We start from the raw sequence: 72,089 nt of genomic DNA, 5'->3' as shown, positions 1-72,089 counted from the left end.
AGAGGGCCCCAAACAAGGTGAACCCAAACAGACCCACACCAAGACACACTATAATAAAAATGGCAAAAGTTCATGATAAAGAGAGGATCCTAAAGGCAGCAAGAGAAAAGCAAAGTGTCACTTATAAGGGAGCCCCCATAAGGCTATCAGCTGATTTCTCTACAGAAACGCTGAAGCCCAGGAGGGAAAGGCAAGAGATATTTAAAGCACTGAAAGGATAAAATATGCAACCTCGATTACTCTATCCAGAAAGAATATCATGTAAAATAGAAGGGGAAATAATGAATATCTCTAACAAACAAAAGCGAAAAGAGTACGGCAATATGAAACCCATTTTAAAAGAAATATTGAAAGGGCTTCTCTTAAGCCAAATAAAAAGAGGAAGCACTAGGATGGAGGAAACCACAATCAGAGAGCAGTCACTCAAATAAGCCAGCATACACATCTAATCATGAAGGTGTTTAAAACAAAATAAAATTAAAAAGAAAAAAAAGAAACATCAAAACATAACATGTGGGCAAGGGAAGTAAGGAAATAGATTCTTTTTTTAACTTTATTTTTTGTTAGTAATGGTATGGTAATGAAGTGTTGGAACCTACAAGACCATCAGCCTAAAACACAAAATTATAGGAAGGGGTTAACATACTTAAAAAACAGGGCAAGCACAAATCAAAACCGAACATTACATTTACAAAAAATGACAAGAAAAACACTCGAGCAGAAAATAATTGGAGACCACCCAACCATAAAAAGAAAAGAAGAAAAGAGAAACATAGAATCCACTGGAACACGAGGTTTAAAATGGCAATAAATAATCATCTATCAATCGCCACCTTAAATGTCAATGGACTGAATGCTCTGATCAAACACACAGAGGGGCTGCTTGGATTAAAAAGCCAAAACCTTCAATCTGCTGCCTACAAGACACTCACCTTAGGACAAAGGACACATATAGATTGAAAGTGAGGGGGTAGGGGGAAATATTTCATGCCAATGGACGTGACAGGAAAGCAGGAGTTGCAATACTCACATCAGATGAAATAGACGTTAAAATGAAGGCCATTTTAAGAAATGAAAAGAAGGAAAAGAAACACAAAGAAGGACACTATGTAACGACTAAAGGATCCATTCAAGAAGAGGATATTACTATTGTCAACATATATGCCCCACATACAGGAGCACCCAGATACATACAACAAATATTAACAGACATAAAGGGAGAAATTGATGGGAAGACAATCTTAGTAGGAGACATTAGCACCCCACTCACATCAAGGGACAGATCCTCTAGACAGAAAACCAGTAAGGCAACAGAGATCCTAAGGAAACTATAGGAAAGGAAGACTTCATTGACGTCTTCAGGACACTACATCCAAAAACATCAGAATACACATTCTTCTCAAGCGCACATGGAACATTCTCAGGAATTGATCACATCCTGGGGCACAAAACTAACTCAACAAATTCAGGAGCAGAGAAATTATTTCAACTATTTTCTCTGACCACAATGGTATGAAACTAGAAATCAACCACAGGGAAAGAAATGAGAAAAAACCTACCACATGGAGACTAAACAACATGCTACTACAAAACCAAAGGGTCAATGAGGACATCAAGAAGGAAATTAAAAACTACCTCAAGACAAATGACAATGAAGACACAACCTCTCAAAATCTATGGGACGCTGCAAAAGCAGTGCTCAGAGGGAAAGTCATAGCAATCCAGGCCTTTCTCAGAAAAGAAGAATGATCTCAAATTGACAACTTAACCCACCACCTAAATGAATTAGAAAAAGAAGAACAAAAAAGACCTAAAGTCAGCGTAAGGAAGGAAATCATAAACATCAAAGAGGAAATCAATAAACTAGAGATTCAAAAAACAATACAGAATAGTTAATAAAACCAAGAGCTGGTTCTCTGAAAAGGTAAACAAAATGGACAAACTCCTGGCCAGACTCACTAAGAAGAGGAGAGAAAGAACCCAAATAAACAAAATTAGAAAGGAAAAAGGAGAAATCACCATGGATACAGCAGAAATACGAAAAACCATGAGACAATACTATGAACAAAGATATGCCAACAAATTGGACAATCTGGAAGAAATGGACAATTTTCTAGAATCTTACAGCCTGCCAAAACTGAATCCAGAAGAATCAGACCAATTGAACAGACCAATCACTGGAAATGAAATTGAATATGTCGTAAAACACTCCCTACAAATAAAAGCCCAGGATCAGACGGCTTCACAGGCAAATTCTATCCAACATATAAAGAGGAGCTGCTGCCCATCCTCCTTAAACAATTTCAAAAGGCTGAGGAAGAAGGAAAACCCCCAAAGACATTCTATGATGCCACCCTCACCCTAATTCCAAAACCAGACAAAGATACCTCCAAGAAAGAAAACTATCAGCCAATATCTTTGATGCACATAGACACAAAAATTCTCAACAAAATCTTAGCCAACTGAATCCAGAAACATATCAAAAAGATCGTACACCACGACCAGGTGGGGTTCATCCCAGGTGCACAAGGATGGTTCCACATTCGAAAATCACTCAACATCAGACACCACATTAACCAAAGAAAAGTCAAAAACCACATGATCCTCTCAATAGATGGCAGAAAAAGCATTTGACAAAGTCCAACATCCATTCATGAGCAAAACTCTCGCCAAGGTGGGTATAGAGGGAACATTCTTGAACATAATCAAAGCCACTGAGGACAACCCACAGCAAATATAATACTCAGTGGAGAAAATCTGAAAGCCTTCTCACTCAAACCTGCAACAACACAGGGATGCCCACTCTCACCACTGCGTTTCAACACAGTTCTGGAAGGCCTGGCCACCACAATTAGACAAACAAAAGAAATCAAAGGCATCCAAAGAGGAAGAGAGGAGATAAAGCTGTCACTGTATGCAGACAACATGACACTATACACAGAAAACCCTAAGGACTCAACCCAAAAACTACTTGAACTGATTAATAAATTCAGCAAAGTAGAAGCATATGAGATTAACATTCAGAAATCAGTCACATTTCTGTATACCAAAAAGGAAATGCTAGAAAAGGAATACAAAAATGCAGTACCTTTTAGGATTGCCCCTCAAAAATCAAATACCTGGGAATACATCTGACCAAGGAGGTAAAGGACTTATATGCTGAGCACTATAAAACTTTAATCAAAGAAATTAAGGAAGACATAAGGAAATGGAAATATATTCCATGTGCCTGGATTGGAAAAATCAATATTGTAAAAATGGCCATACTACCCAAAGCAATCCACAGATTCAAGGCAATCCCTAGCAAATGACCCAGGACATTTTCCACAGAACTAGAACAAACCATCCAAAAATGGATATGGAACCACCAAAGACCCAGAATTGCCAAAGCAATCCTGAGGAACAAAATCCAAGCAGGGGGCATAACTCACCCAGACTTCAAGCAATATTACAAAGCCACAGTCATCAAGACAGTGTGGTACTGGTACCAAAACATACAGAAAGACCAATGGAACAGAAGAGAGAACCCAGAAATAAACCCTGACACCTATGGTCAATTAATCTTGGACAAAGGAGGCAAGAGCATAAAATGGGAAAAAGAAAGTCTACTCAGCAAGCATTGCTGGGAAACCCGGGCAGCTGCGTGCAAAGCAATGGAACTAGAACACACCCTCACACCATGCACCAAAATAAACTCAAAAGGGCTGAAAGCCTTAAATAGAAGACAAGACACCATCCAACTCCTGGAAGAGAACATAGGCAAAACACTCTCTGACAGCAACCTCATGAATATTTTCTCAGGTCAGGCTCCCAAAGCAACAGAAATAAGAGAAATAATAAACCAATGGGACCTCATCAAACGGACAAGCTTTTGCACAGCAAAGGAAACCCAAAAGAAACCAAAAAGTCAACTTACAGAATGGGAGAAAGTAGTTTCAGATGATGCAACGGTCAAGGGCTTAATCTCTAGCATATACAAGCACCTTATACAACTCAACAGCAAAAAAGCCAATCACCCAATGGAAAAATGGGCAAAAGACCTGAATAGACATTTCTCCAAGGAAGATGACAGATGGCCAACAAGCACATGAAAAAATGCTCCACATCCCTGATGACTAGAGAAATGCAAATCAAAACTACCATGAGATACCACCTCACACCACTCAGAATGGCCATCATTCATAAGTCCACAAAGAACAAGTGCTGGAGGGGGTGTGGAGAAAAGGGAACCCTCCTGCACTCTTGGTGGGAATGGAAGCTGGTACAACCACTGTGGAGAACAGTATGGAGGTAGCTTAGAAGTCTATACACAGAACTACCATATATATGACCCAGCAGTCCCACTCTTGGGCATTTATCTGGACATAACTTTCCTAAAAAAATACACATGCACCTGCATGTTCATTGCAACACTATTCACAATATCCAAGACATGGAAACAACCCAAATGCCCATCGACAGGTGATTGGATTTGGAAGATGTGGTATAGATACACAATGGAATACTACTCAGCCATAAAAAGAATGGCATAATGCCATTTGCAGCAACATGGATGGAACTAGAGACTCTAGTACTGAGTGAAATAAGTCAGAAGGAGAAAGACAAATACCATATAATATAATATCACTTACAACTGGAAATTAATATACAGCACAAATGAAGCTCTCCACAGAAAAGAAAATAATGGACATGGAGAATAGACTTTTGGTTGTCAGGGGGGAGAGGGAGGGAGTGGGAATGATCGGGAGCGTGGGGTTATTGGATGGAAACTATTGCTCTTGGAATGGATTTACAGTGAGACCCTGCTGTGTAGCAGAGAACTATGTCTAGATACTTAACATTACAACACAACAATGAGAGGAAAAATGTGTATACATGTATGTATAACTTGGTCCCCATGCTGTACAGAGAAAAAAAAATTTTTAAGTGAAAGTATAAGTTTGTACACACAAAACTTATGTAATGTATACAAAAGTTACCTCAATTAAAAAATAAATCTTGGAAAATTCAAAAACAAAACATAAAAAACCAACCAAACCAACAAAAAGAATGAAATGTTCCCAGGTCTCTGGAGCAACAACAGCTCAGCTGCCCAGCACAATGCCACCAAAATCCTCCCCCCAAACCCCCATCCCTTCATCAGCACCAACCTCTCTCCCACATCCCTAAAACCCCAACAGTCAGGGGCTTGAAAAGACCCAGCCCACAGTGCAACACAGATGCTGTGTGGGTCCCGGCTCCTGCCTCTGGGGGAACCCAAAGCCTTCACAACCCAGGGGATCCCTCGAGCCTTCAGAACACATGGCCACGCAACCGGGCTGCCCATCTCCCTCTGATACTGAAAGGGTACCTGGGTCCCCCACCTGCTGTGATGCATCTTGGAGCCGAGAGGCCCAGGGGCCCAGAGCACAACACTGACCAGCTGGGTGCTTCCTGTCGGTGCTGCCCAACACACCTGTGCCTGCACCTGCAGCCTTGGAGCTGCCCCTGGGGCCACCAGGTCTCTGGCGCCCTCTTGTGGACACCTGCTCTAACAGCACCTCTCAGGATTTCCCCCTAGCTCAGCCTAAGCAGACCTCTGGGGTGCCAGGGGCCTTGGGCAGTATGCTGGTGGATTGCCTTCCTCCTAGGTCTAGAAATAGCAAGAAGTGCCTTTCCAGGCAGGCTATTATGCTCACAGAGGCATTCAGAGCCCTGAGGCCAACCTACCCAGGACACTGCCCGTTCCAGCACCCAGCTTGCTTGACCCATCAGGTTAGCATGGACTTCTGCCCTTTTCAGGTGAGCCTGCCTTTAGGTATTTAGCACCGTAGGTCTGCATATGGGGGGGCTTGCTCTGGGGGCCACCCAGCAAACCCTCAAGCCCAAAACTGGGCTGTCCATCTCCCTCTGATGCTGAAAGGGTACCTGGGTCCCCTGCCTGCTGTGATGCAATTTGGAGCTGCACCTGGGGCCACCATGTCCTCTGGCGCCCTCCTGTGGACATCTGCTCTAACAGCACCCCTCAAGATTTACTCCTGGTTCAGCCTCAGCAGCTGCCTGGGGCTCCATGGGCCTTGGCTAATATGCTGGTGGGATTGCCTTTCTCCCAGTTCTTGAAATACCAAGAAGTGCCATGCCAGGTGGGCTGTGATTCTCACAGAGGCTTTCAGAGCCCCGAGGCCAACTGACCCCCATCCACTGTGTTCCAACTTCAACCTGGCAAGCCCTCCTGTCCTGGCAGCCTTCCTCCTTTTTGAGATACACCTGCCCTTATGTCTTTAACCCTTTGGTGTGCGTATATGCACCTGTGGACCTTTCCATCAATTTTGAATCGTTATTCCTTCTTTTGTTAAATGAATTCTTCCTTCTTTTCTTTCATTCTTGTTTTCTCTGTCTCCTTCCCTCCTCTTTGGTACATCAGGGACCCCACATGAAATGTGTCTGAGATTTCTGCCCACTCATGGTTTTCAGTTCACATAGGAGTCCAAACCCACCACAGTGACAAAGACAGATCTTTTACCAAGGGGGCCAGGAAGGATCTCCCTGGAACTTTCTCTCCATCTGAAACTGACATTATCAGTGGCCTGTGCCGAGCCAGAATACAGTCTGTGACTTGAACCCTCATGCTGGGACTCGAACCCAGCCTTAACCCAGATTGGGACTTGAGCCCTTGTGCCTAATCCAAACTGGGACTCCAACCCATGTTTTAATAAACACTCACCCGATTTCTGGACTCACTGAGGTTCTGGTTCTTCATGTCTCCATGCAGAGGGAATTCAGGGAGAGACAAATCGATGGGCAAGAAATAGATTTATGAGGAATGGATGCTTGTGAGAGATGCAAGCAGGCAGGGAAAGAGGGTCTGCTCTGAGAACCTGGAGGGCTATAGTTTTATCCTTCAGGGGGTGTGGGGGTGGAAAAGCCCGCCTCTTCCTTTCCAGGAGTAGTGCATCCTCCTTATTATCCCTTAAAGTGTGTATTCAGATCAGCTGAAGGCCGGTCCTCAAACTCCTGCCCTAGGTCTGAATCTGAATGCAGGGCACATCCCATCCCCCACCCAGGGACCTGAGGCAGTTCTTGCACTTCCACTAGTCAAGCAAGGCCACTGGGGTCAGATGACTTTCTTGAGCAATTTTTTACCCTACAATCATCTCCCAGAGTCCCCTGGGTTTCCCTCTCTCTCTCTATGGTCCTTCACTGGGACTCCTAGAACTACCTGTGCCGACTCCATCCCTATCAAATCTGGCAGCCTTAATTCACCCGACCTGGCTCGAGATCAGTTCTTCATACCAGGTGTACTCAGAGAACAAATGAGTCTCACGGGGAGTGAAAGGATAGCATTGCAGGAGACCTCCTGAGAGAAAAAGGGTGGGGTGAGCACAGCTGCTCACCCCAATGTCACCCTTTTACCACATTCCATGCACAAGCCACAGGCACTTGAGCCAGATCCCAAAGCCCAGGTGAAGTTGTGATGTCAAAACTACCAGCTCCACAACTGACACGACCCAACAGCACAACAAAACCAACAACCCAGCTGAAAAATGGCCAAAATATCCGCATGGATAGTTTCCTACACCAGATATACAGAGAGCAACAAGCACGGCAAAAAATGATGCCCATCCCTCATTAGGAGGGAAATGCAAGTCCAAATGGGTCTGAGGTGCCCCCTCACACCTGTCTGAATGGCCATGATGAGTGAGTCTCGAAATAACAAATCCTGGAGAGGGTGGGGAAAAGAGGGAGCCATCCTACAGTGTGGGTGTGTGTGTGGAACTTTGCACAAACCCGATGGATCACAGGATCGAGGGAAATCCAAACATTAAATATAGAATGACCATATGACCCTGCAATCCCCCTCTTTGGCACATTTCCAGGAAAAAAAAGTGTTCTTTTAAATTAAACCCCCCGCGATGTTCATTGCAGCACAATTCACAAAAGCAAAGACATGGGAACAAACTGAATGTCCATCGACAGATGAAGGGACTAGGAAGAGGTTGGACATATACACAATGGAGTACTATTCAGCCCTAAACAAGAACCCCCCAATGAGCCAAAGAGAAGGAATTCAAGACTGCCATACTGAGAGAAACAAGTCTGAAAGCGAAAGACACCTCCCTTGGCAAACCCCTCCCATCTGCCGTCTAACAATGGGCACCCATGTGGCTTTCTCCACCAAGGAAATGCAGGGACTGGCCACCAGGTGCTGGTTGCCTGATTGGAGGGGGAGGGTGTGGGAAGGCCTGGGACTTGTGGGGTAAGAGATGCAAACACTTGCACGTGCGGGGGAGGGGGGAGAGTAATGAGATCCTGCTGTCTACCTCAAGGAACAGGATCTAGCCTTTTTTTTTTTTTTTTTTTTTTGAACAAGATGGAGGCTAATGCGAGAAAAAAAGTAAGTTATACATGTGTGACCATTCACTTTGCAGTTAAACAGAAATTGAGCATAATAAATCAGCTAGAATGGAAATAAAATGTGATTTAAAAAAATTACCAGTTCAGCGTTCACCAGAGAAGGTGTTTGGGCCAGACTCCTGCCTCTCATGAAAAAAAAAAAAACAGGCAAGCTGAGTTTTCTGAAACTGTCAAGATTTCTTAGCAATGTGACAGAAGTAATTACCTGTGGTGTAGGAATTTATTTCTATATTAACATCATTTATTTTTTTTTCTTACCTTTTCATTATTCTGGACCCACTTGTGACACACAGATGCTGTCTGCCCAGGAATTAGATCCACGCCGCTATCGTACAACCCCAGGCTCTCACTTAAAATCCTCTGCCACCAGAGGTATTGTGTCAGGAGATCCTTTATTTTTGCCTTATCCATCAATTCCCTTAGCTACTCTGTAGGAATATATATGTATTTATTGACTTTTTTTTTGTCTTCATCTTTTCTAGGGCCACACCTGCAGCATACGGAGGTTTCCAGGCTAGGGGTCTAATCGGAGGTATAGCCACCAGCCTACACCAGAGCCACAGCAACACGGGATCCGAGCCGAGTCTGCAACCTACACTACAGCTCATGGCAATGCCGGGTCCTTCACCCAATGAGCAAGTCCAGGGATCGAACCCCCAACCTCATGGTTTCCAGTTGGATTTGTAAACACTGAGCCACAACGGGAACTCCTATTGACTTTTTTTTATCAACGGAGCTCATTCTTTTCAATATCTCTTTAATTGATAAATTTATTTGGGTGCCACCTGGGACCGTGGGATGTTGACTGGTCATGGTTGGACCTCCCGATGCAGCTCTTGCCACAAGCACAGCAGTGACAGGGTGAGACTCTTCAGCCCGACAGCCATGAGGGAACTCCCTGAGAGCTTTCTGGATGACACCAATCAACCCTACTTAATTCATCAGACCTGGTTTGGGTCAGGCCTCCATAGCCGGGTGCCGTCCTGAAAAGAGAGGCTCATCTTGAAAGGCAAGAAGGAAATTTCTCTAGGTCTCTTGAGCAAAAAGAGCACAGCGATGAGCACAGCTGCCCAGCAGAATGCCACCCAAGTCCCCCCGCCCCATCCATTCATCTGCACCAGCCTCTCTCCCATGTACCTAAAGCCGGGACAGTCAGGGGCTTGCAAGTGTCCAGCCCATGATGCAGCACAGATGCTGTGTGGGTCCCGGCTCCTGCCTGTGGACCCCATTCATCTTTCATATATGTGGTAGTGGCAGCGCCCAGCACACGATGACACTAACACACACACACACACACACACACCCGGAGACCCCATCCCATCAGACACAGTCAGAGGCTCAACCCCACTTCCTTGGTATGAATCAGAGAGTTAAACACACTCACAGGAAACCCAGTTTGGGATTCGCTCGTTCGGAACATGGACCACTTCTCGGGCACATCCTTGGACCTTGTGCTGAGTGGCTTTTCTGCAGAGTGGACATCTTCCTCAGACTGGACACAGGCTATGGTGTTGGGGTGATGGCTGAGTCCCTTCCTTTGTGCTTGTGTTCCCAGCATTCTGCAGGGAAGTCAACAGGTACATGTGGGCAGGTGGGTGTGTTTTAAGGGACACCAGCAGCCTGAAATCCATAGAGCAGGCCGAAGGCACAGGTAAGGGTTGAGATTGCAGCCTGGCGTCAGAATTCTGCAGGACTGCAGGCTGGAAACTCAGGCAGAAATCTCCTTTTCTTTGGGAGAGCCCAGGCTTGGATGACCTTCACCTGATGAGACAAGGCCCACCCACACAGGGAGCATAGGCTGCTTTATGAATTTACTGGTTGTAGACATTCATCTCATTGACCACATACATTCACCTGTTGTTGTTGTTGTTTTAATTTTTTAAAACTATAGTTGATTTACAATGTTCTGTCAATTTCTGCTGTACAGCAAAGTGACCCTGGTATTTTGTAGTCATCAAACACCTGCACTAGGGTTTGACTAAATGACGGGACATTGTAACCTGGCCATAGTCTTCAAAAAAAATTAACCAGCACACCCTGCACTGACATGGTGGGCTGAGACAGAGCAGCAGAGGAAAGCTCTGTCATGGTCAACAATCACTACTTTGCTGACCAGAGTACCTTGGGGATGTACCATGGGGTTTGGGGGGGTTGTTTTTCATCTTTTGACATATGGAAGCCCCCAAGCTCAGGGTCCAATTGGAGCTGTAGCTGCCAGCCTACACCACAGCCACAGCAACACCAGATCTGAGCTACTTGTGCAACTACACCTCAACTTATAGCAATACCGGATCCTTAACCCACTGAGTGAGGCCAGGGATCAAACTCCCTTCCTTATAGATACTAGTCAGATTCATTACCACTGAGCCACAATGGGAACCCCCATACCACGGTTTCTGTTGTTTGCATGAACTTGACAGGTGTCTGGATGCTTGGTCAATACTATTCTGGAAGCGTCTGTAACAGGGTTTCAGGATGAGATTACCATTTGGATCAACGCACCGAATTGAGCATAAGGACTTCCCCAGGGTGGGTGGGCCTGGTCTAATCAGATGAGGGTTTGACTAGTACAAAGAGCTAACTCTACCCCCCCCCAGGTAAGAGCGAATTCCTCCTGCTCACAGCCTCTGAGTGGGGACCTCATCTTTCTCCTGCCTTTGCAGTCCACTGAAACATGGCTCTTCCTGGCTCTCCAGCCTGCCCCCCTTTGCATGGCAGTTGATGCCTAAAGGCTGGGTCTCCAGCTTGACAGCTCAACCTGCGTGTCTTGGGGCTTCTCAGCCTCCATAATTGCATGAGCTCGTTCCTGGCAATCAACCAGTCTCTCCCCTCCACCACCTCCCTCTCTCTATATATATAAAGCCAATAAAATGTGTGTATGTTACATGTGTATGACCGATATGATGTGTATATATGTATATATATACAATCAGTAGAATGTGATATATAGACAAGACCAATAAAATATCTCTATCCCTATATATCTATATCTCTAAAACCACAGGAGGGTGTATCTATCTATAGATATATAGAAACAGACATCAATGTTGATATAGAGATAAAGCTGGTAGGAAGATTTCTATCTATCTGTCATCTATCTATATCTACCTTTCTATCAAGTCTATCATTATCTATCAGCTCTATCTATTTATCATCTATCTATCCATCCAAAATCACTAGGATGCATATATATTTATAAGCATGTAACCAGCAGTATGGAAGGCATACCTATATATATATCATCTCAGTAGAAGCAGAAAAAGCATTTGACAAAGTCCAACATCCATTCATGAGCAAAACTCTCACCAAAGTGGGTATAGAGGGAACATGCCTGAACATAATCAAAGCCACTGATGACAAACCCACAGCAAATATAATACTCAATGGGGAAAACTGAAAGCCTTCGCATTCAAATCTGGAACAAGACAGGGATGCCCACTCTCACCACTGCTATTCAACATGGTTCTGGAAGTCCTAGCCACAGCAATTAGACAAAAAAAAGAAATCAAAGGCATCCAAATAGGAAGAGAGGAGATAAAGCTGTCACTGTATGCAGACATGATACTATACACAGAAAACCCTAAGGACTCAACCCCAAAACGACTTGAACTGGCTAACAAATTCAGCAAAGTAGCAGCATTTAAGATTAACATTCAGAAATCAGTCACATTTCGGTATACCAAAAAGGAAATGCTAGAAAAGGAATACAAAAATGCAGTACCTTTTAAAATTGCCCCTCAAAAATCAAATACCTGGGAATACACCTGACCAAGGAGGTAAAGGACTTATATGCTGAGCACAATAAAACTTTAATCAAAGAAATTAAGGAAGACATAAGGAAATGGAAAGATATTCCATGTGCCTGGATTGGAAAGATCAGTATTGTAAAAATGGCCATACTACCCAAAGCAATCCATAGACTTAAGGCAATCCCTAGCAAATGACCCAGGACAATTTCCACAGAACTAAAACAAACCATCTAAAAATGGATATGGAACCACCAAAGACCCCGAATTGGCAAAGCAATCCTGAGGAACAAAATCCAAGCAGGGGGCATAACTCTCCCAGACTTCAAGCAACATTACAAAGCCACAGTCATCAAGACAGTGTGGCAATGGTATCAAAACAGACAGACAGACCAATGGAACAGAAGAGAGAACCCGGAAATAAACCCTGACACCTATGGTCAATTAATCTTGGACAAAGGAGGCAAGAGCATAAAATGGGAAAAAGAAAGTCTATTCAGCAAGCATTGCTGGGAAACCTGGGCAGCCACATGCAAAGCAATGAAACTAGAACACACCCTCACACCATGCACTTACAGAATGGGAGAAAATAGTTTCAAATGGTGCAACGGACAAGGGCTAAGTCTCTAGCATATACAAGCACCTTATACAACTCAACAGCAAAAAAAGCCAATCACCCAATGGAAAAATGGGCAAAAGACCTGAATAGACCATTCTCCAAGGAAGATGACAGATGGCCAACAAGCACATGAAAAAATGCTCCACATCCCTGATGAGTATAGAAATGCAAACCAAAACTACCATGAGATACCACCTCACACCACTCAGAATGGCCATCATTCATACGTCCACAAATAACAAGTGCTGGAGGGGGTGTGGAGAAAAGGGAACCCTCCTGCACTCTTGGTGGGAATGGAAGCTGGTACAACCACTGTGGAGAACAGTATGGAGGTACCATAGAAATCTATACACAGAACTACCATATGACCCAGCAGTCCCACTCTTGGGCATTTATCTGGACAAAACTTTCCTAAAAAAAAAAAAAAAAAAAAAAAAACAAAAAAACCACGCACCCACATGTGCATTGCAGCACTGTTCACAGTAGCCAAGACATGGAAACAACCCAAATGCCCATCGACAGATGACTGGATTAGGAAGGTGTGGTATATATATACAATGGAATACTATTCAGCCATTAAAAAGAATGGCATAATGCCATTTGCAGCAACATGGATGGAACTAGGGACTCTCGTCCTGAGTGAAGTAAGTCAGAAAGAGAAAGACAAATACCATATGGTATCACTTACAACTGGAAATTAATATACAGCACAAATGAAGCTCTCCACAGAAAAGAAAATCATGGACTTGGAGAATAGACTTGTGGCTGCCTGGGGAAAGACGAAGGGAGTGGAAGCGATCGGGAGTGTGGGGTTATTGGATGCAAACTATTGCTCTTGGAATGGATTTACAGTGGGATCCTGCTGTGTGGCACAGAGAACTATGTCTAGATACTTAACATTACAACACAACAATGACAGGAAAAATGTGTATACATGTATGTATACCTTGGTCCCCATGCTGTACAGAGAAAAAAATTTTTTTTAAGTAAAACTAATTCTGTATACAAGAAATATATGTAATGTTGTAAACAAAAGGTACCTCAATAAAAAATAAATCCTGAAAAATTCATAAAAACCAAAAAAGCCAATGAAACAAACAAACAAAAATAATGAAATGTTCCCACGTCTCTGGAGCGACAACAGCTCAGCTGCCCAGCACAATGCCACCAAAGTTCTCCCCCCGACCCCCCATCCCTTCATCAGCACCAACCTCTCTCCCACATCCCCAAAGCCCCAACAGTCGGGGGCTTGAAAAGGCCCAGCTCACTTTGCAACACAGATGCTGTGTGGGTCCCAGCTCCTGCCTCTGGGGGAACCCATGGCCTTCACAACCCAGGGGATCCCTCAAGCCTTTGAAACACACAGCCACCCAGCCAGAGCCCAACACCATTTGATGCCAAAGGGGCACCTGGGTGCCCTGCCTGCCATGACACATCTTGGAGCTGAGAGGCCCAGGGGCCCAGCACACAACACTGACCCTCTGGGAGTTTGCTGTGGGGTCCCAGCACACCCTCATGCCCCACCCTGGGCCTGCACCTGCAGCCTTGGAGCTGCACCTGGGGACACCAGGTCCTCTGGTGCCCTCCTGTGGACATCTACTCTAACAGCACCTCCCAGGCTTTCCCCCTGGCTCAGGCTCAGCAGCTGCCTGGGGCTCCAGGGGCCTTGGCCAATATGCTGGTGGGATTGCCTTGAAATACCCAAAAGTGATATTCCAGGCGTGCTATTGCTTTCGCAGAGGCTTTCAGAACCCTGAGGCCAACCAACTCCAGGACACTCTGTTCCAGCCCCCAGCTTGCGTGACCCATCAGGTCAGGACGGCCTTCCTCCCATTTGGGATATGCCTGCCCTTAGGTATTTAGCCCTGTGCATTTGCCTATATGCACCTATGGACCTTTCCATAAGTGTCCAACCGTTTTGCCCTTGTCTGTGTGATGTAAGATGAAGCCTTGCTTCTTTTCCTTCTGGCTTGTTTCTCTTTCTCTCTTTCCCTCGTCTTTCATACTTTAAGGACCCCACCTGAATAATGCCTGATATTTCTGGCCATTGCTGGTTCTCAAGCCACAGAGGATACCAAACCCACCCCAGTGAAAAGGACAGATGTTTAACCCAGGGAGCCTGGAAGGATCTCCCAGAGAGCTTTCTTTAGATCCATGAGTCCTCCTTAATTCACCCGACCCGGCTTTCCATCAAGACTTCTGCCCTGTGTGTCACGAGAAAGGAATGCGGCTCCCATGGACTGAGAGACACAGAGATGCAGAAGCCCTCCTCAGAGACAAAGCACAGGGCTGAGCGCTGCTGCTCCCCAACAGAGCAGCATTTGACCACCTCCCAGGCACAACCCACAGGTACTCGATTCTGACCCCAGAGCCCAGGTCAGCCTGCAGATTCCACATGACCAGCTCAGCTCCTGATCCAACCAACAGGAGCACATCACTGACAGCCCCAGAGAAAGGGAGGCAAGAGTCCTGAGTAGATCTTTCCTGAACCTGGAGAGAGAGAGAGAGCCATCACCCCCAGGCAGAAATGATCCCCAGCAGGAGGAGAGAGATGCATATTAAAATCCCTTGAGGGACCCCGGCAAACTAGTCTGAATGGCCATTGGTGGGAGGACTACCAAGCGCAAATCCTGGAGATGGGGTGGAGAGGCGGGTGCCCTCCTACCGTGTGCATGGGTGGGTGGCTCCATGGGGACAACCACGATGGGCAGCAGGATCGAGGTTCCTCCGAACAATCCATCTCGAACCACCCTGTGACCCGGCCCTCCCACGCTTTGCCATACATCCCCCAAAAAATATGTTCTCTGAAAGTCATTCCCTGACCCACTCTGTGCCTCGCAGCACACTTCCCAACAGCCAAGACATGGCAATGAACTCAAAGTCCATTGCCAGGGGAATGGATGAGGAAGAGGTGTTCCCCATACACAGTGGAATACTGCTCAGCCCTAAAAGGGAACCCCCCACCCCCAAAGCCCCTGGCAGCCAAAGAGAGGGAACTCAAGACTCTCACTCAGAGCCAGACAGGTCCAGAACAGAAAGACACATCCCTGGCATACCTGTCCGATCAATCAGTTGTCTACCAGCAGGCACCCATGTGGCTTTCTCCACCAAGGAAATGCATGGACTGGAAACCAGGCTGCTGGTTGCCCTATTTGAGGGGGAGGGTGTGGGAAGGCCTGGGACTTGTGGGGTGAGAGATGCAAATGCTTTCACCTGCAGGGGTGGAAGCAGTGAGGTCCTGCTGTCTACCCAAGGGAACAGGATCTCCTCCCTCTTTGGGCAACAACATGGAGGCAACTGAGAAGAAAGGCTTTGCTCGTGTTCAACTGGATGCCACTGCCGTGAAAGAGAAATGGAGCCCTCTGAATCAGCTCTGGAGGAAAGAAAGCATGATTCAGAAACAAAGCAACCCTCAGCACGACAGGCTCAGCGATCAGCAGGGAAGGTGTCTGGGTCCAGCCTCCCGCCTCTGGAGAAAGTGAGAGGCACAGGCCCTCCACTGATCCTGACAGGATTTCATAGGACTGGGATGTCTGAGCAGAAGGCATGAGCCGGGAGGTGAGAACTCAATTGTAAATTCACGTTTTTCCTTATGTTGGTTGTCCTTCACCTTCTTATTTCTCTGCACCCCTCGGTGGCACACAGAGGTTCGCTGGACAGGAACTGGCTCCGCACCACTGCTGTCCAACCCTGGGCTCGTCCTTCAAACCCTCTGCCACCACTGGTATCATGAGAGGCGAGCCTCAAGGATCGCCTCCTCCATCGGTCGAGGCCCTCGGCTACTCTGTGGGAAGGGATCTCTGTGACGATGGACCTCTTTCTCCATGGCGCCCCTGCTTTTCCATACCCAGGTGGAGGGATGAAGGGGTTAGGGTGCCCCTGCCCCCCCTGGGATGTTGTCTGGTCAGGGTTGGATCCCCCACCACATCCCTTCCCACCACCCCAGCTGTGATGGAGAGAGGCTCTTCCACCGGGCAGCCAGCGGGGAACTCCCAGAGAGCTTTCTGGATGATACCCATCAACCCTGCTTCATTCCGCAGACCTGGTTTGGGTCAGGCCTCCTTAGCCGGGTACCAGCCTGAAAAGACAGACTCATCTCCAAAGGCAAAACAACACTTCCCTAGGTCTCTGTTGCGATAAGAGCCCAGGGAGCATCTCAGCTGCCCAGCACAATGCCACCAAAGTCCTCCCCCAAGATCCCACCCATTCATCACCCACAGCCACTCTCCCACATCCCTAAAGCCCTGCCAGCCGGGGGCTTACAAAGGCCCAGCCCACAATGCTATAGAGGTGCTGCGTGGGTCCTGGATCCTGCCCCTGGGGGAACCCAAGCCCTTTGCAAACCCAGGGGACCCCTTGAATCTTCAAAACACGCAGCCACCCAACCAGATCGCCCCTCCCCATGCCATGCCCAAGGGGTACCTGGGTCCCCTGTCTGCCATGATGCATCTTGGAGCCGAGAGGCCCAGGGGCCCAGCACACAACCCTGACCCGCTGGGTCCTTGCTGTGGGGGCTGCACAACACACCCTCACGCTGAACCCTCCACTTGTACCCGCAGCCTTGGAGCTGCACCTGGGGCCACCAGGTCCTCTGCTGCCCTCCTGTGGACATCTGCTCTAACAGCAGCTCCCGGGCTGTCCTCCTGGCTCAGGCTCAGCAGCAGCCTGGGGCTCCAGGGACCTTGGCCCATATGCTGGTGGGATTGCCTTCCTCCCCATGCTTGAAACACCAAGAAGTCTCATGCCAGGTGGGCTGTAGTCCTCACACAAGCTTTCAGAGCCCTGAGGCCACCCGAACCCAGGCCACTGGGCTCCAGCCACTAGCTCGCGAGACCCACCAGGTCAGCACAGCCTTCCTCCTGGTTGAGATACACTGGCCCTTCGGTATTTAGCCCTGTCGCGGTGAAATACCCACCGATGGGCCTTTCCAAACTGGCCCAACCGGTATTCCCTCCTTCGTATATCAAATCCAACCCTTGCTGCATTTCTTTCTGGCTAGCTTCCCTTGCTCTCTTTCCCTCATCTTGGGTCCTTTAGGGACCCCACCTGAAGCGTGCCTGAGATGTCTGCCCCTCGCTGGTTCTCAAGCCACAGAGGATACCAAACCCAGCACAGTGACAAAGACAGATCTTTGACCCAGCGAGCCAGGACGGATCTCCCAGAGAGCCTGCTGTGGATCCATCCGCCCCCCCTTAACTCACCCGATGCAGCTTTCCATCGGGTCTTCATGCCCTGTGTGTCGAGAGAAAGGGAGGCGGCTCCCATGGACCCGGGGGGACAGAGATGCGGGAGCCCTCCTGAGAGAGGACGCACGGGGCTGCTCCCCGCTGCCCCCCAAGAGACCAGCATCTGACCCCCTCCCAGGCACAACCCACAGGCACTCGATTCTGACCCCAGAGCCCAGGTCAGCCTGGGGGTTCCCAACGACCAGCCCAGCCCCTGATCCAACCCGACAGGAGCACAACCCCAACAGCCCCAGAGAAAGGGGGTCCAGAGTCCTGAGTAGACCTTTTCTGGACCCAGAGAGAGAAAGAGAGAGTGGGGGCCACCAGCCCCGGACAGAAATTGATCACAATCACACGTGAGCTGAGATGTGCATATCCAAACGCTTCTGAGGGACCCCGGCAAACCTGTCCGAATGGCCATCGATAGCAAGTCTACAAGAACAAATCCTGGAGATGGGCTGGAGAAGTGGGTGCCCTCCTACCGTGTGCGGGGGTGGGTGGCTTCATGGGGACAACCACGATGGACAGCAGGATCGAGGTACCTCCGAACAATCCATCTCAAGCCACCCAGTGACCCAGCCCTCCCCCACTTCAACATATATTCCCCCCCAACAGATCCTCTTTTAAATTCCTTAGTTGACCCGCTCTGTTCCTTGGAGCACAGTTCACCTTTGCCAGGACATGGAAACAAGCTCTCAGTCCATCCACAGATGAATAGATTAGGAAGAGGTTGGATCTGTATTCAAGGGAGTACTATTCAGCCCTGAAAAATACCCCACCAAAAGCCACTGGCATCCAAATTGACAGAACTCAAGCCTGTCATACCGAGGGAGACAAGTCCAAAAGAGAAGACACCTCCCTCGGCAGACCGCTCTGATCGATCGATCGATAGATTGGGTGTCTATTGATGGGCACCCAAGGGGCTTTCTCCACCAAGGAAATGCATGGACTGGCCTCCAGGCTGGTGTGGGAAGGCCTAGGACTTGTCGGGTAAGAGATGCAAATGCTTGCATGTGCAGTGGGGGAAGCAGTGAGATCCCGCTGTCTACCCCAGGGAATAGGATCTGCACCCTTTTTTGGCGATGCCATGGAGGCAACTGTGTCAAGAAGAATGGCTTCACTCATGTACAACTGGACAATGTCACCATGAAAGATAAATGGAGCCCGCTGAATGAGCTCTAGACGAAAGAAAACATGATTCAAAAACAAAGCAACCCTCAGCACGACCGGCTCAGCGTTCAGCAGGGAAGGTGTCTGGGTCCAGCCTCCCGCCTCTTGAGAAAGTGAGAGGCACAGGCCCTCCACTGATCCTGACAGGATTTCATGGCCATGGGACATCCGTCCAGAAGGCATGACCCAGGAGGTGAGAACTCTGCATTTCTGCCGTCACAATTCTCTTTATGTTGGTTGGCCTTTACCTTCTTATTCCTCTGCACCCCTCGGTGGCATGCAGAGGCTCGCTGGCCAGGAACAGGCTCCCCACCACTGCTGTCCAACCTTGGGCTCGTCCTTCAAACCCTCTGACACCAGAGTATCGTGTCAGGAGAGCCTCAAGGATCGCCTCCGCCATCGGTCGATGCCCTCAGCGAATCTGGGAAGGGATCTCTGTGATGATTGACCTCTTTCTCCATGGTGCCCCTGCTTTTCCATATCCAGGTGGAGGGATGAAGTGGTTAGGGTGCCCCCTGCACCCCTGGGATGTTGTCTGGTCAGGGTTGGATCCCTCACTACAGCCCTTCCCACCGCAGCCCTTCCCACCACCACAGCTGTGATGGAGAGAGGCTCTTCCACTGGGCAGCCAGCGGGGAACTCCCAGAGAGCTTTCTGGATGATACCCATCAACCCTGCTTCATTCAGCAGACCTGGTTTGGGTCAGGCCTCCTTAGCCGGGTACCATTCTGAAAAGAGAGGCTCATCTCCAAAGGCAAGAAAAACACTTCCCTAGGTCTCTGCTGTGAGCACAGCCCAGGGAGCAGCTCAGCCCCCAAAGTCCTTCCCTAGCCCCACCCCTTCATCAGCACCAACCTCTCTCCCACATCCCTAAAGCCCCAACAGTCGGGGGCTTGAAAAGGCCCAGCCCACAATGCAACACAGATGCTCTGTGGGTCCCACCTCCTGCCTCTGGGGGAACCCAAGGACTTTGGGATCCCTCAAGCCTTTGAAACATGTGGCCACCCCACCAGGGTGCCCCTCCTCATGCCATGCCCAAGGGGTACCTGGGTCCTCTGCCTGTCATGATGCATCTTGGAGCTGAGAGGCCCAGGGGCCCAGCACACAACCCCAACCTGCTGGCTGCTTGCTGTGGGGGCTGCCCAACAAGCCCACGCTCAAGCCCCACCGTGGGCCTGCACCTGAAGGCTTGGAGCTGCACCTGAGACCACCAGGTCCTCTGGCACCCTCCTGTGACATCTGCTCTAACAACACCTCCCAGGCTTTCCTACTGGCGGAGGTTCAGTTGCCACCTGGGGCTCCAAGAGCCTTGGCCCATATGCTGGTGGGATTGCCTTCCTCCCGGTGCATGAAATACCAAGAAGTGCCATGCCAGGTGGGCTGTGATTCTCGCAGAGGCTTTGAGAGCCCTGAGGCCACCTGACCCCAGGCCACTGTGTCCCAGTAAACAGCTCGTGTGAACCACCAGGTCCTGACGGCCTTCCTCCCGTTTCAGATATGCCTGCCCTTAGGTATTTATCCCTGTTGGTGTGTGTACATGCACCTACGGACTTTTCCATAATTGTGCAACTGTATGCCTTTGTTTGTAAGTGAAGCCTTGCATCTTTTCGTTCTGGCTTGTTTCTCTTGGTCTCTTTCCCTCCTCTTTGGTACCTCAGGGACCACACCTGACGTGTGTCTGAGATTTCTGCCCACTCATGGTTTTCAGTTCACATAGGAGTCCAAACCCACCACAGTGGCAAAGACAGATCTTTTACCAAGGGAGCCACAAGGGATCTCCATGGAACTTTCTATCCGTCTGAAACTGACATTATTCGTGGCCTACCTAGCCAGAATACAGTCTGTGACTTGAACCCACATGCTGGGACTCGAACCCAGCCTTAACCCAGATTGGGACTTGAGCCCTTGTGCCGGGATCCAAACTGGGACTCCAACCCATGTTTTAAGTAGCACTCACCCAATTTCAGGACTCACTGAGGTACCGGTTCTTCATGTCTCCGTGCAGAGGGAATTCATGCAGAGACAGAGCGATGGGCAAGAAATAGATTCATGAGGCTAGGATGCTTGTGAGAGATGCAGGCAGGCAGGGAAGGAGGCTCTGCCCCGAGGACCTGGTGGGCTGCAGTCTTATCCTCCAGGGCGTGTGGGGGTTGGGAAAGCCCGCCTCTTCCTTTCCAGGAGGAGTGCATCCTCCTCAGTCTCTGGTAAGCTGTGTATTCAGATCAGCTGAAGGCCGGTCCTCAAACTCCTGCCCTTGGTCTGAATCCGAATGCAGGGCGCATCCCATCCCCCACCCGAGGACCTGAGGCAGTTCTTGCCCTTCCACTAGTCAAGCAAGGCCACTGGGGTCAGATGACTTTCTTGAGCAATTTATTAACCTACAGTGGTCTCCTGGAGTCCCCTGGGTTTCCCTCTCTCTCTCTGGTCCTTCACTGGGACTCCTAGAACTACCTATGCCGACTCCATCCCTATCAAATCTGGCAGCCTTAATTCACCCGACCTGGCTTGAGATCAGTTCTTCATACCAGGTGTACTCAGAGAACAAATGAGTCTCACGGGGAGTGAAAGGATGGCATTGCAGGAGACCTCCTGAGAGAAAAAGGGTGGGGTGAGCACAGCTGCTTACCCCAATGTCACCCTTTTACCACATTCCATGCACAAGCCACAGGCACTTGAGCCAGATCCCAAAGCCCAGGTGAAGTTGTGATGTCAAAATTACCAGCTCCACAACTGACACAACCCCACAGCACAACAAAGCCAACAACCCAGCTGAAAAATGGGCAAAATACCCACATGGATAGTTTCTTACACCAGATATACAGAGAGCAACAAGCACGGCAAAAAATGATGGCCATCACTCATTAGGAGGGAAACGCAAGTCCAAACGGGTCTGAGGCACCCCCTCACACCTGTCTGAATGGCTGCGATGAGTGAGCCTCGAAATAACAAATCCTGGAGAGGGTAGGGAAAAGAGGGAGCCATCCTACAGTGTGGGTGGGTGTGTGTGTAACTTTGTACAAACCCGATGGACCACAGGATCGACGTAAATCCATAAAGTAAATATGACCATATGACCATATGACCCTGTAATACCCCTCTTTGGCACATTTCCATTTAAAAAGTTCTTTTAAATTAAAGCCCCCACTATGTTCATTGCAGCACAATTCACAAAAGCAAAGCCATGGGAACAAACTGAATGTCCATCGACAGATGAAGGGACTAGGAAGAGGTTGGACATATACACAATGGAATACTATTCAGCCCTAAACAAGAACCCCCCAAAGAGCCAAAGAGAAGGAACTCAAGACTGCCATACTGAGGGAAACAAGTCCGAAAGCAAAAGACACCTCCCTTGGCAAACCCCTCCAACCTGGAGTCTAACAATGGGCACCCGTGTGGCTTTCTCCACCAAGGAAATGCTTGGAGTGGCCACCAGGCTGGTGGTTGCCCGATTGGAGGGGGAGGGTGTGGGAAGGCCTGGGACTTGTGGGGCAAGAGATGCAAACACTTGCACGTGCGGGGGAGGGGGGAGAGTAATGAGATCCTGCTGTCTACCTCAAGGAACAGGATCTCATCTCTTCTTAGGCAATGACATGGAGGAGACTGTTTGACAAAGAATATTGTTATTCATGTACAACTGGATGATGTGGCTGCAGAAGACAAATGGAGCCCTCTGAGTGAGTTCTAGACGAAAGAAAACACGATTCAGAAACAAAGCAACCCTCAGCATGACCGGCTCTGCGTTCAGCAGGGAAGGTGTCTGGGTCCAGCCTCCCGCCTCTGGAGAATGTGAGAGGCACAGGCCCTCCACTGTTCCTGACAGAATATCATAGGACTGGGATGTCTGAGCAGAGGGCATGACCCGGGAGGTGAGAACTCAATTCTCGATTCACGTTTTTCCTTATGTTGGTTGGCCTTCACCTCATTCCTCTGCACCCCTCGGTGGAAGGCAGAGGCTCGCTGGCCAGGAACTGGCTCCCCACCACTGCTGTCCAACCCTGGGCTCGTCCTTCAAACCCTCTGCCACCACTGGTATCATGAGAGGCGAGCCTCAAGGATCGCCTCCCCCATCGGTCGAGGCCCTCGGCTACCCTGTGGGAAGGGATCTCTGTGATGATAGACCTCTTTCTCCATGGCGCCCCTGCTTTTCCATATCCAGGTGGAGGGATGAAGTGGTCGGGGTGCCCCCTGCCCCCCTGGGATGTTGTCTGGTCAGGGCTGGATCTCCCACCGCATCCCTTCCCACCACCACAGCTGTGACGGAGAGAGGCCCTTCCACGATGAGCCAGCGGGGAACTCCCAGAGAGTGTTCTGGATGATACCAATGAACCCTGCTTCATTCAGCAGACCTGGTTTGGGTCAGGCCTCCTTAGCCGGGTGCCATCCTGAAAAGAGAGGCTCATCTCCAAAGGCAGGAATGACACTTCCCTAGGTCTCTGGAGTGACAACAGCCCAGGGGGCAGCACAGCCACCCAGCACAATGCCACCAAAGTCCTCCGCCAAGCCCCCACCCCTTCATCACCCCCAGCCACTCTCCCACATCCCTAAAGCCCCGCCAGCTGGGGGCTTAAAAAGGCCCAGCCCACGATGCAACACAGATGCTGTGTGGGTCCCACCTCCTACCCCTGTGGGAAGCCAAGGCCTTCACAAACCCAGGGAATCCATCAAGCCTTCAAAACACATGGCCACCCAACCAGGCTGCCCCTCCCCATCCGATGTTAAGGGGGGACCTGGGTCCTCTGCCTGCCATGACGCATCTTGGAGCCGAGAGGACCAGGGGCCCAGCACACAACCCTGACCCACAGGATGCTTGCTGTGGGGGCTGCCCAACAAGCCCATCCTCAAGCCCCACCCTGGGCCTGCACCTGCAGCCTTGGAGCTGCACCTGGGGCCACCAGGTCCTCTGCCGCCCTCCTGTGGACATCTGCTCTAACAGCACCTCCCAGGCTGTCCTCCTGGCTCAGGCTCAGCAGCCGCCTGGGGCTCCAGGGACCTTGGCCCATATGCTGGTGGGATTGCCTTCCTCCCCATGCTTGAAACACCAAGAAGTCTCATGCCAGGTGGGCTGTGATCCTCACACAGGCTTTCAGAGCCTTGAGGTCACCCGACCCCAGGCCACTGCATTCCTGTTGCCAGCTCGTGAGACCCACTAGGTCAGGACAGCCTTCCTCCTGGTTGAGATACACTGGCCCTTCAGTATTTAGCCCTGTCGCGGTGAAATATGCACCGATGGGCCTTTCCAAACTGGCCCAACCGGTATTCCCTCCTTCGTATATCAAAGTCCAAGCTTTGCTGCATTTCTTTCTGGTTTGGTTCACTTGCTCTCTTTCCCTCATCTTGGGTCCTTTAGGGACCCCACCTGAAGCGTGCCTGAGATGTCTGCCCCTCGCTGGTTCTCAAGCCACAGAGGATACCAAACCCAGCACAGTGACAAAGACAGATCTTTGACCCAGGGAGCCCGATTTCTCATTCAGCAGCGCAGATTCCATTAGCTACAGCTATTAAGCATCCATTCTGATGGCTGAAAGCCGACTTGAAGTCACAATTTACCCCATCTAACCAAGGCGGTTTCTTCCCCACTTCCTCATTTTCCAGTCCTTCCCTGCTGTTTTTTTCTTATCAATGCTCCAGTTGGCATTAAGCACATACACAAACAGTACAGAAAAAAAAAAAAAGGAAAACATTTAAAAATCAGTTGCAGGTGCCTAGGAATCCATGGCTTTCCTCTCATGGCATTCCTTAGGAGGAAGGTGGAATCACCATGGAAAGGGATTGACACGAAGGATTCCAGGAAGTCCAAGGACTCCTCCCCCCAGCTCTATTTATTTTTTAGCCTCAGAGAAGCATTGGACTGAGAAGCGTAAGGGTAAGCCAGTAATTTACAAATCCCTCCTAAAAGAAACCACTCTTTAGTTAATCCTAATTATATTTTGAATCAACATTCTCTTTAAGGAACAGAAACGTTCTGATCATCGGTATCTCTCTCTCTCTCTCTCTCTCACACACACACACTTGCAAGCACCTCTAAATTCCTCAGCAGCCCCTGTTTCATCGCAGTCAACTGTCCATCTTATCCCCTCATCCATTCATGTGTTCTTTTGCCCCATTTTCAGGTCTGATTTCTGCTTCAATTGGCCCACTCTAAATTTACAAACTGGGTCCCCTTCTCTTTAATTCTCTGCTACTCTTTTTCCCGGCTTTATTCCTTAAAATCCACCCCGCCTCTCCCAACTCACACTGTGGGTCTTTGTTCTAAATGTAACCTGATACCCTGTTCATTCTCTTTGCAAGAACTACTGAAGAAGGAAAGCTTCCAAAAACTTCCAGAGTTTCAAGGCTCTGAATGGATAAACACCCACACCATCCTGACCCCTGGGTTTCGTGGAAAGCACGGAAATCATTCAAAAGAGGTCAGCGATTTAAAGAGTTAATTCGTGCCCTGCCTCTTGGTGTCAAACCAAAGAATCATCTGTTTTGCAGCAAACTGAGGTCATGCTTTCTTTTTGTTTTTTTTTCCCTCTGTGAGCAGATGGTTTGCATTAAAAATGATACTTGCTAAGGAAATGCCAGTCTTTGGGGTGATTCCCCAGAATGAATGTTTGCCAGATGCCCCTGACATCTTAGCCAGGGTGTGGGAGGGATCTCCACAGAGCAGGGCAGCACAATCATTTTTTTTTCCTCTCCCATGAATGGGTGACAGCACATCTGAGGCTTCCCAAGAGACAGCTAATGATGGGGCTGGAGGAAGATAGTTACACATAGTGTGGAAGTCAGAAGGGACCACAGACAGAAAGGGAAACCTGGGGGACTTTGGGAGACCACTGTAAGTTCACAGCTCAAGAAAGCCACCAGCATGAGGCAGGCTTTGACTAGTGGAGGCGTGAGATAAGCCTCGGGTCATTGGGTGGGGCATAGGTGCGAAACCTGCATTCAGATTCAGACCAAGGGCAGGAGTTTGAGGACCGGCCTTCAGCAGATTTGAATACACACCTTACTGGATACAAAGGAGGAGCTACTACTCCCAGAAAGGAAGGGGTGGGCTTTTCCAATCCCTCCTCCCCTCAGATGATAAAACTGGAGCCCACCAGATCCTCGGGGCGGAGTCTCCTTCCCTGCCTGCTGGCATCTCTCACTAGCATGCTATCTCAATAAATCTATTTCTTGCCTATCACTTTCTCTCTCTCTGAATTTCTTCTGCACGGAGACACAAGGAACCTGGACTTCAGTGGGTCCAGATACCAGGTGAGAGAGTCTAATTGAAAATGGTGAGTTTAAGTCCCACTCTGGGCTCTGGCTGTGTTCAAGACGTAAGTGTGATCAGTTTCACCACCATCCTCCAGATTGAGACAACTCCCCAGGGACCTGCTTGCTAGTGAACTGGACACCAGTGAGTCAGGACAGTCAGCCTGGAGCTAGCTGACTTCCTCCACCCCAGACAATGGAAGGGATGCAGGAAAATGATTCAGCCCATGATGGGAGAAAAAGCCACCGGGCAACATAGGTGATGATCCTGTGTAACAAAAGACACCAGAGCTTTACCACTGAGATGCTGAAGACACAGCCAGACAACAACCAGACTCTCTATAAAAGCATAACTCACACCCACAACCTGCAGCCACCAATAACCCCTGTAGCCAAACCCAGTAACCTCTGCAGCAATTGAAACCCAGCAGCACCCTGTGAGAATATGCAAACTGGGTTATCTTGGGCTCAGGCAGATGCCACTTTGATTTAAAAGGAATGTGTATGCTGACTGTGTCACCTGGGTCTGTACCATGTGCGTGCATCTCTGTGCTATGTGTGCATATGAGTGTGTGAGGGTGTGTGTGTTTTCACCAGCGTGTCCAGCACCTTGGTCTTGGTGGGAGGTATAGACAAAATCTCTCCCACATCTTTTTCCGGAGGATGTCAGCCTCAAAACTTGGATGGAGGATAGAAAGCCAAGCATCTCTGCAAACAGACTTACCTGTTATTTTTACCAGAGTGACAAAAACAATGCATCATGCTCTCATCTTACAAAGCCTCCCTTGGAGGTGGGAAGTGAGTTACAGAGGTCAAGGCAAATGTGGGGTCCAGGGTTAGCCCAGGATCTAACAAGCTATGTCCCCCTGGCTGAGTTAGGAAACATCTGTTATACAGAGGTAGCGTGTGCTGAACATTCCCCCATAAATGACAGGTGGGTGCCCATGACCCTGGTACCTGGGAACCAGATATTGTATGGAAATGGGGTCTTGGCAGATGTGATCAAGTGAAGCTGAGGTTCCTCCTGAATTAGAGTGGATTCTAATCCAAGGATGCATGTCTTTCTAAAGAGAAGGAACTTCTGGAGTTCCATCATAGCTCAGCAGTCACAAACCCAACTACTATCCATGAGGAGGTGGGTTCCATCCCTGGCCTCGCTCAGGGGGTTATGGATCAAGTGTTGCCATGAGCTGGGGTGTGGGTCACAGATGCGGCTCAGATCTGGTGTTGCTGTGACTGTGGTGTAGGCTGGCAGCTGCAGCTGCAGCTCTGATTCGACCCCTATCCTGGGAACCTCCATATACTGCAAGTGCAGCCCTAAAAAGACAAAAAATAAAGAGAAGAAAATTCAGGGACAGACACAGAGAGAGGCAGAGATCCGTCCATAAGCCAGTTAACGCCCAGGACCACCAGGAACCCTCAGGAACTGGCAGGATGCAGTGAAGTTTCTACTCAGGACATCAGAGAGATCAGAGCATCTCCTTAATTTCTGGTCTGAAGAAACCTGTGCTGTTTTAAGCAATGTGTTGGGGTGATGTGTCATGACGGCCTCAGGAAACTGGCACATGGATTATTACATGGTGAGTGTTTGATCCCTGGCCCAGGAACTTCCACATGCCACAGGTGTGGCCATAAAAAGAAAACAGTGAACTTGAAAATTAGATTGACATTGAGCACCAAGAATCAAACAAAAAATTAATAGAAAGCATTACAACCAACAGACATCCACTCATCTGAAAGTCTGGGCATATTGGCTTTCAGAGGGCTGTAAAATGTTTATTCTTTGCCTTCCAGGTTCATAAGATGATCTGATATCTAAATTAATATAAAAGCAATCAACAGCAGTTCCCACTGTGGCCCAGTGGATTAAGGACCCTACACTGTCTCCATGAGGACACAGGTTTGATCCCAGGCCTCACTCAGTGGGTTAAGGATCCAGCATTGCCACAAGCTATGGGCTAGGTCACAGATGTGGCTTGGATCTGTTGCTGTGGCTGTGGTGTAGACTGGCAGCTGCAGCTCTGATTCGACCCCTAGCCTGGGAAATTCCATATATGCCACAGGTGCCACCATAAAAAGAAATAAAAAAAAAGATTAACAGGAGGAAAAGTAATTTAATTACATACATCCTCAAAAGATGTAAAACTCCAATGCAGTCAGGCAACCGAGGTTTATACTCCCACTTGAGGCAAGGAGAAGGAAATGAGGGTCTGAGACTTCAAATAGGAGGAAGACAATTCAGAGGAAGAAGAGCAGACCAGATTTAGTCAAGCAGCATCTGCCATTGGGGGCAGATAAGGCTTCCCAATATGAAAAGTTTATCTCTGGTGAGAGTTCTTGATCTAAATTCTTTTAGGCAGTTAAGGGGGATGTGCAAAGCTTTTCCTGAGTCTGCTGGATCTTAGTTGCCTTCAGCTGAAAACCATCCACCCCAGAGTATTGGAACTGTGTACAAGCCCTTACATCGTTGTGTTTTGAAAGAAAAGGCTTTGCCTTTCATCTCCCAGGCCTCCCCTCCCCTCCAATAGGCTGACTCCAGAGTTCATGATGAGGAAATGTGGTGACAGCTAAAAACCAGTGGAAACAAGTCTCCATGAAGTTCAGCCCAGCATTGTCCATGCCCTTGCTCTAACAGGCTTTTCACAAATGATCTCGTCCTGGCTGAATTGCTTTCTTTTACTCATGGTTACTTTCCAGTTAAGAGTTCTATTGCACCAAGTGTTTTATTGCATCTAGTGTTTTCTTCTGTAATTGAACAGCCCTAACACCCCTTCCCTATAAGCAATCTTCTTTCCAGAGAGAAGGCAGAGCTGAAGACAACCAGAAACCATCACCAGGCCCCCCAATGCCAGACTTGAAGATTCTGAAATAATGTAAGAAGGGAGAATAATATAGACACCTTAATCAATAATGCTATTTTTCAAACTAAACCCATAAAACCCCTTGCTGTCCCCTCTCAAGGGAGGACACACAGTTTGGAAGCATTTGCCTGCTGGTGGCCTCCTCTCCCTGGCAGAGCCATACAGCTATTCTTTTTGCTTCACCCAAAACTCTGCCTCCAAGGCTTCATGGGTGTCAGAGGACTGAGGCAGTGTGTTCAGCTGCAGCAGCTCTTTCTGAGATGGTAGAATTGTTCCCCAGTTCATTCCATCCCTGCCAGAACATGCGCCAGCTGGCAACCCTCACTGCCTGCCCTCAACCACTACCTCTGCCTGACCCCACGGCTTAGGCATCCCCCTCATTGTCACACAGACAAAACGGGAACACCCCACAGCAGGGCTTCAGCCACACGCTATCACGATTCAGTTCTGAGAGCTGTGACAGCACCGGGAGAATGGATTTCTTGTGTTTGGCCACGGCATCTGCCACCGCCCTGATTATGACGTCGTACAGGGGCTCCGTGTCTGGCGTCAGAGGGGTGGACTCAGAGGGGTCCCTGGACAGGTCGAAGACAAGAGGAGGGTTGTGGTAAGTGACCAGTTCCCCTGAACACCTGCAGTAGAGGGTCTTGTAGCAGGCCTGCGCCCCTGGCGGCTGGAATACCGGGGTCACATAGTGCACCTTCCACACAGCCTCGCCTGGATGAGAAAACACATGTCAGAGACATCCAGCCCTGGGAAACTGTCCTATGTTCTTTCTACCTTCTCCAACATCTTTCGGGTCTCTCTGCCTACAGGTTAATGCTAAATATCATTTCATCCTTAGAGCAATCCTGAACTTCAAAATCCCCTAGTTGACTGGACACTTTATTTTTTTCTTTTTAGGGCCAAACCTGCAACATAGGGAAGCTCCCAGGCCAGGGGTCGAATCAGAGCTACAGCTGCTGGCCCTCACCACAGCCACAGCAAGGTGGGACCTGAGGTGCGTCTGCAGCTTACACCACAGTTCACGGCAACGCTGGATCCTTAACCCGTTGAGCAAGGCCAGGGATTGAATCCACATCCTTAACAGACACTATGTTGGGTTGTTAGCCTGCTGAGCCACAACGGGAACTTTTACGTTACTTATCTTTTGCTATTTGCTCTCTTCCTCAAAATTCAAATTTCTTTTTCATTTTTTTCAAGTTTTATTGAAATAGAGTTGACGTACAATGTTGTGTTAGTTTCAGGGGTACAACAAAGGGATTCTGTGATGTATGTCTACACACACCCATTCTCTCTCAGAATTTTTTCTGACGTAGACAATCACAGAACACTGGGTAGAGTTTGCTGTGCTGGACAGCAGGTCCCCGTTGGCCAATCACTCCACAAACCTCAGGGTGCAATGGGCCAATCCCACACCCCCAGTCCATCCCTCCCTGCACCTGTCCCCTTAGGTAACAGTAATTTTGTTCCCTCTGTCTGTGAGACTGTTTCTATTTTGTAAATAAGTTCATTTGTATCCTTTTTTAGGTTCCACATATAAAATGATAACATGTGGTCTTTCGCTGTCTCACTAACTTCACTTGGTATGATCCTTTCCAGGTCTATCCAAGTTGCTGCAAATGGTATTATTTCCTTCTTTTTTAAGGCTGAGTAGGATTCCATTGCATATATGTACAGCATGCCCTTGCCTTTCCAAAGACAGTGATTCTCAGAAAATGTTCCAAGGAGATATATTGAGTGGCAGCCCTAAAAAGGACTGGTCTGGGGTGAAGTGGGGAGGTGGGGAGTGGGGAGAAGAAAGTGTTGGGAACTGGCTTGAAGGACCTCCCTCCTGGCGTTCTGGGGAGCAGGGGCTGGAGTACTCACTGTTGTTTGGATGCCAGCGGACGGCGTGCAGGAAAGTGCCGCAGTAGTGAAACAAAAACTCATGCTCTGAGCGCTGGACATCACCCTGCAGCAAGGGCAGGAGGTTTCTTCCATCTATAATCCTGCGGGTGGATGCAAAGATGAGACAAGGGAAGCTGACCACCAGGCTGTCTGAAGGAGGGTCGGTGCATTCCATGAGTTTTCATGACCTTCCCTGACCTTCCCATGACCCTCCATGACATCCCATGATCTTCCATGACCTCCCATGACTGCCCATGACCTTCCATTGCATAGCCCAAGAGGACCGTGCACTGGATATTTAGGAAAATACACATGCTGTCAGAGAGATTGTACTCCCATGGGAAAGAGAAAATACCCGAGTTTTTGCAGCAAAGCGACAAGATGACAGAATATGTTAGTGCTCGGTCCATCAAATGTTGAAGCCATGAGCACACAGATCAGAATTTCATTTGCAGTTGTGTCCCTCTTCTGGGAAAGAGGCATTATAGAACCTCTAAAGAGCTTATGTTTTTGATCTTACATTAGAAAATGCATCATACCTGAGGTTAAAAAGAATCCTAGTAAAACCTACCTAGAGATAAAAAACAGAATCATGAACTCAGATATTCCTAAACCTGGTCATCAAGGAAATGCAACGGTATTTCCTCTCCGATCAATGCTGGACCGCACTGACCGCAAACCTGTCAAACCTATGGGAGTTACCGCTGCGGCAAGTGGGTGAAGGATCTGGCCTTGTCGCTGCAGCAGCTCAGCTTGCTGCTGTGCTGCCCATGTGATACCTGGCTCAGGAAATTCCACATGCCTTAGACATAGCCGAAAAAAAAAATAATAATAATTATAGTTAGGGTCGCCAAGGATGTGGAGCAACTGGAACCCCACCGATTGCTGGTGGGAATGCAAAATGGTGCAGCCCGTTTGAAATCAGTCCCAAATGTTGCACTCCTGGGCGTTCACTCAACCGACTTTTAAAAACTGTATGTCCACATGAAGGCTGCATGCAAAGTTTCATCATAAAATCCAAATCAATAAACCACCCCCATGTCCATCACCTCTTGATGAGGCAGATCCATTATTATCCACATTATTTAGGGATTAAAAACAAGGATGGCTCTTCCATATCATGCAAAATGCACGGGGGAAATGACTCAAAAGTCCACCAGTGGATGAGTCGATCAACAACCACAGGAAAGGAAACATTTAAAAATCATGGTGAGCGTTCCCGTCATGGCTCAGTGGTAATGAACCTGACTAGGATCCGTGAGGATGTGAGTTCAAGCCCTGACCTCGCTCAGTGGGTTAAGGATCCGGTGTTGCCATGAGCTGTGGTGTAGGTTGGCAGGGGCAGTTTCAATTAGAGCCCTAGCCTGGGAACCTCCATATGCCTTGGGGCGGGCGACCCTAAAAAGACAAAAAAAAAAAAATCATTGTGAAGGAGGCAGGATCAAGATGATGGAGGCATTAAAGACGTGGAATATACCTTCTCCCACAAACATATCCAAAAAAAAAAAAAAAATCTACACACAGGACGATGTACACAGAACATCTACTGAACATTGGTGGAAAACTTTAAACCTCCAAAAAGGGCAAGAAACCCTCCACACAATTGGGTAGAACAAAAGGGGAAAAAAAGAGAGAGAGAGAAAAAAAATCATTGTGAAATTTGCAGCCCTCAACACTTCCCTTCTAACAAGTATTATTATCATTATTATTATTTTTTTTTTGGCTGCACCCACAGCATACGAAAGTTCCCAGACCAGGGATCTGTGTCTGTTTTCCTCCGGTCGACAACTTCAAAGTGTCCGACGTGGATCACAGCCACATAAGCCTGGATCCATGAACAAGACTCAACAGTCGTAGCCATAAATGAGGGCAAAATCAGCCCGGGGGGTTGGTGAGAAAGCGCACCTGCTGGGTTGAGTTTATCTATTTCCTTTATCCCCAAGTGCTCCAGCTTAAAGCAGAAAAACGAGCTCTGTGCACAAATAATTGTCTAGATAGGTATTCCATCACCTGTCTTGCGGCAGAGTTGCTCCGGACACGGCAGCCAGAGTTGGGAAGATGTCCATTAAGCTGGTCGGCTCCTCAATCACTTTTCCAGCTGGCAACCTTCCAGGCCACCGGATCAGTCCAGGAACACGAATCCCGCCTTCCCAGCCTCCCATTCCTTTGCCACCTGTGTTCAGGGCAAGGCAACCAAGTCCCAGTTAAAACAGTCCCAGGGTTAACGAAGCGATATTTTTATCGTATTTTTTTGCTTTTTTTTTTTTTTGTTTTGAGGGGGCCACACCCGTGGCATATGGAGATCCAATCGGAGTTACAACTACTGGCCTACACCACAGCCACAGCAATGCGGGATCCGAGCCACCTCTCTGACCTACACCACAGGTCATGGCAAACCTGGATCCTGAACCCACGGTGCGAGGTCAGGGATTGAACCTGCAACCTCATGGTTCCTAGTTGGATTCGTTTCCCCTGCACCATGACAGGAGCTCCTTAACTAAGCGATAAAGGAACCTCTGCTGTAATATCTGCTCAGTGCCTGTGCTGGGCAGAGCCTGATGGGGTCAACAGTACACACTCACGGAATGCTTGATCTTGGACAGCTGTTTGGTTTTTTCATTATTCTTCTTAAATAAGATTATATTCAATATGGCGCATTTGCACCGGCTATTCTTTCTTTTTTAAATTTATTATGGTTGATTTACAATGGTCTGTCAATTTCTGCTGCACAGCAAAGTGACCCAGGCATATATATATGTGTGTGTGTGTGTGTGTGTATACATATATACACACACACACACACATTCTTTTTCTCTTTTTTTGTCTTTTTGTCTTTTCTAGGGCTGCACCCACCACATCTGGAGGTTCCCAGGCTAGGGGTCTAAGTGGAGCTGTAGCCGCCGGCCTCACCACAGCCACAGCAACGTGGGATCCGAGCCACATCTGCAACCTACACCACAGCTCATGACAACGCCAGATCCTGAACCCACAGAGCAAGGCCAGGGATCGAACCCGCAACCTCATGGTTTCTAGTTGGCTTCATTAACCACTGCGCCATGACGGGAACTCCGGACACCTTCTTTTTCTCATGTTATCCTCCATCCTGCTCCATCACAAGGGACTAGGTACAGCTCCCTGTGCTCTACGCACTGGCTAATCTTTCTGCCTAGAATGTTGCTCTGTCAGATTGACAGCTGCTTCTTTCCCAGCTCAAACTTACCTTCTCCGCAGAACCCTCTGAAATACTGTAGTCGCCAAGGGGGAGGGGGAAGCAGTGGGATGGACGGGGAGGTTGGGGTTCACAGATGCAAACTATGACACTGAGAATGGATGAGCCATGCGGTCCTGCTGTCCAGCACAGGGAACTCTATCCAGTCTCTTGGGATGGACCAGGATGGAAGATAGTATGAGAGAGGGAATGGATATATGTGTGTCTGACTGGGTTCCTTTGCTGTTCAGCAGAAATTGGCACAACACTGTATATCAACTCTGATACAAATAAAGGAAAAAAGTTACAACAGCAAATATGCTTCCCACCTGACTTTTTTTTTTTTTTGCTCGATTGTCCCCCGTCTTTGTTTTGCTTCCACTCCATGTTTTTCTATAGTATTCACTGCCTTCTCCGCTATCACAGAATTTATGTATACTTTCTTTTTCAGCTGTGCCTCCCTCCACAACAATTTAAAGTCCATACAAGGTGGGGATGTTCTTTTTTTTTTAGGGCTGCACCCGCAGTATATGGAGGATCCCAGGCTAGGGGTCGAATTGGAGCGACAGCTGCCCGCCTCCACCACAGCCACAGCCACATGAGATCCAAGCCATGTCTCTGACCTACACCACAGCTCACGGCAACGTCAGATCCTTAACCCACTGAGTGAGGCCAGGGATCGAACCCCCATCTTCATGGATCCTAGTTGGGTTCGTTAACTGCTGAGCCACAACAGAACCCTGAAGACTCACTGAAGTGCCATCGTATGGGTATGGGCTCATTTATCATCAGATCAGGGCGTTCCTGAGAATGCAAACAGCAGGCAATGGTAACAACACCAAGATAAGTGGACTTAAACCAAATTCCCTGGACTAAATGAGGTGCAATGGACAGCCTACAGTGTTCACCGTGCTTTATCCTTCCATGAAATGACTCAAAGTGGAGTTTAAAACCCTCACTTGTTGAGAAACGGAGATTTTTTTTTAACCTTCTCACAGGCAAAAAAGACAATTTCAACAGGAAAACTTTCCATGATGGATTGGTTTTGCTTCCTAAGTCACACCCTCCGCCAGGTAGAGGCTTTATCTCATCTACGCAAAAAAATCCATGAATACCGACCCATTCCTTTCCTACGGGATCCAAGACTGGGGTGCATGAATTATAGGTTCTAATAACACATTTGGAGTTCCCGTTGTGGCTTAAAGGTAACACACCTGACTAGTATCCATGAGGGGTACTAGTGGGTTTAACCCCTGGTCCTGCTCAGTGGGTTAAGGATCTCGCGTTGCCGTGAGCTTCGGTGGAGGCTGCCAACGGGGCTTGGATCCGGTGTTACCGTGGCTGTGGTGTAGGCTGGAAGCTGCAGCTCCGATTCGACCCCTAGCATGAGAACTTCCATGTGTTGCAGGTGCCGCCTTAAAAAGAACATAATAAAAATAATACGTTTAACATTTGCATGTTTGCATGAACAATAGTGTTTTCCCCTCTAGAAAATGCTTTAAAACCTCTTTCAATACACATAACATGTCCTGAACATCTTGCAGATAATTTTCTTGGACCTATCAGGGGATTTGTTATAAACCAGGCCACTGCGTTGGTGAGGGACAGCTGTCCTCAGCTAAAGGCTGCATTTAGGACTCACAATCAGTATATGTGGATTGAATCGTGGAACCTGAGACCAGCTTGGCCAATTTCTCTGCTGAGTCACATCCTGGACGAGAGAAACCAAAACATCCTTAATAACCAAGGAGCTTTTTTTTCCCTCCTCGGAACCCTGGCCATCATACTTGCTCTTACTGGCTCTTTTCTCAACAGTCTTATAAATTAATCAATATGTAGATTTTCTATTCCTTTAAAGACATCCCCGGCATTAATAGTCTGTCATCTTACAGGGTTCCTGGGGACGCCAATTTCTTTTCTTTTCTTTGTTTTTTAATTTCTCTTTTCTTTTTAAGGCCACGCCCGCGGCATATGGAAGGTCCCAGGCGAGGGGTTGCATCGTAGCTGCAGCCGCTGGCCTACGTCACAGCCACAGCAACACCAGATCTGAGCTGCATCTACGAGCTACACCACAGCTCACGGCAATGCAGGATCCTGAACCCAGAGAGCGAGGCCAGGGATCCAACCCACACTCTCACAGACAGTACACTAGGTTCTTAACCAGCTGAGCCACAATGGGAACTCCGGGAAGCCAGTTTCCAGATGTGTCTTCACTGTCCTGCCAGCCTGAAAGCTACCTTCCTGAGCAATGCTACCAGATCTGAGTCTCGTTTCCTTGGTTACTGGCCCTCGACATCCATCAACATTGATATATTAATAACAATAATAATAAGTGTGAAATGAAACGAGCATGTTTGGGAGTTCCCACTGTGGCTCAGCCGTAATGAGCCCAACTAGTATCCATAAGGATGCGGGTTTGATCCCCAGCCTTGCTCAGTGGGTTAAGGATCCAGCGTTGCCGTGAGCTGTGGTGTAGGTTGCAGACGCAGCTCAGGTGCTACCTTGCTGTGGCTGTGGCGTAGACTGGCAGCTGCAGCTCCGATTCAGCCTCTAGCCTGGGAATTCCATGTGCTGCAGGTGCAACCCTAAAAACATTGAGAAAGGAAGGAAGGAAGGAGCTTGTTGGGTGTTCCCTGCCATCATCTCTTCATTTGGTGGGTTTTCATCAGAAGGGCCACAGGAGAGCTTCGTCCCCAGCAGAGGCAGTGGCTTCCTCTCCTCACCTTTGTATATCCCGTTCCAGCCTCCCAGCTGGATGTGGCCCACCCTGGACTCCAGGTGTCCTCCGTGGTCGGACGTGAAGTAGACGAGGGTGCTGTTTGTCAGTCCCAAGTCATCGATGGCGTCGAGAAGCTTGCCTGCAGCGAGAAGAAACGGGGACACGTCAACCCAAGGGTGTCGTGAGACGTGGGTTTTACGAGGTCCCAGTGGGGGTTCATTGCAAAAATGGTTCCCATCTAAGATGTGCCACTTTCTTTTCTTTTTTACTAGTTTATATATATACATATATGTGTCTTTATATATATAGTTTTATGCATAGTTTTTATGTATATTAAAACCATTATATATATATTAATGTGTATATATATTCCATGATACAACACGATGGATTTCCCAGTAAATTTACAAATGTGTACGTTTAGGTTGGTGGTGCTGGAAAACATATAATTATTTCCATGGTTAGTATCTATTTAATAATTTTTAAAAAGTCTTGGCGTGCCTGTTGTGGCTCGGCCGGTTAAGAACCCGACTAGCATCTATGAGGATGCAGGTTCCATCCCCTGGCCTCGCTCAGTGGATTAAGAATTCAGTGTTGCCAGGAGCCGTGGTGTCGGCCGGCAGCTGCAGCTCCAATTCAGCTCCTGATCTGGGACCTTCCATATGCGACAGGTGCAGCCGTAAATAATAATAATAACAATAATAATAAATATTTTAAAATTCTCCAAACCCTAAGAATAAAATCAGTTGAAAACGCTGGGCTGGCATCATGCCTATGGGTAAAATATTGAAACTGTTTCATTAACACCGGCTATAAAAGACTTTATTATTATTATAATTTTGACCTATTTTTTTCTGGATCACCTGACCCATGCAATCAACATAAAACTTAAAGGCATGTGTTCCTGGAATAAGAGCCGAATTTGACATTAGCGGAGATGGATATAACTGTCTATGTTGAGATCCCAGAAAATCTTAAAAAACTGTTATTATGTATGCATATAGTGTATAATTTGCAGAGCAAAATAATGTAGAAAATCTATAATTATGGAACATAATATATTAAAATATGAGTCATTATGTACTTATATTTTAATCATATATAGTAATGTTATAATACATAATACATGACATAACATGATTATAATTACATTTTAGTAATAGTATACATAACATGACTGACATTTATTTTATTAGACGGCAGGGTTTTCAACATAATTGTATTCTTGACAGATATCAAGGTACTTTGAGATGTTTCCATTCTTAGCATTTAGAGAGATTAAAACAAGAATTAGACACTGGTAACACCTTTCTAGAGATACAAATTTACATTATAAACACAGTATAGATATATTTCTAGTGTCAACTGAAATATATATGTGAATTTATGTGTAAATATTAAATTTATATCAAAAGCACAGCAAGTATATTTCCAGCATCAACTGAAATATGTGTTGTCTATATGTAAATTTATGTATTAAATATATATAACTTTCAATGTACATTGCTCATACAGTTTTTATATATTTCTAGCAGCAACTGAAACACGTGTCAATTCGTGTGTATCAAATATATATTATGAATGTATATTACCCACATATAAAGTTATATATTATATTATATATGGAACATATACATGTATATGCTAAGAAGGTATTTCTAACTTTTCCATGGCCACCTGCTAATTATTTTTTTTTTTGTTTCTACTGACACACCTGCAGCATATGGAAGTTCCCGGGGTTGGAGTCAAATAGGAGCTGCAGCTGCCAGCCCACACCACAGCCACAGCAATGCCAGATCTGTTGCATCTGTGACCTATACCATAGCTCATGGCCACACCAGATCCTTAATACACTGAACCAGGCCAGGGACCGAACCCACATCCTCATAGCTACTAGTCAAGTTCTTAACCTGCTGAGCCATACCAGGAACTCCCTAATTTTTTTTTTCTTTTTGTCATTTGTCTTTTTAGGGCCGCATCCGTGGCATATGGAGATTCCCAGGCTAGGGGTCGAATCGGAGCCGTAGCCACCGGCCTACACCACAGCCACAGCAACATAGGATCCGAGCCACATCTGTGACCTACACCGCAGCTCACAGCAACACCGGATCCTTAACCCACTGAGCGAGGCCAGGGATCAAACCCACAACCTCATGGTTCCTAGTCGGATTCGTTTCCGCTGTGCCACAACGGGAACTCCCGTCCCTAATTATTTTTTAAAGCTCCCTGAATACTAAGATACTGAAAGTAACTGGGGAGGTGTAAATATGTAATTGCCTACATTGAAACTTCAGTTGACACTGGAAATACATGTTACACATTATATTTTTATATAATATGAGACATATATACTGCAGTATTTATACAATATGCTAGATATATATTGTATTACTTATATATGACACTGAACACATATTATATATTATATTATTAATATAATATGTTAAAATATATAGCATATTATTTACACAATATGCTAGAAATATATACTGTATGCTAAAGTATATATTACTTATATAATGTGCTAGAAATATATATTGTATTATTTATATAATGTTAGACATATATGTTATTTATATAATATGCTAAAATGTATATTTATATAGTATGCTAGAATATGTTATACATTGTATTATTTGTATATTATTTATATAATATGCTAGAGAATACTGTATGATTTATAAAATATGCTAAATATCATATTTACATAACATGATAAAATATCCATTATTTATATAATGTTCTAGAAATGTATATTGTATTATTTATATAATATGCTGGATATATATTGCATTATTTATACAATATGCTAAAATATATATATTATTATTTAATAATATGCTAGACATATATATCATATTATTTGTAGAATACATTATTTACATACTATGCTGGAGAATACTGTATGATTCATATAATATGCTAGATGTATAGAGCATATTATATTGCCTATATAATAAAACGTTAGATGTTATGATACATATGCCAATTTCTCTGCTGCATGTTTATCCATTTGCATTTCTCTCTGTATATCCGTTTGTGTGTCATGCTACACACAACTTTCTAAGACAGCTTTGCACTCTCCCAGGCTTGTCTGCCCTGCCAGTGGTAATTCTGTTGCCCCCGGCACACCCTGCCCACCCACTGCCGCCCAATCCCAAGACGGGTAACCGTGTGCCAACAGGTCCAACCCTTTCTCCTCCTCCCTTCAGACAGTGAGCCTCTGCTTACCATTCTTGAGAAACACGCTCTTGAGACAAGAGGTGCTGAAAGGGACGTGCGACGCATAAGGCACCCAAGGTTATCCCCTGGGTGGGGCCGCGTGTGGCATTTGCCTCCGAAGCCTCTGCCTGGGCTGGAGGAAGGGAGGAAGCCAGGCGCTGAAGTTCCTGGAGTTTGCCTGGTTCCCACGCGATGGCAGCACCCAAGAGCCTGATGATCTAGAGAATCTCTCCGGAAGAGCCCATCTCTTTGCGTCACCTCTGTCTATAAGCTCTCTGCTCCACACAGGCACCACCGAGCCAGGCAGCTAGGGGTCCAGTCTCACCTGCAACCTGGAGTCAGTCACCAATACCGGCTGCTTCTGTTCCCTCACCTGTCCAGGGGGATAATGACATGACAATGCCAGAGACGGTTTCCATCTCTTAGAGCCTTCATGGGGACCACGCTAGCACACCCCCTCCGTGGTTCACGCCCCTGCCTCCAGGCCGAGCATCATCGTGTCGATGCAAATCCACAGATTCCACCATCTCTGGGATCGACGGTTGTGTGGAAGTCATTTTAAAGACCGGCTGCCTCAAGGGACGTCCCAGCCTTGAACCGCTGCCAAGAAGCCTTTCTGACAAGGAGAATGGCATTTCCTGACTGTGGGGGTATCTGGACAGCTTCCAGGGTAGATGTGGGGTGAGGGGGGTTAAATGAACTTCTCGGTTTTTCTGAAACGACCCATCGAAACAGGTGATGGATTTTTCCCGCAAAGGCTCCGTTCTGCCTACACAAGGCAGAACACACACAAAGCCTGTGAGTGTCGTCCCCTGGGTCTCACGTGTTGGATGCTAACACAGCGTCGTGCCTTCCTGGTGGGCACTGCAGACCCCAGCTCCCGGCGGGACCCCACCCAAGTCCACAAGCCGAACACACCGTGGGTGTGAAGGCGGGTACTTTCTAGGTGCTTAGAGGGGCAGGAGGAGAAGGCAACTGCATCCGATCCATGTGATGCGTGCCGAAGACGCAGCGTAGGAACAAAAGCTGGTGGAAAGCAACGTTATCCACTCATCCCTTTCTCAGCGATTTCTTTCATCGAGATACGTATTCAGAACTACTGGCCTCTCCCTTTCGACCCACCTCCGACCACCACAAGAAAGAGTCATAAAAGGTCCAAAATGAGCAAAGAATAATCCTGTCCTTGACTTTACGTGCTGTCAAAAAAATCTGAATCAGGGTTACGCAGGGGCAATTGAAAGCAGAAAAGATGAAGTGAAAACAAAAAAGCCTGTGAGTGTCCATGGCAGGCAACTCCCTGTACCATTTTTTTTTTTTTTTTTTTTTTTTGGTGAAAATATGCCTTTCAAACATCATGGCTTGCTCACCTGGTTTCGACACACCGGTCCATGTGTACTGCTGTCCCAGTGCCACCAAGAAAACCCCACTGAAATCCAACCACCCCCAAAGTAGCTTATTTGGGGGTACCTCCCTGCTGTAGCATTCATTTTATGAACTTGCATATTTTGGAAACTTTCCATTAACTAAAAAATTCAAAGCAAGTGGGAGGTGATTTGTTTTTCTTTGCGGGGGGGGTCTTGTTTGTTGGTTGTAGTTCTCACATCCTGGGTTGGAATTAGTCACTTCATTCCCTGTCAAAAAGGGTAAGTGGGACCAAACTCGGAGATAGAGGAAGATGAGCAAGAGGGCTTTGGAGAGCAGGGTGTTGTGGTCCCGTCCTGGTGGAGGGGTGGAAACTGGGAAGGGGACACATACACACACAGACACACTTCCCATCAACACACATTCTCCAGCACACACACATACCACACACACCACACACGCACACACCTACATAGATATACATGTGTGCACATATCTGATTAAAATATCTATAATAATAATAATTTATGCTTTGCAAAGATTTCGTATATATAAGATGGCGCAAAACTGACAGCGCTTGAAGGGCTTCCCTTGGTCGGGCCTGACTTCCAAAGCACCTGTATGTTTCCCTCGCTGTGTTTCATTCCAACATCCTTCAGCCGGAAAAGCCGAGTCTGCTTTGCTCAGCGTTGCCTGGGTTCCGGGAACAGCCACCGCCCTGTCTCTCACTATATCAGCCCAAGAGGGTTTGGGGTCCAGGCTCCACGCTGCCCATCAACCCCCACCTCAGCTCTGGGCACCCTGCCAGGTGGGCTAAAAGAATGTATGAGACAGGACGCCGTGTTGCCACCGACTTTGTCCCGGACCTTCCACTCTTATGTCATGGGTTCAAAGGGCAACTCCACCTGGTGGCAGTGACCCTTCTCACGCGTGAAACGTGCATCCCAAATGTCCTTTTGACAGGCTGTTTCTGGGCAACCTGAGCTATCAAGGCACCACGTGGGTCCTGCCACTCACCCAGCATGGCATCCATCTCCTCCACGTTATCCCCATACAAGCTGTGTTCGCTGACATCGATGAACGCTTCCGTCGTGGGGAGAGGGATGTGGACGTGCAGGAAGGAGAACAGGAGGAGGAAAGGTCCTTCCTGGTGCCTGAGAAAACATCAACCACATCCGTTGGGGTCTGCAATACCTGGGGAAAGCAAGCCACGTCGTTTTGGGGCAAACCCCTCAGCCTCCTCCCTCCTCTCCTCTCCACACCCAGCAAGAGAGGATGCAGGCGCCAGACAGCCCCTTGCAAAGACATCCTAGCTGGGGAGGATTTCAGGACCCTCCAGCATCTGGATGGCTCCCCAGTGCACGTGTAGGATGAATGCATATAGAAGGATCCCTGCCTGACCATCACAATGGCCAGGATGTAGAAGTAACCTGTGTCCATTGACAGAGGCTTGGATTAAGAAGATGCGGTACATATAGGCAATGGAACACTAGTCAGCCATTAAAAAGAACAAAATCGTGCCATTTGCGGCAACACAGATGCAACTAGAGGTTCTCATACTAAGTGAAGTCAGACAGACAACAATAAATATCATATGATACTATTTACATGCGGAATCTAAAACAAGGATACACATGCATTTGTGAAACAGAAATAGGCTAGTTTATCCCTCTCAAGCATATGGAAACAACCTCAATATCCAATGACAGAGGAATGGCTAAAAAAGATGTGGTACACATATGTGATGGAATACTACTCAGCCATGAAAAAAGAATGACATCATGCCATTTGCAGCCACATGGATGCAACTAGAGATTCTTATGCTAAGTGAAGTCAGACAGAGAAAGACAAATACCGCATGATATCACTTATCTGTGGAATCTAAAATACGACACATTTGAACTTATTTGCAAAATGGAAACAGACTTACAGACGCTGAAAAAAAAGTTATGTTCACCAGAGGGGAAGGGCCAGGAAGGGATAAATTAGGAGTTTGGGATTCACAGATACACACTACTGTATATAAAATAGATAAACAATACAGTCCTTCCGTGTAGCAGAGGGAACTATATTTCATATCTTGCCATCACCTAAAATGAAAAAGACAAGAAATAAAAGAAGACCCACCTGCAGCCAGGGAATTAAAAATCAAATCCAGCTGCATGCGGCACACTTTCACATGGATCTCAAAGTGCCCGACTAGGGTCACACCCCAAGAGAGGCACAGGAATGGGGGCCCAGGCGGGATTTATTAGAAACTCCGCACTTTCACAACCCCAGGGCAAGCAACGACAGACACCACCTGGCAAGCTGTCTTCACACCTCTGGTTTCCGTGTGGAGACGCATGCAAAGCTGTTGATCTACTTCAAGTCCTAACGATCGGCACAAAACACATGCTGTCAGCAAAGCAGGGCAGCACACAAGTTAAGCAACTGCCTTAGGGACAACTATGCTCTGATGAGATTGCAGAGAGTAAGGAATGGGAGGAAGAGGGCGTTTTCTCTTTAAGAGTTGCACCAGAAGGGGCTGGCTTGAGGAGTATCCTTCTAAAACGCATGTCCACCGGCAACCTCAGAATGTGTTCGTAATTGGAATGAGGATCTTTGGGGGATGTGATTAGGTAAGATGAGGCCAGAGTAGATGAAGGTGGGTCTGGAAATCCCATAACCAGTGTCCTCATAGGAAGACAGACATCAGGACACAGACACACACACACACACACACACACACACACACACACACACACACACACGGGAAGAAAATAGCAGGAAGGCAAAGGGAAAAATTGGAGTGACACATAGACAAGCCAAAGAAGAACAGTGACGGCTGACAACCCTCCAAAGCTGGACAAGGTAAGGAGGCATCTTCTAGTCTAGAACACGACACCTTGATTTTGGACTTCTGGTCTCCAGCAGTGTAAGAGGATGAATGCCTGTCATCGTAAGCCACTCAGCTCGTGGTGCTTTTTCATGGACGCCCCGAGAAACTAATACTTTAAAGCCAAAAGCATAGGAAACATCAACAGAGGTTATTAGAGACAGATGAGATGGGTTTCTGCAGGATGATTTTCCTCAGTGTCTGCACGAAGAGGACCAGAGAAGATCGTTTTTCACCTTAGGGTTCACTGCCCTGAGATCCGTCTCTTTCCAAAAACATCATTCTTTTTAATTCTTTTATAAAATAGAGTGATTTACAGTGTTGTGTCCATGTCTGCTGGACAGCAAAGTGACCCACTCATACACAGATATACATTGCCTCTCTCATACTATCTTCTATCACGGTCTATCCCAAGAGACTAGATAGAGTTCCCTATGCTGGAGAGCAGGACCTCATTGCTTAACCATTCTCCATGTCATAGTTTGCATCCACCAATTCCAAACTCCCCATCCATCCCGCCCCCTCCCCCTTGGCAATGCCAAGGCTCTTCTCTATGTCTGTGAGTCTGTTTCTGTTCTGAAAGTAGGTTTGTTTGTGTCATAGTTTGGATTCCACATAGCAGTGATATGATATGGTATGTGCCTTTCTCTGATGTACTTCACTCAGTAGGATCATCTCTGGTTGCATCCGTGTGGTGGCAAACAGCCTTTTTCATGACTGTGTAGTATTCCCAAAATGCCACTCTTAACCCAAACTGAACAGTGCTCCACCTTAACGATGCCCACACGCTCATTCCAATCCCTGTGCATACGTTATCTTCCATGGCAGAAGGGACTTTGAGGGTGTGATGAAGTCAATCATACCTTGATGTGGGGAGATGACCCTGGCTTATTTGGGTGGACCCCAATGCAGTCACAAGAGTCCTTCTAAGAATAATAGAATCAGAAATCAGAAGAAATAAGGGGATCCGTGACAACAGAAGCAGAACAGGGAGTGATACAGCCAAGGAAAGCAGGCGGCCTCTAGGAGCCAGAATAGACAAGGAAGAAATTCCTCCCCAGATCCTGCAGAAGAAATCAGTCCTGCCAACTCCCAGATTTTAGCCCTAGAAGATGAATTTCTGATTTTTCTGACCTCAAGCACCATCACATAATAATACATTTATGTCACTTTCAGACATGAAGAGGAAACGGGTCATAGCAGCCCTCAGAAAACCACGCACCAAGAATCCACGTGAAAGCTATTTCCGGATTTGTGACCCTGAGCCACCAGCTTGTGGTCCCAAGGCTGATTCACCAAGCAGCTCGCCTCTTGAAGCTTCCAAGGGCTGGGGGCCACCTCACAATATGCTAATGACCTCTTTGTCCAGCTTTCCAGAACTTGGAGCATTCCTTGCCCTACAGGAAAGCAGCCATCCTCTTGCATCTACAATGCAAATAGAGTTCTCGCTCTCCTGGTCTCTAAACGGCAACAGGGTAAAGATGATGCTCATTTTCGGGTTCCACAAGGTCCCTTCAATCCTTAAGAGACTCCAAGTTGAGTCAACCCTCAAACACACAAGACTTCCTCTGATGCTGCCTGGCTGGGTTCATCCTATTCCGAGACCAAAGGCTCACGGATCTTTGCAAACACACCATTTTTCTAATGCTTCAGCTTCTGCCAGGAATGCCAGCCTGCTCCTTCCTTTCAGTTGGCTCTGACTCACCTGTGAAGATTCAGGTGAGCTATCATTTTATCAAGGGTGCTTCTTCTGATGTATCCAAAAGTCTACAGCATGAAAGAACGGCATCCACGCTGATGCCCACACGCCCATATTTCTCACCATGGGCTTGTTCCCATCACTCAGTGAAAATGATTCCTTGAAGTCAAGATCCCAAGACGGTACAGGGTGAAGCTCAAAGTCTCCACCGATGATGAAAGAGCTAACGAAAAACATGTTTGCGGACTTTTCCTAGAAGGGGCCCCTCTCATTTTCATGAGGGAAAGTTCCCCGTGTGCTGGATGCAGTGGGGCTTCATAAAGGCCATCGTGATGCTCTCAACATAATATCCCTTAGCTGTCACATGCTCACAGATAACCCTTCCAGAGTTCCCTGGTGGCCTGACGGTTAAGGACTTGGCGTTATTGCTGCTGTGGCTCAGGTTTGACCCCTGGCCCTTGCCCAGGGAACTTCTGCATGCCATGGGTGAAGAGAGGCAAAGAGAGAGAGGGAGAGATAGAGAAAGGAAGGAAGGAAGGAAGGAAGGAAGGAAGGAAGGAAGGAAGGAAGGAAGAGGCAGGAAGGAAGGAAGAAAGAAGCAAGAAGAAAGATGTGGGTGGGGGGAAGAAGGAAGGAAGAAAGAAAGGAAGGAGGGAAGGAAGGAAGGAAGGAAGACAGACAATCGTTCTGATTTGAATTTGCCAAGGTTTTTCCTGAACAGGGAGATAATGAAATGGTCAGCATATCTTAGTGTCTCACTCCCAAGCACCTGTACTTCCCACTGTCACATGCACCGTGCATTAATAAGACCAATGTGCGGGTTTGACTCTAGTGTGATCGGATCTTGGTCGGAGAGAATATGAATTTCAGGAACCACAGAGCGGCTGTGCTTTTCATAGCAAAGACTTAGCGACACTGCCCTTGGAGGTCCAGGTGGCCTTCCAAACACGCCCTATCGTTGTGTAGCCCGAACCATGGCCTTGCACAGGAAATTCCATCCCTTGACTCAGTGTAGTTCGTGTCAGCATCTGCTATTTTTTTCAATACTCATTCTTTCATCCTTAGCCCATGGATTTTTTTCTTTTTTCTTTTTTTCTTTCTTCTTTTCTTTTTTTGAAGGGGCCTTACCTTTCTAAAAACGAGAGCGCCTCCTTCAGCATGATGGACCCAGCCCGTTCTGCCTTCATCGGCTGTTCGGTGATCTTGTGCTCTCGCAAGAGGAGGCAGTCCCAGTAGAGAGAGGAGTGAAAGCTGGAAAACCAGAAGTAGCCCAGGAGAAAGATAAAGAGGACCATGACGAGGATGAGGAACCAGGGGACGGAAATCCAGCCGCTCAGCTTCCCCAAAGCCAAGGTGAGCACTGCCACGGCGATCAGCTGCACAAAGAGCCAGATTCTGCTCGCGATGGCTAATTCTGTCTGACGGGAAGGATCCGGCCAGCAAGGGGCGACCAGAGTGAACGGCATGCCGTAGAAGTAATCAAACCCATAATTGGAGGGATGGTGGCAGTGGTCATTCCGGGAGTGGCAATTCAAGCCTTGGTGCCATTTGCCTGAAATCAGACACACACAAGCAAGGCATGATACCCTGGCACGTCACAAAGAGCATATGAGACCCTTCTCCCTTTGAAAGAGTCCATCAAAGCACAAAAATGGAGAAGGCAGGCATTCCCTGGTGTCCTAGTGGTTAAGGATTTGGTGTTGCCACCGATATGGCAGAGGAAACTTTGGCATGCCAACGGCATGGCCAAAAGAAAGAGAAAAGCAGTAATTAATGGAGCAGATATTTTTTCTTTGGCTGAAAAATCTACGTTCGGGACGTCCCGTTGTGGCTCAGTGGAGACGAACCCAACTAGAATCCATGAGGATGTGGGTTTGATCCTTAGCCTGCCTGAGTGCGTTAAGGACCTGGCATTGCTGTGAGCCGTGGTGTAGGTCACAGATGTGGCTCAGATCTGGCGCTGCTGTGGCTGTGGCATAGCTGCAGCTCTGATTCAACCCCTGGCCTGGGAACTTCCATGTGCTGCACCTGTGGCCCTTAAAAAAAAAAAAATCCAAGTTCAGCACAGACTCATGTTTTTTTGTTTGTTTGTTTCCCTAGCTCATATAAGTTTGTGTTGAGATCTGGTTGTGAGTGACCAGAGAGGATGGAAAATAAATGGAGAGAAATATCATTGTGGGTTTGCAGCAAGGATGTCACCTGGGCGATTTCTCATTCACAGAGAGGACAAGGTCATGGCCACAAAGTAGGAACATGAGAGAGACAAAGATACTATGGCTGATGGAGAGGTAGGTAGGTCAGCAGGTTGAGAGAGACAAAGATACTGTGGCTGATGGAGAGGTAGGTAGGTCAGCAGGTCAATAGTGAGGTGGATACAACAGAAGACGGATGGATGGGTGGGCTCCGGGGTGGCTACATCGATAGCTCAGTTATAGCCACAAGTTAGAGACAAGTTAGCTGATACACGATGGATGGACAGATAGACATGGGATGGACAGATAGATGAATGGTTGATGGTAGATAGATATGGTCAATGGAGTATTCATCTGCAGGCAGATGGACGGGGAGATAGATAGATAGATGATAGATAGATAGATGGATAGATAGACGGATGTACGGATGGATAGAGAGACGGACAGACAGATGGATGGACAGAAAGATAGATAGATAGACAGACAGATGGATGAATAGATAGATGGATAGATAGACGGACGGATGGACGGATAGATACATGACAGATAGAGGGATAGAGGGATGGATAGATAGACGGATGGACAGACAGATAGATAGACAGATGAATAGATAGACAGATGGATGGATGAATAGATAGATGACAGATAGATGCTAGATACATAGATACATAGACAGATGGATGAACAGATAGATAGATGAATAGATGGATTAATGGAGGACAGATAGATACATAGATAGATGGAAGAATAGTTAGATAGATAGACAGATAGATGGATGAATAGATAGATGGACAGACAGACAGATGGATGGGTAGATAGATATATAGACAATGATTTGATAGGTAGATGACAGATATGTAGGGGTAGATGGTTAGCTGGATAGATAGATAGATGATAGACAGAGGCAAATAATGGAGGATTTATACATGGCTATCTTACTGGACAGAAATCATAGGGCCTCTACTGATGTTCTTCTCTGTTGAAGGAAGGGCTTTATGCTGTAAAAATTGCCACACCCTGACCCATAACCAGAAGCTCCCGTGAGTCCTACTGGCGTGTGGACTCTCCGAGACTGTGCTAACGTGCGTCTTCTAAAATGGAGAAATCGTTCGGGCTGCCTGGAGGAGGCACGTCCACCTCTCTGAGGGCCCGCGGGGGCAGGTGGTTGAGAGGCCATGGTGGTGGGGCAGGTTTCTGTCCTGCATCTTCTCTGGGATGGGCTTTTCTTGTCCACGTCCAGCTTGTTACCAAATCAAAGAGGTCTGAGAAACAGACTCACAGACACAGAGAATAGCCGTGGGGTTGCCGAGGGGGAGGGGAGGGAATGGGATGGACAGGGAGTGTGGGCTGAGCAGATGCAAGCTACACCATTGAGAATGCAGAAGCCAGGAGGTCCTGCTGTCCAGCACACGGAACTCCATGCAGTCTCTTGGGCTAAACCATGATGGAATATAGTACGAGAAAAGAACATATACGTATACCCACACACACATGCACACACACATACATATAACTGGCTGACTTTGCCATATAGCAGACATTGACACAACATTGTAAATAAACTATACGTTAATTTTTAAAACATGCACAGAAATCAAAATACCGACTTTCTGGCACTTTACAAAAAAAAGAAAAAATACAAAAATCAAGGGGGTTTCCGATGGCGAGCTGGGAGAAGGCCACCCCCCGTGGTCCAGTGTTAATGAAACCGCGAGGTGGGTGGAGGCCCACGCAGCAAGAGAATGTGCCCAGCTGGGGCAGGTACCTGACCTTCTCGGACAACACTCCTCACGTCAGAACATCCCCTCTGTCCTTCAGCCCTCAGAAGAATCCACGTCCTCATCCCTGAGACTGGCGAGGTGAGACTGGTTTCTGCCCTCACATCCTTTCACCTGTCAGCTTCCACCAAGCCAGGTCACTGGGGTACCATTAACCACAAACTGGGGTCATGACCCCCAAAGAGCACCACGGTTTCACCTCTGAACTGACCCCTAAATCCTGGGATGGGATTGAAAGCCAGTGGGGCTTGTGCCCAGGAGCTCCACAGGACTGGGGGAAACAGAGACCCCAGTCTTAAAAGGCGCACACAGACTTTCACATGCACTGAGTCCCCGGGCAGAGCAAGGTCTCCATAAGAATCTGGGTCAAACCTGACTGCAGTTCTTGGAGGACATCCTGGGAAAACAGGGGTGAATGTGGTTTGTTGTGAGGGAAGGACATTGGAAGCAAAGCTCTGGGGGGGGGGAATATTCAGCAGCTGCCTTTCTCTGGAGGGGGCCATTTAGGGAAAATCGGGCCCCACCCATTAGTCAGTCAGTGCTGAGAAGCCCCAGGGCAAACAACAATCCAGGTGGGATCACAGCCCTGCCCATCAGGAAACAGGCTACCTAAAGACCCCTCAGGCACACAGCTGCCCCAATCCCATCCAGAGACTAAGCCCCACCCACCAGAAGGATTAGAATCAGCTCCACCTACCAGGGGGCAGGCATCAGCCCCTCCCATCAGGAAGCCTACATCAAGCCCCCATACTGACTTTAGCCACAGGGAGGCACACATCAGAAGTAAGAGAGGCTACAACTCTATTATCTGTAAAAAGGTCACAACACCAAAAACCTATAAAAATGAAAAGACAGAGAACTATACCTCAGATGAGGGAGAAAGAAAAAAAAAAACAGAAAATCAGCTAAGTGATCAGGAGATTCTCAGCCTCCAGGAAAAAGACTTGAGACTGTTGATGCTTAAGATGATGCAAGACATTGGAAATGAACTGGAGGCAAAGATGGATAACTTGCAGGAAACACTGAGCAACGAGATACAAGATATAAAACTTAAATAAGAAAGGATGCAAAATACAATAATTGAAATAAAAAATTCACTGGAGGCAGCTAACAGCAGAATACAGGAGGCAGAAGAATGAATAAGCGAGGTGGAGGACAGATTAGTAGAAATTACAGATGCGGAACAGAGAAAAAAGCTTGAAAACAAATGAAGAGAGTCTCAGAGAACTCTGGGACAACATGAAACACACCAACATCCGTATTATAGGGGTGCCAGAAGAAGAAGAGAGAGAGAATGGGACAGAAAAAATATTCCAAGAGATAATAGCCGAAAACTTCCCTAACATGGGGAAGGAACCACTCACTCAACTCCAGGAAGCACAACGAGTACCATATAAAATAAACCCAAGGAGGAACACCCCGAGACACATACTAATCAAACTGACCAAAATTAAAGACAAAGAGAAAATCTTGAAAGCAGCTGGGGAAAAGAAACAAATCACAAGGGGACCCCAATAAGGTTATCAGCAGATTTTTCAGCAGAAACTCTGCAGGCCAGATGGGAGTGGCATGATATACTCAACGTGATGAAAGGAACAAACCTCCAACCAAGATTATTCTACCCAACAAGGCTCTCGTTCAGATTTGAAAGAGAAATCAAAACCTCCACAGATAAGCAAAAGCTGAGAGAATTCAGCAACACTAAACCAGCCTTAAAACAAATACTAAAGGAACTTCTCTAGGCAGAAAAGAACAAGAGAAGAAGGAAAGAAAAAAGACCAACATAAACAAATCTAAAGCAACTAATAAAATGGCAATAAGAACATACATACCAATAATTACCTAAATGTTAATGGACTAAATGTGCCAACCAAAAGACATAGACTGGCTGAATGGATACAAAAACAAGACCCATATATATGCTATCTTCAAGAGACCCACTTCACTTCTAGGCACACATACAAATTGAAAGAGAGAGGATGGAAGAAAATATTCTAGGCAAACGGGGATCAAAAGAAAGCTGGAGTAGCAATACTCATATCAGATCAAATAGACTTTAAAATGAAGAATATTTTAAGGGACAAAGAAGGACATTACATAATGATCAAAGGATCAATCCAAGAAGATGATTAACAATTTTCAATATCTACGCACCCAACACAGGTTCACCACAACACATAAGGCAACTGCTAACAACCTTAAAAGGAGAAATCGACAATAACACAATAATAGTGAGGGACTTTAAGACCCCACTTACAGCAAAGGACAGATCAAACAGACAGAAAATCCATAAGGAAACACAGGCCCTGAATGATGCATTACACCAGAGGGACTCAATAGATATTTATAGGACATTCCATCCCAAAGCAGCAGAATACACATTCTGCTCAAGTGCACATGGAACAGTCTCTAAGATGGATCACATCCTGGGCTACAAGTCCAACCTTGGTAGCTCTAAGAAAATTGAAATCATATCAAGCATCTTTTCCGACCACAACACTATAGCTATACAATAGAAATCAACAACAAGAAAAAAACTGCAAAAAACACAAACACATGTTGACGAAACAACATGCTACTCAACATCCAATGCATCACTGAAGAAATCAAAGAGGAAATTAAAAAAGACCTAGGAGCAAATGACAATGAAGATACAACACTCCAAAACCTATGGGATACAGCAAAAGCCATTCTAAGAGAAAAGTTTATAGCAATACAAGCCCACCTCAGAAAACAAGAAAAAGCTCAAAGAAACAAGCTAACTTTACATCTAAAGCAGCTAGAGAAGAACAGACAAGACCTAAAGTTAGTGGAAGGAAAGAAATCATAAAGATCAGAGCAGAAACCAGTGAAATAGAAACAAAGAAAACCACAGAAAAGATGAATGAAACAAAAAGCTGGTTCTTTGAAAAGATCAACAAAATTGATAAACCCCTAGCCAGATGTATCAAGCAAGAAAGAGAGAGGACTCAAATCAATAAAATTAGAAATGAAAAAGAAGTAACAACGGACATCCCAGAAATACAAAGGGTCATAAGAGACTACCATACGCAACTCTATGCCAATAAAACGGAAAACCTAGAAGTGGACAAACTCTTAGAAAAGTACAATCTTCCAAGACTAAACCAAGATGAAATAGAAAAGATGAAAGGACCCATCACAAGAACTGAAATTGAAACTGTGATTAAAATACTTCCAACAAACAAAAGTCCAGGACCAGATGGCTTCACAGGCAAATTCTATGGAACATTCAGAGAAGATCTAACACCTCTCCTTCTGAAACTATTTCAAAAAATTGCAGAAGAAGGGATACTCCCAAACTCATTCTATGAGGCCACCATCACCCTGATACCAAAACCAGACAAAGATACCACAAAAAAAGAAAACTACAGGCCCATTTCACTGATGAACATCAATGCAAAAATCCTCAACCAAATACTAGCAAATTGCATCCAACAATACATTAAAAGGATTATACATCATGATCAAGTGGGATTTATCCCAGGGATGCAAGGGTTCTTCAATATCTGCAAATCCATCAGTGGGATACACCACATTAACCAACTGAAGAATAAAGACCATATGATCCTCCCAATAGACGCAGAGAAAGCCTTTGATAAAATCCAACACCCATTTCTGATGAAAACCCTTCAGAAAGGGGGCATAACGGGAACCTACCTCAACATGATAAAGGCCATATATGACAAACCCACAGCGAACATCATTCTCAATGCTGAAAAGCTGAAAGAATTCCCTCTGAGATCAGGAACAAGACAAGGATGTCCACTCTCGCCACTACTCTTCAACATAGTTTGGGAAGTCCTAGCCACAGCAATCAGAGAAGTAAAAGAGATAAAAGGAATCCAAATTGGAAAGAAAAGAAGTCAAACTATCCCTATTTGCAGATGACGTGATACCATACCTAGAGAATCCTAAAGACTCTACCAGAAAACTGTTAGAGCTCATCCACGAATTTGGCAAAGTCGCAGGAGACAAAATCAATACACAGAAATTGACAGCATTTCTATACACTAACAATGAAAGAGCAGAAAAAGAAATTAGGGAAGCAATCCCGTTTACCATCGCATCCAAAAGAATAAAATACCTAGGAGTAAACCTACCTAAAGAGACAAAAGACCTGTACTCTGAAAACCATAAGCCGCCGATGAAAGAAATCAAAGAGGACACAAATAGATGGAAAGATATACCATGCTCATGGATTGGAAGAGTCCATATTATCCAAATGACTATACTACCTAAGGCAATCTACTGATTCAATGCAATCCCTATCCAATTACCAAGGACATTTTTCACAGAACTCAAACAAAATAGTTTAAAGTTTGTTTGGAAGCACTTTTGGGGGTGGGGGGATGTGCTTGCGCTATGGGATGGAAATCCTGTGAAATCAGATTGTTATGATCATTACACAACTACAGATGTGATAAATTCATCTGAGTAATAAAAAAATAAAAAGAAAAAAAAAGTCAACAATGCATAAAGCCAGTTGTGTGAATGCCATGGCATTTTTTTTTTTTTTTTTTTTTTGTAGAGCCACACCTGTGGCACATAGAGGTTCCCAGGAGAGGGGTTGAGCTGGAGCTGCAGCTGCCAGCCTACACCACAGACACAGCAACTTGGGATCTGAGCCGTGTCTGCAACCTACACCACAGCTCATGGCAACACTGGCTCCTTAACCCACTGAGCAGGGCCAGGGATGGAATCCGTGTCCTCGTGAATACTAGGCAGGTTCCTACCGCAGAGCTACAATGGGAATGCCTACATTTCTCACATGATATGTGGCTGTTGAGATGAAGGCTTTCAGAGTCTGCAAAAGATTATGGAGAAAGACCATCCCAGGACAGAGGAGTCTTTGCAAAGATGAGATGCATGGGGTGATACAGAAGCACGAAGCATGGGGACATCTGGCAAAGCGGGGGGTGGGGGTCAGGTGGGAAAGGGGTCTTGAGCCATGCCTGAGCTATGTCTGAAATGAACACGGTCCTTTTGGGAGAAATGCATGGGAGGGGGCCTGGTGGGTCTCCAGTGACCAACATGCCATGGTGAGAACACATCGTTCCGGAAAGCCAGGGACAGGCGTTAGCCGGTACAAGACCACAGGAGATGGATACAGCTTAATCTTGCACCACAAAGACACACAGAGACCAAGATGGCAGATGGCCCAGGCCTGGGTCGGAAGAAGGGTCTTCTCTGCCATAGCCAAGATGCAGCCTTGTTTTTAAAGAAAGATCTCAGGGAACCAGGAAGTCCAGGTAGGAGCACGTCTCCGGGTCCACCCTGCAATGGCATCTTACCTATGATTGCCGTGTGATAGCCCTGCTTCTTGAGCAAGGCTGCGAAGGTGGTTTCATTCAGAGGGAGACCGGCTGGGACTCCAAGAGATGTGATGACGCGGGAAATTCTATTAGAAGTCATTCCTAAAAGGGAGGTGGGGGAAAAATCATACAGCTAGGATGAGTCAGCGAAAGCGTGGGAGAGCTATGGAGCTTTCTGGAAGGCAGACATGTGCTATCTGATGCTTCTAAGTAGGATATTATAAATCTCACTGGGCATAAAAGCTTCCAGGAGACCGTTAGGCATTGAAGGGACAGCTTCAATGGTTAATTGAAGAAGAGACTGACAATAGCACCTGTGAACAGATGCTCTGTGCCCTCTTAAATCACCCATCCATCACCTGTGCCCATCAGCCACAACCATCCTGCTCCCCTTTCAAAGCACAGGCAGACCCGGTTTTATTGCACTCCACAGATTTTTTTTCTTTTTCATTTTTGTCCAGTTAAAGATTTGGGGCAACCCTGCAGCGAGCAAATTTATCGGCACCATTTTTTCCCAACAGCCTTTGCTCCCCTCGTAATTCAGCATCCCCCTTTGAGAGTGCTCAGAGGATTTCAACCTTCTTATTATGACCACAGGTATGTTGCTACCTGTGATGGGAAACATTTTGATGTTACTACTGGGACTGGCCAAAGGCTCAGAGGAAGGTGAGCATTTCTTAGCCATAAAGTATTTTTGTGTTGCTATGTAGGGCTGAACCTGTGGCATGTGGAAGTTCTTGGGATAGGGGTTGAATCGGAGCTGCAGCTGCAGGTCTATACCACAGCCATAGCAACACTGGATCTGAGCTGCATCTGTGACCTACACCACAGCTTGAGGCATCACGGCATCCTTAACCCACTGAAGGAGGCCAGGAATTGAACCCGCGTCCTCCCAGACACTACGTTGGGTTCTCAACCCACAGAGCCACAAGAGGACTCCATAAAGCTTTTTTTCATGAAGGTCTGCACATGATTTTTCTTTCTTTCTTTCTTTTCTTTTTTTTTTTTTTTGTCTTTTTGCTTTTTTTGGGCCACTCCTGCAGCATATGGAGGTTCCCAGGCTAGGGGTCGAATCGGAGCTATAGCCACTGGTCTAAGCCACAGCCACAGCAACATGGGATCCAAGCCACATCTGTGACCCACACCACAGCTCACGGCAATGCCGGATTCTTAACCCAAAAGGCCAGGGATCGAACCCGCAACCTCATGGTTCCCAGTCAGATTCGTTAACCACTGCACCACGATGGGAACTCCTGTACATGTCTGTACACATAATGCCCTCACTCCCTTAGTAGACTACTGCATAGTGGAAACCTCACGTTTATAGGCACTGGGAAACCAAAACATTCGTGTCATCACCTTGCTGTGATATTTGCTTGGCAGAGGGGGTCTGGAACCGAGCCCACCATCCCTCTGGGGTCTGCCATATAACCCAGCCAATCCCCCTCCTAGGTCTGTATCCACAGCACGGAAACGAGGTGTCTACAGAAACACTTGAAGAGGCAAATTCACCTTGGTGCTATGCCTAACAGCCAAGCAGCAGGACAAAACTGCACCAGTTGTGGGTTGATGAATGGATAAACAAAACGACAGTTCCATCCATACAATGGCTACACTGTTGCCACAGAAGTGTGACACATCCCGACTCATTTTTCCTCACCATAGCCTGGATCCAGGCAGACACCTTCAGTTTATTGTTCCCATCCAGGGCAGCTTCCCGTTTATTGTCCTGGGAGAAAGCCAAGCCCGTACCCCGTCACCGGACTCTCTGAATAAGAGCGTCATCTTGAGGTTAGAAAAACCTGACTGAGCTACATGTGTGCGTGTGCCCTTGGGGACTTTCCAACACAGTCCAGCCATACCTCTGTTTCCCCACATGCTGAGGGGACCGCAGGCTTCCCCGGGTGACGCACCTGATCGGATGGGGTATCTTCCCGTCAGGAAAGCAGATCGGCTGGGCGTGCACATGGAAGCTGCTGAGATATGTTGAGTCAGCTGCACACCTTCCCTGGCCAAGCGGTCCACGTGAGGGGTCCTGGGAGGAGGGAGTCAGGAAGATAGACGGGAGGACAGGTGGTGGAGAGGAGAGAGACAGAGAGGGACACAGAGAGAGAAACATAGAGGAGAGAGAAACAGAGAGGAGAGAGAGAAACAGAGAGGAGAGAGAGAGAGAGAAACAGAGAGAGACAGAGAGGGAGAGAGACAGAGAAGAGAGAGAGAGAAATAGAGAGACACAGAGAGAGAGAAAGAGAGAGGGGAGAGAGAAACAGAGAGAAAGAGAAACAGGAGAGAGAGAGAAACAGAGAGAGACAGAGAGGGAGAGAGACAGAGGAGAGAGAGAGAAATAGAGAGACAGAGAGAGACACAGAGAGAGAGAAAGAGAGAGGAGAGAGAGAAACAGAGAGGAGAGAGAGAGAGAAACAGAGAGAGACAGAGAGGGAGAGAGACAGAGAAGAGAGAGAGAGAAATAGAGAGAGAGACAGAGAGAGAGAGAAACAGAGAGAGAGAGACAGGAGAGAAAGAGAAACAGGAGAACAAGAAACAGAGAGAGAGAGAGAAACAGACAGGGGAGAGAGAGAGAGTGAGAGAGAGACAGAGAGAGAGAGAAACAGAGAGAGAGAGACAGGAGAGAAAGAGAAACAGGAGAACAAGAAACAGAGAGAGAGAGAGAAACAGACAGGGGAGAGAGAGAGAGTGAGAGAGAGACAGAGAGAGAGAATGAGCAGAGAAATCTGAAAGTAACCAACTTGTCTGTTCACCGCAACTCTCTGAACTCAGAAGGGAAAAAAAAAGCAGAAACCTGCCCACAATGCTCCTTTTCCTTTTCTTCCTTCCCGCCCCCACCCCCCATGAGGGTGAACATACCTACGTTTAGGCAGCTGTTGTTTTGGTAGGACAAGTGCAATTTCCTTTTGCACTGTGGTATCTACTGAGGATTGTATGACCTTTTCAAAAAGGATATAGTGGAGGAGTTCGAGGGGCTGAGTGGGTGAAGGATGGTGGGTTCGATCCCTGGCCTCACTCAGTGAGTTAAGGATCCAGCATTCCCACAAGCTGTGACATAGGTTGCAGATGCGGCTTGGATCCAGTGTTGCTGCAGCTGTGGCAGTGGCTGTGGCCGGCAGCTGCAGCTCGGATGCAACCCCTAGCCTGGGAACCTCCATGTGCCGCAGGTGTGGTCACAAAAAGAAAAAAAATGTGTGTGTGTGTGTGAGTATCTATACATGTATATATAAATTATATATGTACATATAAAGTATATATATAAGTACATATAAATAAACTTTAAAAGTATTTATATGTGATATATTAAATATTTAACTACAGTTAATATAATTTTATATAACTGATTATAGTCGATGATAATTAATTATACAAATGATTATGCATTTAATTATAAATAAATACATTATATATTTAATTTATAATTAATGATATTAGATCTACAATATTTAAGGGTCTCTGGTTAATTAAGGCTAATCGCTTACAGACCTTAGGTGACTTCAGACCTAAGTAGAAATTCAGACCACACCCTCCACTGATACATGTCTCTGCTCGAGGAGAAGGTGGAAAAACCCTGCTGGGGATGAACTGTACAGATGTGTGGGGGCTGCAGGGAAGCAAAGGGACACATGAGTGGGACAGACTGGTCGTCTGCTTGGGAGAACGTGAAATATAATGAGTCCTAGACATCATGGGAGCCTCGGTGCCTCGGTTTAAGGATGCGCATAGCCACAGCTGCGTCACAGGTCCGCACAGAGGTGAGGGTTCCATCCCTGGCTGGGAACTTCCACATGCGGCAGGTGCAGCCAAAAAAGAAAGCAATAATTAATTTTGACATCTACTTTTTCAGGACAGCTCTTTTTTTTTTTTTTTTTTTTTAATCCAAATCAGAGATTTGTAGCGTGGGTATACCAGGAAAGAATTCTTCACGTGTATACAGTTCATAGGTCTAATCATGAAGTTCTTCTAAGCTTTCCCTAGGCGTGGCTCATGCAGGAGGCGTGGCTCATGCTCTGAGTTCCTGCTTGATGTTTTTCTTTCAGAATGCCCACTGTTCAATTACGACACCTCGTGAAACAGTCTGTTGGCTTCCCCCAATGAGGAAGCATTAAATGATGAGTTGTGAAACTATGCCTAATCTAGGACAAAATCACCCCACCTTACAACAGTCTATATCAAAGAGGGCTTGCTACGTGCCAGGGGACGAGTTTAAGGGCTTTGCATGTATGAAATCACAGATAATGCCCTTTCCCTGAGCACTCAATCCCAAAGAAAAACAAGACATGTACACACCAAAAAAAAAACAAAGCAATACAAACCAGACCAAAAACAAAAAACACACAAAAAATGGACTTCCCATTGTGCCACAGCAGAAAAGGAATCCGACTGGTAACCATGTGGTTGCAGGTTTGATCCCTGGCCTCACTCAGTGGGGTAAGGATCCAGCGTTGCCGTGAGCGGTGGTGTAAGGTCACAGATGAGGCTCGGATCTGGCTTTGCTGTGGCTGTGGCGCAGGCTGGCAGCTACAGCTCCCATTCAACCCCTGGCCTGGGAACCTCTATATCCCGAGAGTGCAGCCTTAAAAAAAAAAAAAAAAAAAAAAAAAAGAAGAAGAAGAAGAAGAAAAAGAGAGAAAAATAAGGCACACAAAGGTCAAGTCACTTCCCCAAGCTGTCACAGCTAGTACGCACAGAACTAAGAATCCACCCCAAAAGTCCTGCAGTGAATATTTGCTTCTTTAACAACAAAAACAAATCAATTTCCTTTTGCCTGTAGAGGCAGTCAGACACCATATGAACTTCCAATGCTGAACGAGGGATGAAAAACATAGGATTCAGGGAGTTCCCATTGTGGCTCAGGGGTTTAAGACCTGGTGTCCGTGAGGATGAGGGTTCAATCCCTCGCCTCGCTCCGTGGGTTAAGGATTCCCCCATTGCTGCAAGCTGCGGCATAGGGCACAGATGCGGTTCAGGTGTTGCTGTGGCTGTGGTGTAGACTGGCAGCTGCAGCTCTGATGCCACCCCTAGCCGGGGAACCTCCATATGCTCTGAGTGTGGCCCTAAAAAAAAAATAAAATAAAACCGAAACACAAAACAGGATTCAGTAAGAAACCATACCTAAGGGTATTGTTGCCATAGCAACCCAGGTCTCCAATGCCAAGGTCATCCACCATTACCAGGACAATATTGGGCTTCTCATCCTTTACCACTTGGGACCGGCAGGTGTCTAAATGGAAACACACCCAAGACAGGCAGAACAAGAGGGTCCTGAAAAGCAAACATGGATATTACAGGCAGGAGCTTGAGGGAGCCACATTCAACTCCAGTCTCCTGGAGACCTCACAGGGCTCCTTGGAGATGCCCACCCTCCCCAGGCACACACAGACGAGGCTCATGAATTTCTCTTGCCAAGTCCTGGCTGCCGCTGTTGAAGGGTACCCGCTGGGCCCGGAGAGAGGCTTTCCTGGGCTCACAATTCAAATACACCATCTGCCCTTCGAGGCGGGGAGTCTGAAAACGTTTACCCGGAGGCAAAGCGCTCCTCCAACAGAAGACGTGAAAACTCAGGAGGTTTGGTCCCTCCCTGGAAAAGGGAACATGTCCTTAGAACTTTCCCTTGATGACCGGCGTCTAAGCATCCCCCCCTCACACCAGAACAGAGACACCTGTGCAAGGAGGAGCTTTGCTGAAAGGACCTTTGCTCGGAGAGAAGAGAAACAAGCAAGGTAAATAAAGATAAAGAGGAGTTCCCACCGAGATGCAGTGGGCTAGGACTCTTGACTGCAGCGGCTCGGGTGGCTGTGGAGGCACAGGTTTGATCCCCGGACCTGCGCAGTGGGTTAAAGGATCTGGCGCAGCTGCGGCTGCAACTCTGCAACGCGGAGACCTTTCATATGTGGCGGCGGGTGCAGCCATAAAAATTTAAAGAAGGGGAGGGGGGAGGAAGAAAAGAAGGAAGGGAGGGGGATTCCACAGAAGAAAGGAGCCGTGAAGAAGGGCCCAGGACCTGAATTCTGCAAAGGGGCCAGCCTGGCATCCAGACACCAATTTTTAGTCCACTTCCACCCCTTTGCTCCATCCCAATTGAAGTGGCACATTCTCAGCAAGGCAGTGAATTCGCTTCCCGCTGGATTCCGACCACCCCCACCCCACCCCCCCCCCCCCCCCCGCGACATGGCTCTGCAACCCCTGAACACTCAGTTCCAGCGCCAGCTCGTGTTTGTATCTATTTCAAACCCCCTCTCGCATCTTTTCCCCCCCAGAGGAAGGAAAGAAGGTGTCACAGGCCACCCCGCCCGCCCCCAGCTGCTCCTTTATCTGACTCCCAACCAACAGGACCCACGGGAGATGGTGCCTCTCTCTGCGGAACACGAACCTTTTCCCCAGGGCTTTTCCGAATCACCAGCAGGGCAGAGACGCTTTCTATCTGCCCGGAGTTGGTGGCATGGCTGTTCCCATCTCCTGTTTTTACAATATTGCTACAAAAGATTAAGTGTGTTGGAAATGTGTCTCTGTTGGGCTCCACTGCCTCGATCGCTCATCTATTTTTTTATTTTTGGTATAATTGAAATAGAGTCAATTTACTACGTTGTGTTAGTTTCCGGTGTACAGCGAAGTTATTTGGTGTTGTATGCGTGTATATATATATTTTTGTTTTTCTAGTCTTTTGCCTCGTAGTTTATTCTAAGACAGTGGATGCAATGCCCCGTGCTGTGCCGAATACCTGTGTTGCTTCCTATTCTTTCTCAGAGACGCGCTGGAATCAGTCTGAGCGCAGAAGGAAAACATGGCGTTAGGGCCTCTGTCTGGAATACGCAAGTCACCGAGGACCCCAACCTGTCCAGGACACTCAGCAGGCTCAGCCCCTCAAGCCCGACTCCCTTACCTGAAATTCATCACGTCCGTCCAAGCCGCTTCCTGTTCTTTGGCTGAAGATCAAAGGTCCTGGATTTAAAAAAAAAAAAAAAAGGTGTTATGTGCAAGCTTATTAAATTAGGGTGCAGGAATTGCCGCCGTGGCTCATCAGAAACGACTCTGACTGCTATCCCTGCGCACGCAGAATCGATCCCTGGCCTTGCTCCGTGGGTTGAGGATCCCGCGTTGCCGTGGGCGGTCGTGTAGGTGGAAGACGTGGCTTGGATCTGGCATTGCTGTGGCTGTGGTGTAGCCTGGCAGCTGCAACTCTGATTCGACCCCTGGCCTGAGAACCTCCGCATGCTGCAGGGGCGGCCCTAAAAAGACCAAATATATATATATTAATTAAAAAAAAAAAAGTTAGCGTCCATTGTGGATTTCTCTCTGGAATTGGGAGCGGAGGCTCGGCTAACATTCTGAAACTGGATTTCCAAATCTCATGGCATGCACCCTGCATCCAGGACATGCTGGCTCTGTGAGCCTCTTTTTATAGAACTCCTGCTGTGCCAAATGCTAGGGTTACCTGGTTCCCTTTGGCTCCTGAGTAAATTTTCTGACTCCCAACACCTACCTTAAAACATGCCCAGGTGACATGTGAAGAGTCTCAGGAACTGCTGAACCTAAAGGTTTAAGCTCAGAAAGTCTACAGGGCAGATGCATGTGGATCTCCTGAAATGACAAGCTTACCTGACGGATCTACCTCTTCTTTTTTTTGTGTGTGTTAACCCCAATCCAAACCAGGATATGGCAGGATGTTAGGAGAGCTAATCGTTGTATAAAATCGGGGGTAGGGGGTTCGATGAGGACCAAGGAAAATTCATGGCAATCAAAGAAAAGAAAGTTGTGTCTTTCCTCGTACTGGCTATTAAGGGAATGTGTGCTTTAAAAAGATACCAGAACAGCATGCTAATGGCCTCCCCAAAGCAAGTGACAGAGACCCCCCCCCCCAAAAAAAGATAGGGTAAGAAACAGAAAGGAAGGGGGGACCTCAGTCAAATGCTGACGTGGAATCAAATTCTCCATCTGTGAGCTGATCCACTGAGGTCTAAAAAAATAGCCACAGGAGTTTTCAAAATCCCAAGGTCATCTACTGCCCATCGCCACGGGGTGGGGGGGGGAAGGAGAGGAACCTTAAGAAGGGATGTCCCTGCAGCCCCTCTGAACCCACCTGCCAGTAGTGCTGTCACCTGAGCTCTCAGATTTTTGCTCCTTGTCTGCCAGGAGTCCACCTGAGCTCTAGCCCTTCTGATTCCTCTCACTGACACGGAGCTTTGTGCTGCATGGACCACCAGCTCATGCAGCCGGAGGAGGTATGGTGGCTCCCCTCTCTGCTCCTCCAGGTCCTTCACGCCGATATGCAAATGAGGTCACCTGCACCCCTCATTTGCATCTCGTGTTGACAAGTCCAGGGGGGAAAAATGAATTCAGCATAATACCTGCTGCCACCCTTGTCAGAACTGAGTGTTCTGAGCCGTGACTCTCACCAGAGTGATTCATTCTGGTGAAATGAAGCCTGGCTTTCCCAAGGAGGAACGTGCTTTCCCAGTGTGAGGAGCTGGTTGGATTCTGCTTCTTGGATGCTGGTCTCCAGCGTGGCCTTAGGGTGGTCCGGGTGCCTCGAGAAGGAGAGAAGGATACAGCGTCTGCCCTGGGGATCCTTTCTGAATCGCGTCCTACAAGACAGGTCACAGGGAGGGACTGTGGCAAAGAGGCAGTATCCCGATTGGCAATGCCATGCCCCAGATAGTGGCTGTCGTGAAGTCAGAGAAGGAATACCCCATAACCCCTAACCCGGCATTATACATGAGAGGTGGGTATAGAGGAACAAACACGCAGGGACTCTACGCCCAAGGAGAAGTTCATGAGCAGTCAGGCAAAGAAATCAACGAGGTAGGCAAGTTGGGTCTGCCAACCATCTGCATATGCTCCCCCTACACGGCCCTCTTTCACCAGAATACTGCTTTTCCAGATGACAGGTTGTATTAAAATTGTCTCTGTGTGGGACTTGTGGTTGCCAAGGAGGAGGGGGAGGGAGTGGGAGGGATGGGGAGTTGGGGTTCAGAGATGCAAACGGGGACTCTGAGAAGGGATCAGCCATGAGGTCCTGCTGTCCAGCACAGGAAACTCTACAATAAACCATAATTGAAAGGAATAGTTTTAAAAGACTGTATGTGTGTATATATCATGAGATCACTTTCCTGCACAGCAGAAACTAGCACGACAGCTGTAAAGCAGCTGTGCTTTACAAGACACCTTCATAGCAACAGGGCTGCCACTAGAGAGTCTCAGACTGAGTGAAACAAGTCAGAGAAAGACACACACCACATGGCATCAATTCTATGTGGCACCTAAAATATGGCACCAACGATCTTCTCTGCAGAACAGAAAGAGACGCACAGCCACAGAGAACAGACTTGGGGTTGCCAAGGGGAGGGGGAGGGAGTGGGATGGACGGGGAGTTTGGGGTCCGTAGATGCCAACTTCAACCTTGAGAATGGAGATGCCATGAGCTCCTGCTGTCCAGCACAGGGCACTCTATCCCGTCTCTTAGGTTAGACCAGGATGGGAGATAAAATGAGAAAAAGAATGTATATCTAGGTGGGACTGGATCTCTTTGCTGTATAGCCGAAGTTGACCAAACATTGCAAATCAACTAAAATTAAAAAAAAAAAAAATTTTAAAAAAAGGTTGGGACCCGGTCTCTGTCAGGAGAGCCTCAAACGGCAGAGTTTTCATCCGGCGCAATACATCACAGAGGATAAAAATGTCTTAAATACCAAATCCTGCAGCAGCCCCCTGACAAGCATGTTTGAAATATCTCAGAGGTGTATTTTCTTTTCTTTTCTTTTTTTTTTTTTTAACGAGATACAGATTTTATTGGCATCCTATTTTAAACATACAGGCTGTTTAAAAAAATGATACAATCAGGGAAATAGGAACATATTTAATATTAAGGAATTCTTCTTAATTACTTAAAAGTACAAAAGGTATTGGTACTATGTTTTTAAAGTCATTATTTAGGGATGTATACTGAAATATTTACGGATGAAATAATACATCCTATTTGCTTCAAAGGAATCAGAACAGGAGGCAGGATTAGAGATGAAATAAGGTTAACCATAATAAGGCAATAACGTTGCAATGATATGCAAATGCGGTCACCTGCATCCCTGATTTGCATTTCGTAGACAAGTCCAGGTTCATTTTATTAGCCCACTGCTTTGGAATATTTGAAAATTTCCATAATAGAGTTTTTTTTAAAAAGCAAATCTTGGAGTTCCTGTCGTGGCTCAGTGGTTGATGAGTCCGACTAGGAACCATGGGGTTGCAGGTTCGAGCCCTGGCCCTGCTCAGTGGGTTAAGGATCCGGCGTTGCAGTGAGCTGGGGTGTAGGTCACAGATGTGGCTTGGATCCCGCGTTGCTGTGGCTCTGGCATAGGCCGGCGGCTACACATCCAATTCCACCCCTAGCCTGAGAACCTCCATATGCCGCGGGAGCGGCCCAAGAAATGACAAAAAGACCAAAAAAAAAAAAAATTGCAAATCTCAAAAAAAGAAAATGTACGTATTTGAAACATGGACACGGAAATGAATTTCATATACTCCTCTTTTATTGGAGCCCAGTTCAATTCCTATCAGAGGCATACATTCGTTCCATGGCTTCTTTTTCTTCCACCCGCTAAGGTTCTGACTGTCCCGCCCATGGGTTTTTTGGTTTGTTTTGTGGGTGAAGTTTTCCCTCTGGGGGTTTCCCCAGGACACTTCCTTCCACCCCAGAAAATTTTCTTGCTCCTGTGCATTTGCACGTCGCTGGGGACTTGCTGGGTCCTGTCTTAAGTCCTTTGTTTCAACAGGACTTGGGGCTCTTTGCATTTTCTGCACACCCTGAGCCTGCCAGCTGCCGCTTTCGGTTACAAACGCTGGCAGCGTGGCCAGGCTGGTCCCGTTTCAAAGTCTGATTCACGCTCTCCAATGGAGGGTGTTGACCGAATGCCACTACGGTGTAGGACAGCGGTTGTGCTTTCTTTCTTCATGGAAGAAAGATCGGCAGATGAGACCAAAGAACTGATGAAAACGGAGCAAGCCTTTCGCCCAAACTGAGGCAACGGTTCCTTTTTTTTTCCCCCACTGAAACGGAGTTGATTTATAATATTGCATGCATTGCACGGGGACAGCAAAGTCCTGCAATTACTCCTGTAAATGTGTTCTTGGCCTTTCTTTTCCATCAGAGGTCAGGACAAGATACTGGCTGCAGTTCCCTGTGCTAGACAGCAAATCCTTGTTGCTGATCTATTTTCTATAGACGGGTTAATCCCAAGCTCCGAAGACTCCTAAATTATTCCTCCCTCCCTTTCCCCTTTGGTAACCACGAGCTGGTTTTCTGTGCCTATGAGTCTGTTTCTATTTTGTCACTACGCTCATTTGTAGTATTTTAGATGCCATATATAGACGTGACATCATATGGTATATTTGCCTTCCTGGGGGTGAGATTTCTTGACTTGTATCATCAGAAACAAAACCCTCATGGATCATGGTTAGAAAGGGCATGTCGACAACTCCGGTAGTCGTGGGGACCTGATTTTCACGCAAACAGTTCCAAATTGGCACTAGGACACGATCCCCGAAGGAGAAGGGCAAGTGATATCACTGTACACCTGCAGTGTGGCTTTCTGGGTTCTTTTTTCTTTTTTTCAGGGCCACAGCTGTGGCCTATGGAGGTTCCCAGGCTAGGAGTCAGATTGGAGCTGTAGCCGCCGGCCTACACCGCCGCCATAGCAACACCAGATCTGAGCTGCATCTGTAATCTACACCACAGCTCACGCCAATACCGGATCCTTAACCCACGGAGCAAGGCCAGGGATGGAACTCGAATCTTCATGGATGTTAGCTGGGGTCTTAACCCACTGAGACACAATGGGAGCTCTGCTGTGTGGCTTTTTTATAGGATACTGAGTCCATGCTAGCTAGGGGGAGCCTGAGCACAATCGAGTCTCCCAAGGAAAGTGATAGTGAAGTTCCCTTTGTGGCTCAGTGGAAATGAATCCATGAGGATTCGGGTTTGATCCCTGGCCTCGCTCAGTGGGTTAAGGACACAGTGTTACCATGAGCTCGTTGGGTTCCACTGTTGCTGTGGCTGTGGTACAGGCTGGTAGCTGCAGCTCTGATTCCACCCTTAGCCTGGGAACCTCCATATGCTGCAGGTACAGGCCTAAACAGAAAAATAAATAAGTAAATTGATTGATAGGGGGTTCTGCCTTATAAAGCTTGCATTTCTTTGAACATGTGGATTCTGCACATTCAGGAATGGAGGGGGCATCTCTCACAGGAGTCAGCGTCAGATTATAACCCGTGGGCTGCCTCTCGTGGGTTGCTGTCCTCAGGTCCTTAACCTCCCGCTACCCCAGAATTCAGGAGCCTGGCAGATGCAATCACGGTTTTGCGGTTCTGTGTGTGCAGACACGAAGCAAAGCAGCTCTCACCAAAGCAGCTCGGAGGGACTCTCCCAGCCACATTCCTCAAGGATCTCAGATGCTCCCCGGCGAGGTTGTCCTTATCTGCATGCTTCATGTGATGAGATGCTGCGGGCTCCATAACTCATCCTAAGTGACACAGGTTGGCCCACTGTGCCTGGAGACAAAGGGAGCAAATGACAGGTGATGAATTTCTCAGGTGAGCAACATCCAAGAACACGCACTCCCTTTCTGATGTGGAATGTAGCTTGTGCCTAACCCTTCTTGCCTCTCGGATATCAAAATTGTCCTTGAATGCTCTCCAGTCTCAGACACGCCTCAGCATCGATCGCTTTGCAAAGAACTGCATGCTGCAATGTTCGCCAGGAAAAGCATCCAAAAGTGCATTCAACCTGCAGACCTGCCCCTCCCTCAAAGCAACACGCTATCCCTTCAGACCATTTTTTGTAGAGTGCCCATGATACGGGGGACTCCAGGCGTGGACCCCCCAGCTCCAGAGCTGAGGCAGAATCCCAGAGAGCCCTAAAACCCAGACTAGGAGAGAGGTATGGAAGTGAAGAAGTGCCAGCAAAGAGCACCAAGGAAAATGGCACACATCCAGGGTGGAAAGGAGAGCACGCTTGGGAACTCTGCAGAAGAAATTCCACCAGGGCCTGAACAGGTGGAATCTCTGAAAAGGGAATTCTTGCACTATGATCCAGGTAAGTCTGGGGTTCAAGGGGGGAGGAAGACCGGTCATAGAGGGCAGTGTTCTCTCGGGAGGGGGGGGAGCCAGGATCATAAACTACAGGCATCCCATGGAAGCTGGGTTTTCGCTCGCAGGCAAGGAGCACTAGGCTATGATTTAGGCCCAGGACAGACATGCCCAGGCTTCTGTTTTGGAGCAAATCCATCTGGGGCACAGCCGGCATGGCGTGGGAAGCCTCTGCAAAGCCAAGTGAGCCTGATGGCCAATTGAGACATGAGTGAGTCCAGACAGAGGAGGAGGAGGATTCCAGACAAAGGGGCTGCCCTCTCTGCTCACTCACTCAATGCACGCACCAGGCAGGGGCCAGGGGGAGGGGGACGTGGTGGCAGGAACAGGAATAAATCAGGCTTGGGGAAGAAGGTGGAATAGAAGGACTCGAGCTTGGGAGTTCCCATCATGGCTCAGTGGTTAACAAATCCAACTAGGAGCCATGAGGGTGCGGGGTTCAATCCCTGGCATCGCTCAGTGGGTTAAGGATCCGGCACTGCTATGAGCTGTGGTGTAGGTCACAGATACGGCTCAGATCTGGCATTGCTGTGGCTCTGATATAGGCTGGCAGCTGTAGCTCCGAATAGACCCCTAGCCTGGGAACCTCCATATGTCACAAGTGCAGCCCTAGAAAGACAAGACAAAAAAAAAAAAAAAGGACTGGAGCTCAACTTCTCTCCTAAAAACAACAAAATTTACAAATGATGAGCAATCTTCAACCGAATGTACCAGAAACTTTCAAAAGATGTCCTACTCCTGAAAACAAAGCAGAGGACCCATCAAGAGGCAGGAGGGGCGATTTCACAATATAAACAACCCCACACCTCCCGGGTAGGAAGCCCCACAGACTGGAATCTAACTGCTTCACAGAGACTCACCTACAGGAGTGACAGTTCGGAGCCCCACATCAAACTCTCACGTGTGGGGATCTGGCAGTGGGAGAAAGAGACCCTGGAGCATCTGGCATTGAAGGCCAGTGGGGCTTGTGCACAGGAGCTCCACAGAACTGGGGGAAATGGAGACTACATTCTTAAAAGGAGCACACAGACTTTTACGTGCACCGGGTCCAAGGACAAAGCAAAGTCTCCATAGGAATCTGGGTCAAATCTGACTGCAGTTCTTGGAGGACATCCTGGGAAAACAGGGGTAAATGTGGTTTGTTGTGAGGGAAGGACATTGGAAGCAAAGCTCTCCGGAGTATCCAGCAGCCGTGCCTTTCTCTGGAGGGGGCCATTCTGGGAAAATCGGGCCCCCCCCATCAGCACTGAGCAGCTGCAGACCAAACAACAATCCAGGTGGGATCACAGCCCTGCCCATCAGGAAACAGGCTGCCTAAAGACTGCCCCCACCCAGGCACACAGCCACCTCTAATCTCACCCAGAGACAAAGCCCCACCCACCGGAGGGATTAGAATCAGCTCCACCTACCAGCCTACCAGTGGGCAGGCATCAGCCCCTCCCATCAGGAAGCCTACAGCAAGCCCCCATACCAACTTCGGCCACAAGGGGGGCAGACACCAGAAGTAAGAGAGGCTACAACCCTATTATCTGTAAAAAGGTCACCACACCAAAAACCTATAAAAATGAAAAGACAGAGAACTATACTTCAGATGAGGGATAAAGAAAAAAAAACAGAAAATCAGGAGATTCTCAGCCTCCAGGAAAAAGACTTTAGGCTGTTGATGCTGAAGATGATACAAGATATTGGAAATAAACTGGAGGCAAAGAGGGATAACTTACAGGAAACTCTGAGCAAAGAGATACAAGATATAATACTTAAACAAGAAGAGATGCAAACTACAATAACTGAAATAAAAAATTCACTAGAAGCAGCTAACAGCAGAATACAGGAGGCAGAAGAATGAATAAGCGAGGTGGAGGACAGATTAGTAGAAATTACAGATGCGGAACAGAAAAGAGAAAAAAGATTGAAAACAAATGAAGGGAGTCTCAGGGAACTCTGGGACAATGTTAAATGCACCAACATCCGTATTATAGGGGAGCCAGAAGGAGAAGACAGAGAGAGAAGGGGACAGAAAAAATATTCCAAGAGATAATAGCCGAAAACTTCCCTAACATGGGGAAGGAACCACTCACTCAACTCCAGGAAGCACAACGAGTACCATATAAAATAAACCCAAGGAGGAACACCCCGAGACACATAGTAATCAAACTGACCAAAATTAAAGACAAAGAGAAAATCTTGAAAGCAGCTAGGGAAAAGAAAAAAATAACATACAAGGGAACCCCAATAAGGTTATCAGCAGATTTTTCAGCAGAACCTCTGCAGGCCAGAAGGGAGTGGCATGATATACTTAACATGATGAAAGGAAAAAACCTCTAAGCAAGATGACTTTACCCAGCAAGGCTCTCATTCGGATTTGAAGGAGAAATCAAAAGCTTCGCAGATAAGCAAAAGCTAAGAGAATTCAGCACCACTAAATTAAGCTTAACCACAAATACTAAAGGAACGTCTATAGGCAGAAAAGAAAAGGCCACAACAGGAAACAAAAATACCACAAATGACAAGGCTCACCAGGAAAGGTATATATACAGTAAAGATACAAAATTATTCACGTGCAATTATGCCACCAAAATCAGAAATTGTGAAAAGAGGTGGGTACAAATGTAGGACACTGGAGATGAACTTGCAATTAAGAGACCAACAACTTAAAACAATTTCAAATATATATAGACCCTTATATCAAAACTTCGGAATAACTGCAAACCAAAAATCTACAATGGATACACAAATTAAAAAAATCAAGGCAAGTACAATGCTAAAGATAGTCATCAAACCACAAGAGGAGAGAACAAGAGAAGAAGAGGAGAAAAAAAAGCAACAAAAACAAATCCAAAGCCATTAATACAATGGCAATAAGAACATACATGTCAATAATTACCTTCAGGAGTTCCTGTTGTGGCGCAGTGGTTAACGAATCCAACTGGGAGCCATGAGGTTGCGGGTTTGGTCCCTGCCCTTGCTCTGTGGGTTGAGGATCCGGTGTTGCCGTGAGCTGTGCTGTGGGTTGCAGACGTGGCTTGGATCCCAAGTTGCTGTGGCTCTGGCGTAGGCCGGTGGCAACAGCTCCGATTAGACCCCTAGCCTGGGAACCTCCATATGCCTCGGGATCGGCCCAAGAAATGGCAAAAAGACAAAAAATAATAATAATAATTACCTTCAATGTCAATGGACTTAACGCCCCAACCAAAAGACCCAGACTGGCTGAATGGATACAAAAACAAGACCCATATATATCCTGTCTTCAAGAGGCCCACTTCACTTCTAGGGACACACACAAATTGAAAGGAAGAGGATGGAAGAAAATATTCTAGGCAAACGGGAATCAAACAAAAGCTGGAGTAGCAATACTCACATCAGACAAAATAGACTTTAAAATGAGGAATATTTGAAGGGACAAGGAAG

The 72,089-nt window shown here is 47.2% G+C and overlaps 1 protein-coding gene across 1 annotated transcript; it reads right to left on the bottom strand.

The window, feature by feature from the left end:
- Positions 1–28,151: 28,151 nt before the first annotated feature.
- LOC100621771 (arylsulfatase F) lies at positions 28,152–71,772 on the bottom strand. The gene is made up of 13 exons (XM_085007037.1): positions 71,566–71,772; positions 67,937–68,084; positions 63,941–64,129; positions 62,428–62,486; positions 60,660–60,809; positions 57,452–57,573; positions 55,518–55,640; positions 47,364–47,787; positions 42,676–42,812; positions 37,079–37,213; positions 33,158–33,320; positions 31,127–31,248; positions 28,152–29,974 (listed from the first exon to the last, which is right to left on the bottom strand). The coding sequence occupies exons 4-13, from the start codon at positions 62,436–62,438 to the stop codon at positions 29,622–29,624; spliced, it is 1,740 nt and encodes a 579-aa protein (XP_084863163.1). The 5' UTR covers positions 62,439–62,486; positions 63,941–64,129; positions 67,937–68,084; positions 71,566–71,772; the 3' UTR covers positions 28,152–29,621.
- Positions 71,773–72,089: the final 317 nt, after the last annotated feature.

The sequence above is a fragment of the Sus scrofa genome, chromosome X (genome assembly GCF_054392235.1).
Source record: "Sus scrofa isolate SSC_HxYL_T2T_F1_AM1 chromosome X, Sscrofa_HxYL_maternal_Yorkshire_Landrace_v2.0, whole genome shotgun sequence".
Taxonomy (NCBI): Eukaryota; Metazoa; Chordata; class Mammalia; order Artiodactyla; family Suidae; genus Sus; species Sus scrofa.
This window is presented reverse-complemented; position numbering and strand designations above follow the sequence as displayed.

Bases quoted from the DNA above. Each gene is read 5' to 3' on its own strand.
- LOC100621771 (XM_085007037.1), bottom strand. The intron at 42,813-47,363 runs GTAAGGCCCCTT...ATGTTTTCTCAG, and splicing joins GCGCTCTCGTTTTTAGAAAG to GCACCAGGAAGGACCTTTCC. The intron at 37,214-42,675 runs GTGAGTGGCAGG...TTCTCGCTGCAG, and splicing joins GGAGATGGATGCCATGCTGG to GCAAGCTTCTCGACGCCATC.